The sequence below is a fragment of the Lissotriton vulgaris genome, chromosome 1_2 (genome assembly GCF_964263255.1).
Source record: "Lissotriton vulgaris chromosome 1_2, aLisVul1.2, whole genome shotgun sequence".
NCBI lineage: Eukaryota > Metazoa > Chordata > Amphibia > Caudata > Salamandridae > Lissotriton > Lissotriton vulgaris.
The window spans coordinates 365,039,251-365,111,339 of record NC_141686.1 but is presented as its reverse complement, the minus strand read 5'-3'; the positions used below and the strand labels follow the sequence as shown (position 1 = coordinate 365,111,339).

At 45.7% G+C, this 72,089-nt stretch overlaps 1 protein-coding gene across 1 annotated transcript; it reads right to left on the bottom strand.

The window, feature by feature from the left end:
• Window positions 1-12,617: 12,617 nt before the first annotated feature.
• LOC147736890 (uncharacterized) lies at window positions 12,618-55,047 on the bottom strand. The gene is made up of 5 exons (XM_086952718.1): window positions 54,322-55,047; window positions 53,037-54,153; window positions 14,183-14,616; window positions 12,969-13,474; window positions 12,618-12,891 (listed from the first exon to the last, which is right to left on the bottom strand). Exons 1-5 carry the CDS (start codon window positions 55,045-55,047, stop codon window positions 12,618-12,620), a joined length of 3,057 nt encoding a protein of 1,018 aa, XP_086808844.1.
• Window positions 55,048-72,089: the final 17,042 nt, after the last annotated feature.

The following is a 72,089-nucleotide window of genomic DNA, read 5'->3' as shown; positions in this document are numbered from 1 at the left end:
GGGAATACTTGGCGCAACATGTTCCTATGGCAACGAAAGAAATGGTGTGGGCTAACAAGTATATCAATATGTTTTCATTGTTAACCGACAATCGTGAGTTAGAATATGCCAAGACTCAGAAGGATTTATGGCACCCCAGCGTAGGGAGGGCAAAAATGGCAGCATTCAGGGTAGAAGAGTCTATGATGAACTGGATCAGGGCCTTCTCTATTTTTGTAGCAATTATGGGTGAGCGAACACCAGAACTGGTGGGAGACCTTGCTTGCTACCAGAGCAGGATCACGGGCTTCCATGAGAAGTATGGAGGAGATGAATGGAAAGGGTATGACGTGGCATTTAGAAAAGCGAAAGAGTTTAATCAAACATTAACTTGGGATTGTTTGGATACTGTGTTGTGGCATGCGCAGTTCTTGCCGGGCCCAGCGGGTGGATCAGGGTTGAGTCCAAGCGGCTCCAGGGCCTTTCAACAGAAGCATCCACAGCTCTTTCGACCACCCTACGGGGGAGATAATCAGTCTCGATTGGACGGGAATGGGAATAAGCAAGGGGTATGTTGGGGTTACAGCAAGGGAACGTGCAGCAGGCCGCAGGGGACATGCAAGTTCAGGCATGCCTGCGCAGGTTGCGGTAACTGCTCTCACCCCGAGTCTAGCTGCCGATCCAGAGGCAATGGTACAGGAGGACAAGGGGGCACCAAACAGGATTGACACGGTGCCTCGGAACTCCAAACAAACGCCCGTAGATATTCTGGCTTTGACTCCCTGGCTGAACAAATACCCTGATCATGTTTCCGCCGGGATCCTGCGAGATGGCTTCTCCTATGGGTTCAGGATCCCGGCGGGTAATTTTCGGGGGGCCCCCTCATGCAGAAACCAAATGTCCGTTCAGCATAACCCGGCGGTTGCCGCCACAAAAATCGCAAAAGAGGTTCGCTTGGGGCGGGTGGCAGGACCGTTCGGTGAACCACCAATGGCCAATTTTGTGTGTTCCCCATTAGGGGGAGTTCCCAAGAAGGAGCCGGGAGAATTCAGGCTCATTCATAATTTATCTGCACCTAGGGGAGCTTCCGTTAATGAGGCGATTGATGCGGACATGTGCAGTGTGAGGTATGCATCTTTCGATGACGCAGTGGTAATGTTGAATCGCCTGGGCCCCGGCGCATTGTTAGCAAAATCAGACATTGAATCCGCATTTAGGTTGCTTCCAGTGCATCCCCAGAATCAGCACCTGTTGGGCTTTGCATTTCAGGGGAAGTACTACATGGATATGTGCATGCCGATGGGTTGTTCAATTTCGTGTGCCTCTTTTGAAATGTTCAGTTCATTCCTGGAGTGGGATTTCTCGAAGGCCTCAGGGCACCTACATGTGATGCATTATCTCGATGATTTCCTGTTTCTCGGCCCAGCGGGCTCCCGGGACTGTGCATGGGCATTGCCGGACTTCTGCGTGCTCATGCGGGGTTTTGGGGTACCATTGGCGCCAGGTAAGACAGTGGGTCCAGCTACCTCCCTGGAGTTTCTGGGTATCGAAATAGACTCTATGGAGGGTTGCTTCCGTTTGCCGGCGGAAAAAATAGCCAAATTCAGGGCCTCCTTGTTGCAATGTCTCCGGAACGACAAGGTGACACTGCATCAACTACAGCAAACAGTGGGCCAGCTTAATTTTGCGTTACGGGTGATACCAATGGCTCGCCCCTTCTCCCGTATCGATTGCCCAGGCCATGGTTGGCTTAAAGGAAGGGCACCATCGTACGAGGCTGTCGGCAGAGGTTCACGAGGACATGCTCATTTGGCTGGTATGCCTGGCGGATTTCAACGGCCGAGTACTCTGGAGCAAAGCCCCGGCCTCGTCGGCAGAATTAGGATTATGGACCAACTCTGCGGGCAGTGTTGGTTTTGGCGCGATCCTGGGTAACCGGTGGTCGGCCCAGAAATGGCCAGCATGGTGGGAAACAAGTGGTTTGACAAACAACATTCGTTTTCTAGAACTATTCCCCATCTGGGTAGCGTTATCGACCTGGCCAGAAGAGTTCCGAAACCGCTCAGTGATATTTTGGTCTGATAACATGACTGTAGTCGAGTGCATCAACCAGCAGGCAGCACGCTGCAGGTGGATATTGCGATTGTTGAAAGAAATTGTTTTGAAATGCTTGAGACTAAATGTACAATTCAGGGCGAAACATTTGCCGGGAGTACTGAATAATGCGGCTGATGCGCTCTCTCGTTTTAAAATACAGGCTTTCAGGGATTGTTTACCCTCAGCGGAGCTAGCGGCAGCGCCATTTCCCGAAGCACTATGGCAAATCGGCACCCCGTCTACAAAACCTCGTGGCAGCCAGTTTAGTGCCCAGGACAAGGAAAGCTTATGAAGGGCCGCTCGTACTGCGCCTTTTTGGGCCCTGCATGGGAACGTAAATGGGGTCAGGAGGGGTACTTTACCCAGTTTCTAGTGGCACTTCATGAGGAGGGCCGGTCGGTGGCAACCGCAAGTCGGTATAAGGCCGCCATATTGTTTATGGCTCAGCTCCAGGGGATTAAGGACCCGACAGATTCCTTTATAGTCAGAAAGGCGCTACGCGGCTGGCGGCGCCTAGAGGGTCGCAGGAAAGATACAAGGCACCCGATAGGTTTTGTCAGACTGACCTCCTTGTTGGCGAAACTGGAGGAGACATGCTCCTCACCTAGTGAGGTCGTCCTATTCCGGGCAGCATTTGCGTTGGCATTCTATGGGGCCCTGCGGGTGAGCGAATTGGTGGCGGCCAACAAACAGGATACCGAGGGGGGTCTGAGCAGGGACCACATTCAAGTGAGGGGGGATTCCCTGCTGATCACTATAGCCAGGTCAAAGACAGACCAGGAGGCCCAGGGGAATAGCATTGTGTTGCAGCGAGCTCTGGGTAGTCCCTGTTGTCCAGTACGGCATGTGGAGGCCTACCTACAACAAAGGTTGACGACATGGGGGGGTGCCTTGCTGCGACATGCTGATGGTACCCCATTAACTAAGTTTCAGTTCCAGAGAGTGCTGGCAATCACGATTGCAGCGGCGGGCTTGAACCTGAGTGATTTCGGGACTCATTCATTCAGGATAGGAGCCGCTACAGAAGCAACGGCTGGGGGTCTGTGGGCAGACAATGTGAAACAATTGGGCCGCTGGTCATCGAGTTGTTTCAAACGATACTTGCGGTTGCAAATGTTGTAAAGTTAACGAAGGAAGTACACTCACGCTTGTTGTCTTTTGTTTGGATTACAGTTTCATGAGCCTGTGACGCAGGGCGGAAATTGGGACCGGCCCAGGATCAGCCAACCACCACTTCAGGAACATGGAATGGAAAACGAGTGGTCTGGGTCGTGGGCCACTCATATGTGAGGCGTGCCGCAGACATATTCAAGGCAGGTGATGCTACTCACACATCTGAAGAATATGGTTTCAGGGTATCCTTCCATGGGTAGGGCGGTCTGTGTATTGACCAACTGCAGAGTTTTGTGGAGGAACTTTTAGGGCGGCACAGGTCACCGCCATCAGTAGTCATAGTGACTTGGTAAGGTTGGGCAGACGAGCCTTAATCGAGCACATACTTTCAGCAGTTAGTTGGCTAGCAAAGACGCTCCCGGGGTGCACAATAGCGTGGTCACACATGATTCCGAGGAGGGTATGGAGGGGTGGACTATCCACGACAGCGTTGAACCATTCGGTAAAGAGGGTCAACAATATAATGGAGAAATGGTTTCGCTCTGCACATCTTCAAAGCATACCTCATGGGTGCATCTGGGGGGACCACTGTTATTCGAACGATGGGGTACACCTGTCCAGGGTGGGGAATGATTTATTGATAAGGGACCTGATAACTTGGCTAGTGGGATTAAGGAGACATGACCTATAGGAGGTGTGGGGGGGCCAGATAGTCGGTCAACTATCTGGCCTGTGGCGGTAAGGTCATGATCGGTGAGCAGTGATTTCAAGGTCCCTAGTGGGGGTGCCACCCATTATGGATGGGAGCACCCGGGGGGAGGCGGCCATTGGCCCCTCCCACGGGGGGGCGGCACCCATTACGGATGGGTCACCCAGGGGTAGACGGCCATAGGCCCATCCTAGGGGGAGACGGCTATATGCCCCTCCTACGAATTTCCCGGGGGCCGGATATCCGCTCCGGCGGAAGAGGGTGCGGGGAAAGGGGGGGAGTCCACGCTGTCCTTCTTACGGATACCCCGCACGGGAACTCGGACGACCTTAAGATGGCGCCGAGTGATAAGGGGCCCCCATGATAAGGGAAGTTACAGTTGGCTACGAGGGTAAAGTCCTCTGGCGCATGCGCCACTCACACGTGAGGGCGGGAATTTGGCGATAGGGATCTGACACCGGTTAAGACCTTGCCGTTGGCCCCTAACGATAGGATGTACAAAATTAGTATGTAATGCATTATGTCATGATGTTAGACTCGGTTAGGAAAATCTTTGTATTAGAGATTTGTTAAGGTTAGCCTTGATACCTGTCTTCATCAAGTGTAATGAAAGTTGAATTTTGTACATGATACATGAAACGTTTTAATTTAAAGTTTTAAATTTTGTTTCATATTTTAATAAATACGGCCGGGGGGGTCGTGAGGCCCCCCTGCCTTCCAAAAAGTTCAAACTGTGTCTGTCTCCTACCATTGGGATTGGTGGTGAAAGGGGTGGCGGGCATCCCTGACCATATCATCCCAGGCTCGCTTTGATTTGGATATTACACATTTATAGGCTGCCCTTGCAAGGCGTACAGCGATACTAGATCCAAACTTTATAGCCTGACCCAAATCATGACGTGCTTGCCTACATTCTTTGAAATACCAGTGTGGAGAGCGGTTAGTTTGTGCCTTATTCACCCTGCATGGTCTAACAAACAAACCCTTTAATTGGTTAAACAATGTTTCGTGTGTCCTAGTACCAGATTCTAAATCTAAGTCCGTACCACCACTACTGGCATGTACCCCCAACTCCCTTGTTGCTTGCTCTAGCTTGCTTGAAGTAAAGTCTATATGCTCCTGGCATTCTAGAAATGTTGCCCATTTTATGTGGTGCATATCATTTGCAAGAACTATATTTGGGGGAGACACTTCATTCGATCCCCTGGCAGCCGTAGGCGCCTTCCAATAAGACACGAACATACATAGAGGATTGTGATCGCTCTCCAACCGATCAACAACCATCATAACCTCTATGTATTTCCACGTTCCAAGACTCACTAAAATGTAGTCAATTCTACTTTCCCGTAGGTCGCTCTTGAAAGTAGTAGCACCCAGCTTATCCTGCGATGTCCTGCCATTGGTTGCCCTCAACCCCATATTCATGCAAATTGAATTAATCTGAATTGTCAGCTCAGGCCACCTCTTTACAGGCTCCAATTCTAATTTAGGACCTCCCCACTGCTTATCTTCATCTGTGAGGTTCCAGTCGCTACTTAACAGCAGCTCAAAAGTCGTATTAAAATCGCCTGCTACAATTATATATGATTGCGTGGAGTATCTTTCTATAAGTTCTTCTAGGGCGGCAATAGTCTCAGATTTTTTGCCCCCTGTACTCCTCGCATATACATTGTAGATATCTACAGGTTTAGCCTGTCTATACTTAAGGGTAACAATCTGTATATCCATGTGGTTTGAGGGGAGCATCTTTACACTAAGTTCTAAGTCCTGCCTAATCCAGATACCTAAACCCTCTGAAGGGCGCCCTCTTTCGCCCTTTTCCAAGGGTACGATAACATTTAAAAAACCCGGGAAATACTGTGCTTCAAGTAGCCGGGTTTCTTGGAATAGACAGACATTATACAGATTAATAAATGAGGCCCATTCCAGGGTTTGAATTTTCGTGTTTAATCCTGCGATGTCCAAGATAAGATTGAACCTAATTTCTAAAGGCCATCAGGGAGGTTAGGGTTCATATTTAAATTTGGGCCTTCTAGGACGCGACCTGACATGGGGTTATCGTGATCTTCCAACAAGCACAAGGTTACTGGTGTGCAAAGAATGCCTGGATTAAGATCTACATGCAGGCTCGGACTTTCCGCTACGATTGAGGCTGAGAGGCCTGATTGGTCACCTTTATCTGGTAGTCAATCATTAGGCTCTAAGCCCGAACAGCCTTGTTCACTTTCGAGTGCTCGCTTTCCTGTTTCAGCCAGACAATGTTGGGGGGGGGAGAAGATCTCATTTGTATGTCAGAATAATCTGGGGAGCAACTTCTAGATTCCAACAGTATTACATTCTCTGCCATATTTGTCTGTTTAAAAACTAGTTCAATACAGTCGGTTTTGCCCCCTTGGGTAGAAAGCCTTTGTACCCTAACAATATCATCGCTTATCACTGATCGACAACCCCTGGTGTGCCTATTCCAATGAATAGCCTTATTAGTTAGAGATTCACTTGATTTGGAACATTCACCAAATAAACTTTCGGTGTTTCGTTCATATCGGCATGGTGTTGTTGTTTACCTCTGTCCATTGTAGGAATTGTATTGTTAATTTGTTTGGACATGCTAGCTTGGTCACGATGTCTACGGCTCAGTTTGGAATCACCACTTCTTTCCCTTAGCTGTTTTTCCCCTAACGTTGCAATTGGTTGTTTGCCAACATTAGTGCAAGGAACTTGCGACAACCCTTTCCTTGCCCTAGCCGTTTCGCTATACAAAGCACCAGCCTGGGTCAAAACACTATCTCTGCTTGGGCGAGACACGATGCGTTGAGTTGCCACATTGCCCTGATCTATAGGCATACCATTTGTTTTCTTATTTGCTATGCAAGTAGAAGAGGGACCTCGGCCTAATATGGTTTTATTCACTGAAGCGGTAAGGCTTTCGATCTTAACCTGCATGCCCTCAACCAGTTTACATAATTGTTTGACCACAATGGTCAGGGCAGTGCTGTCTTCCTTAGTGGGAACGAGAAAGTCAAGAAGTCCCCCCAGTGTTGATTCACTAGCTCCTTGGGGAACAACAATCTCACATGTACTGGGTTGGGCTCCTTCACCATCAATCGTAGAACTACAGCTATCAGTATTTGCTAGGGCTGAAAACCTATTTTTACAAATAATAATTGGATCAACCACAAGGGGGCATATTGCTCTATGTTCTATTACAGAATTACTGATCTCATTTCCCCCCTCAGCATTCCCTTGATCTAGAACTCCGTCACCTTGTTTTCTCCCTAGGAACATGTCAGGGACCACTATTGGGCCTTGTTTAATCCCCCCCCTTAGTACTTCCACGGGCTCTTACATCCACTTTCTGGCTTATGATTAGGGAGGTGGTTGGTTGTAAGTATTGCTCCACATTCCTCGATTCGCTCGTCAATACGGTCCATAACACAGTTCCCCCCTGCATGCGTTGCTACTTTCTTAGACTTGTTTTACTTCTTCTCTTTGTCAGTACACTTGGGCCCTCACCCCCTCCCTCCATACATTTTTTCTTCCCCATTACTTAGGTTCTCGTGCTATTAAGGCACTCATACAATGTCAACAGTACCTTCTTGAGGCAATAACAAGGGGGTTGGCCAAGCCCAGCCTCCACTGGCCCCCGACGAGCACAGACGGCCCGCCCTTTGCCCGGCTTAGCCCTGCGCCCACCAGCACGTCCCGCGCAGTGGGAGGGTCCAGACGCCTATGTCCTTCCGATGGCTAGAGGGAGGGGCAAGCTGTCCTCCGGAGTGCCCACTGCCTTCTGGGCCTCACAGTTCCCAGTTGGAGCCTTCTGCAGTCACGAGCATCTCCCGCGGCGCGGGAGACGTGAGAGGTCTATGTAGCCCCCGGTGGCTAGGGGGAGGGGCAAGCTGTCCTCCGGTGCGCCCACTGCCTTCTGGGCCTCACAGTTCCCAGCTGGAGCCATCTGCAGTCGCAAGCGTCTCTCGCGGAGCAGAAGATCCGAGAGGTCTATGGAGCCCCCGGTGGCTAGGGGGAGGGGCAAGCTGTTCTCCGGTGTGCCCACTGCCTTCTGGGCCTCGCAGTTCCCAGCTGGAGCCTTCTGCAGTCACGAGCGTGTGACTAAAGAAAGATCGGACTCGCAGAGAGACTTGGGTAGGCCCATCGAAGATAAGGTATGGCAGTCCTGCTGCGCTAGAACTAAGGAGGGATCTGTAAATGGGGACACCAGTTGATACACTTTAAGTACATAAACCGTGTGTATTATACGCTGGGAAGATTGAACCGATATGGCCTACGGGAATCTGCAAACTGCCTGCAATGCAGTGAGCAGGAAGAAGGGTTTATACATGCTGCTTGGTACTGTCCAGCAATACTTCAATTCTGGGAGGGGGTTTTCCAGGCATTGACGGCTAGAACAGCCTCACTATACAGATGGAACCAATGCGAGCTTTATTGTGATACGATAAGGACCTAGGAAAATCGGTCAGGAAGCTAGTAGTTATTGGTCTGCTATTAGCTAAGCGCAGAGTAGTGATGCGCTGGGCAAGGGGCCCTGCCCCAAAATTGGGGGATTGGCACTCGGACATGGCATACTGTAATGAGTGGTTGGACACTTCTAATGAGCTTCAGTCTGTGTAGAACCACCCTAGGGACTACTGGGCCCTTTATAAGGCATACTTAGTGGACAATTGCAAAAATGCCGAGGAGTAAGGGCAGGCAGAGGGGCGATGCTGGACACAGGATACTAAAAGAAGATTGCAGGCTGCAGCATGGTGGGCTATGGAATGGGGCTGCGGTAACACCAGACCCCTGCAAAGGACGAACAAATGTATGCAGTTGAAGAATGTACGGACAACAGGTCCTGTGGGGCAGATGTGTGGGGAGAGGTATATCGAATGACTGTCAGCAGCAGAAAGGTCTAATAAAGAGCGCCACTTACCACTGAATGCTTTGTACTACTTTCTGTATCATACAAGAACTATGTTGTGCAGTGGGACTACGAGGTGGTCAAATGTACATGTGTGATCTTTAAAATGTTAATAAAAAAGAATTTTTAAAAAAACCAGCAGAGAGGAGTTGGACGCGAAAAGAAAGGAATCCCCTGAGAGTGTGAAATATTTTTCTGGACTATACAGCCATTTCTGATATTTCAGGAATTGCCTTAAATAAATGGAAGCTCCAAACTGCCTGCTTGTGGAACAGTGGAGGATGAGTGGAGCCTGCAACCTGCAACCAATTCTCAATTGCATTTTGTTTTCGTTGGACTGGTAATGGTGAACCGCAGCATAGTGAACATGAAATGCAAAGTGCCACAGAAAAAAAGTGCTTGTAGCTACTAAACAAAAAGGTTTAGGCGATCCTCTAAACCAAAACGTTTGTTGATCCTCAGTTACAATTGACATACATACACAGTTGTTCCTGTGTCTTAGTAAGCATGTAAGGTAGCGCAGATGGTTAAAGCATCCACTGCGGACATCTGCAGCACGCAGAGCACAGGCTTGAAGCCTTTTAAGATGCAACACGTCCTCGACCCTTCTTTTGTGAAGGCGTCCCCTCCCTATGATGGGGAATGCTGTAAAACATGTGGAATGGAGTATAATGGACATAAGGTGTGGATATTATTAAAAGGGTTGATGCGAGTGTGTGTCTGTTTTGTATTTCCAAAACGCTTGCAGGTATAATCCTATGTGCTGTTCATCCCACTAAAATCTAACCTTGCCGTTGCATTTCGAAAGCAAACTGTGTTGTTAAATTAAACATACGGGAACCTTATTTTAGGCAGAATGAAGTCCCGCATGAACCAAGAAGAGGTAGACGTAGGATTCCTGCTGCTCAGGCGTCGGCAGTGCAGTGACTCGTAATAATGATCATTTTATCTGAGCATGGTCCAGAGAGATCGACTCTCCTTCCAAAGCGTACAGCCCCCCTCTCCATCAGTGCTAGCAGGAACGTCCTGCTCGGGTTTATGCATATTTTTGGAAAGACCAAGATGCCATGAGCTCAGGTGCAAGCAAAGAAAATCACCTATTTGACGGTTGTTGGGCTGCTAATATACAGTAATTTACAAGGGTCAACTGGCCCCTCACAGCCCTGGGCCCCGTGCCACTGCACCTGCTGCACCAATGGAAAAGTGCATAGAAGCATGAAGAGTCAGCAAGCACCAGCAGGAGTGTGTGATGAATGGACCAAGAACAGCAGGAGCATCTGTCGTCCGCTGGGAAAACACAAACATGGACTTCAAACAAAATATTATCTCCAAGCCTAAGACTGAAAGAGACATCTTCAATCATGAGGAGCACAAATAAATGAATGCTTGCAGTGATTAATTTGTTTTAAAAAAACAAAACTGTGCCGGTGCTCATGCCACCGCTGTTGCTGCACACGTGCAAAGCTGGCGCTGCACCATTAGCTTAGTGCCCTATTGGCTAGTTCTCCAGCTGGGGGAGTAAATCATTAGGGGCCACTTGTACAAAGCATTTTTGCAGTTGGAAAAGTCCAACCACAAAAATGCTTTTACAAATGCACCAAATACAAATTGTGATTCAGTAACTAAATACCTACTGGCAATTAGTGTTTGCGATTTGGTATTTAAAAGGGGGGTGTTTACGGCATTTCTTCCAATTACTGAATCTCAATGGGCTGTATGAATGTTTTGCGACCGAATTAAGGTCAAATTTTACTGACTCCCTGAAGGAGGTGGTAACCCATTTGCAAATAGGTACGGGTCCTTTGAGAATGGAAAACAAATATTTTTAAGAGCAGGCAGCTGTCCCAAGGACCCCACTGTCTACTCTTAAAAAATTAAATGAAAAAACGTATTTTCTTTCTTTTTAAATGCATCTAATTATCCGTTAAGAAAAATGGTCTGCGTTAAAAAAGAAAAACAGACTGCTTTATTAAAAACCAATCATAGACATGGTGGTCTGCTGACCTCAGCAGGCTGCCATCTCTGTGATGGTTGTGATTCCTAATGGGTCTCAAATTGCGACCTATCTCACTAATATGCATGAAGTAGGTCTATTTGAATCTCGCTAGCAATCGCTAATGAAACTCAAAAGAGTTGCTTTCATACATTAGGAATTCCGATTTCCAAATTGCGACTCATAGAGAATCGCAAATAGGAAATCGGTATTCCTGATGCTAGTACATCCTGCCCTAAGACTTGTTGTATTTTGTATTCTTCGAAGGAGGAATGCAAAAAGAACTGGGATGAAAAAAGAAATTTAAAAAATCAGTCTGGACACAATACTTACTCCTGACAAGAGGTAAATCAAGTTATACCTAGCGGCACTCATAGCTACGGGCTGCTAAGTGGGTTAGCTGCTTTCCAGTTGGTTGCGGCAGTGCTCTTCACTACCGAAACCTGAGCGCTGTAGAGCTTAAAGAGCGACAAAAAAAGTAAATGTGCGCTTTATAGGAGGGGATCTTAAATGCACAGAATGCGGACTCGAACCCATTGAAATGCAAGATACAGCAGGATTTTTTGAGGAAAAGAGGTCTACATACATCTGCAATAACCACAGTTCAACTACTAACTCTTAAACATCTGTGGTAAAAGGTCTGATGGGAAGGGAAAAGAGCCCACGTTTCTTTCTGCAGCTCCAACGGTAATCAAGCACCACAAAGATCGACCAGCACCTGGGCTGAAGATGAAAGCAAGTCCGTTCCACGAGGCGAGTACCTCTGTGCGCTAGAGGAGCATCGGGCTTCGATTTGTCGGGACTTTGGAATCTGTGAATAGGGGGCTGTGCTGATAGCCTTAGCGATGAGCTAAAAGTTGTTGTGCCGTGTAAGTAGTAGTTTAGTGTGTGTTTTGTAAGACGGTGTGATAGCGTTGCGGCTGTGCCCTCATGTAATGCATGAGAGAGGTGGTAAATGAATCCTATATTCGGTTGGTACAATAGAATCAACTCGCAGTGAGAAAGACTCAGCACATTTATAAAGAAATAACGCAAGGATGTGATTGGTTACCGATCATAGTCTCCTTACATTGTTGTATGGCTGCTCGCAATCACGCTTCACAGGTGACCAGAGCTGCAATTACAGAGCCCAGGTGTAGGCCGGGAAAATGACACATCTTAATGATTCTGTGTCACTGGGGGCATGCTTGCGGCAGGGTCAGAAATGACTTCTCTAAATAAGTTTAGCACAGGCATCGAGTGCTTGCCTTTGAACACTGTTAACTGGAACTTAAACATCAGTATGCCGCACATCGTACCCTTAAATACCGAACAATGCGAATTAGTGCATGGCCTTTTAAAATAAATTAATCTGCAATGCACGGATCATGCCCGGAGAGCCACAGCTGCCTGTAAAGCCCGGCAGCCTCTCTCAGAAACTAGTGCAGCAAACAGCATGCAAAGAAGAAAGATGCTGCACCACTTGTGACCCTCGGCAACCCGATACCCGCCGTTTAAGAGGCACGCTGCAACGTTCTCCCCTCTTCCTCAGTGGTATGTTGCTAGGCCCAAGATCTGCTCTCTGTGCTCCTTCACGCAAGAGATCTTTCTTTCCACGCTGCTCGCTTTTTAAAAGCAAGAGCTGCAAATGGTGCCTCAGTGATGTGTGAAGTGTTTGCGCTTCGCAACGGAGTTTGCGCACTCAGGGTTATTACACTAAATGCAGGTACCCTACAGGGAACACTGGCCATTGGGCATTTTTTACTATAAGCCCTCGCTAAGTTACAGCATTCCAGTAAAACTTACTTTGGGGTAAGCAGGACATAAGATTGTTACAGTGAAAATGGATCTATCTTGTTTGTATTAATTGGTGTTGTAGAAACTTTCGTTTTGAGTGAAGTTCCTGGCATAAACTGTGCAGTGATAGGGTTCAGTTTAGTGTGTATTATTTGGAGCTGTTGAAGATGTGCCTTTTGAGTTAAGCTCTTCTCACACACAGTGCAGTGGTAAAGCCTCTCTCCAGTGTGTGTTCTTGGATGCAGCACAAGGATTGCCTTCTGAGAAAAGAACTTGGAAGACACTTTGCAGTGATAAGGTTTCTTTCCGGTGTGTTTGGTGTTACGAGACTTGACTTTTGATTTAAGCTCTTCTCGCACACAGTGCAGTGAAAAGGTTTCTCTCATGTGTGTACACTTCGATGCTGTACAAGGGTTGCCTTACGAGAAAAGTGCTTTGAACACACAGTGCAATGATGAAGTCTCTCTCCTGTGTGTACGCTTTGATGCCGTACAAGGCCTCCGTTCTGGGAAAAGCCCTTTGAACACACAGTGCAGTGATAAGGTCTCTCTCCAGTGTGTACGCTTTGATGCTGTACAAGGCCTTTTTTATAAGTAAAGCGCTTGGAGCACACAGTACAGTGATATGGCCTCTCTCCTGTGTGTGGTCTTTGATGCTGTACAAGGTTCGTCTTACGAGAAAAGCGCTTTGAACACACAGTGCAGTGATAAGGTTTCTCCTCTGTGTGTTTTCTTTGGTGCCGAAGTAGATTTGACTTTTTATTGAAGCTCTTCTCACACATGGTGCAGCGATAAGGCTTTTCTCCTGTGTGTATGCGTTGATGCTGAAGAAGGATTTTCTTTCGAGTGAAGCTCTTGGAACAAACAGTACAGTGATGAGGCCTCTCTCCTGTGTGTACGCTTTGTTGAGGCCTCTCTCCTGTGTGTACGCTTTGATGGGGCCTCTCTCCTGTGTGTACGCTTTGATGAGGCCTCTCTCCTGTGTGTACGCTTTGATGAGGCCTCTCTCCTGTGTGTACGCTTTGATGAGGCCTCTCTCTTGTGTGCACGCTTTGATGAGGCCTCTCTCCTGTGTGTACGCTTTGATGAGGCCTCTCTCCTGTGTGTACGCTTTGATGGGGCCTCTCTCCTGTGTGTACGCTTTGATGAGGCCTCTCTCCAGTGTGTACGCTTTGATGAGGCCTCTCTCCTGTGTGTACGCTTTGATGGGGCCTCTCTCCTGTGTGTACGCTTTGATGGGGCCTCTCTCCTGTGTGTACGCGTTGATGAGGCCTCTCTCCTGTGTGTACGCTTTGATGAGGCCTCTCTCCTGTGTGTACGCTATGATGGGGCCTCTCTCCTGTGTGTACGCTTTGATGAGGCCTCTCTCCTGTGTGTACACTTTGATGAGGCCTCTCTCCTGTGTGTACGCTTTGATGAAGCCTCTCTCCTGTGTGTACGCTTTGATGAGGCCTCTCTCCTGTGTGTACGCTTTGATGAGGCCTCTCTCCTGTGTGTACACTTTGATGGGGCCTCTCTCCTGTGTGTACGCTTTGATGGGGCCTCTCTCCTGTGTGTACGCTTTGTTGAGGCCTCTCTCCTGTGTGTACGCTTTGATGAGGCCTCTCTCCTGTGTGTACGCTTCGATGAGGCCTCTCTCCTGTGTGTACACTTTGATGAGGCCTCTCTCCTGTGTGTACGCTTTGATGCCGTACAAGGCCTTTCTTATGAGCAAAGCGCTTGGAACACACTGTGCAGTGATAAGGCCTCTCTCCAGTGTGTGTTTTTTGATGCTGTAAAAAAGTTCCCTTTTGAGTGAAACACTTTTTACACGTTTTGCAGGAATATGACCTGAGGCTGGTCTGTCCTTTTTTGTGCCTCACAAGAAGTGTCTCATTGATAGATCCTTTGTCACACACATTACAAGCAAAGCATCTCTCGCTCATGTGCATTCTGCGCCGTTTCTTTAAGTAGATATTTTGAGTAAAATTCATCTCGCCTCCGGAACCTTTATGGATTTTTTTCCCATTCATACTTTCTAGATGTGATTGTTGTTCTGCAAAATAGAAAAAACATTGAAAATTACATGAAAGAAAATATTTCTTTAAAAAGCTGCATTGTTATAATATGGAGAGGTGAACAGTTACAATTTAGGGAAAAAACTTATGTTCTAGGAAAAAGAGTCATACTTCCCTTTGAGACACAAATGGTGGCAAGTCCTCCTACACAAAGTGCGGTGACCTGGTCCTGCAGCAGGAGCATGCTGGGAAATCAAGTGATTCACAAGAACTACTGCTGGACATGGGGTTTCTGGTTGGCTAGGGTAGGCACCTAAGCCAGGCAGAATCCACCACTCTAGTCAGGGTAAGCCAGACACACACCTGAGATAACCTGCGCTCACCCTCTGGTAGCTTGGCTCAGAGCAGTCAGGCCTGTTTAAAGAGGCAATGTGCAGAGCATATGTGCAACACACTAGTGCAGCAACACAGTGAGTAAACCACAAAAGGGAATCCTTGCAGGATTATGTAAAAATAAATTCTATATTGTAAATCAAACAAGACCAAAATGACTTAAATCACACCGTTAGTGCAAATAATGTAGGTTTGTCATAGAAAAACACAAATTACGATGAAAACAGGTCACAGCGCACCTGCGCTCCTATTACACTTCATACGGTAACTGTAGTGAACGTGGTTGACGCGATTGCAATTAGAAACCAAACGTACGGCGCAGGAGCACCTACTAAACACTAAACAGTAATTAAGCTTGAGTCTTCCAGCAGTTCTCCTCTATGGACGGCCTGCACCATTCTTGAGGTCATCTCCAGAGCAGAGACAATGCTGAACAAGAAATGCCCCTCACGCTCTTGCGAGTCCAGAGCCCTCCAGGTCGCTTGAATCACGTCTCTTTGCCCAAGGTAAACCAAGCCACCCGTGAAGGAGAGCAGGGCGGCTTTACCACTCTTCTGGACCCAACCCGCCTCACAGTACCTTTGTGGGTGCAGGGTCATTGTCCTCAGGGCATCTGTAACTTGCTAACAATGTTGTCATGTATCGGGAGAGGGACCCGACGTTGAGAGTTTCGTGCAGTATACGCGTTAAAACTAGAGGGCGAGGCTGGCTGGAATGAGCCTCAGAGTGCTGGCCCGCCGCATGTTACAGAACAACGTGTCGTCGAAAGGCCTGCCTTGAAGGCTTTGTGCAGCTCCTGTAGCTCTGCAGCCTTAGACGCTGCACTGTATCACCTCAGAGCAAGTCTTCAGGGGGCTGTTCCTCGAGTCTCACCGCCAGAGGGGCCGCACTAGTTTGTTCTTGGTGGCATCTGACGGTGGCGATATCTTGCCAGACTCCGGGGGCGAGGTTCACAATACAATTCAGCTGCAGTGAGCACGCTGGCTCAAGGATGTGTTTGTTTCTCTGGTAATGCCTCCAGGCGAAACAACGCTGTTCACGCTAGAGAAAAAACGCTCACCACATGCTGGTTTGTAAAACATGGAGCACTTCCCTTGAATGCACAAAGGCACTCCCTTGGTCAGGGCGCTGCACTGTAGGCCCATGGTGCGCTGTTCTGTAATGCACAAAGTTTTACCTTGGTGCAGAAGGGAGCACTGGCGACATGCTAGCCCTTGTAAAATGGGCTCACCCAGCAGAAGTCTTGGAGAAAAGAGGTAACAAGGTCTTTGATGGCCCTGAGATCTCGAGAGAACAGGGGGCAAGCAAACAAACCCTTGGAGAGCACTTCAGGGCACAAAAGGAGGTGGCAGGCAGCAGACAGCACATTTATTTATTTATTTTGAAAGTTTTATAGAGCGCGAACAAGAGCCTTGCGGGTATCAGAGCGCTTTACAGTAAATGTGTATAGGCATAACAAACAATAAAATGAAGCAGGATCATAAGAATAACATCAGAAAGCTTAATAAACAAAAGGACAAATCAAACATTATGGATAAAAAGGACCATAATGAATAGCAGCAAAGACAATCACAGATAGAAGGACACATCAGATAAGGTGCAGAACCGGACCTCGGTCTGAAGGGTGATGGTAATACATTGATGATGAAGACGTCAGATAAATGGAACAGACTATACATATAAAAAGCAAAGCAGTGCGGTGCACAGCAAGGGCGAAACATGTGGATCATGGGAGTGGCAAAAATTGATTAGGTTGATAGGTAGGATGAATGGAGTAGGGGGTCTCACAGTCATGTGCGGCTATGTTTACGTAAATTTTGCCATAAGGATGCCTTTTACATCCAGTTTGAAGGAAGAGGTGGAGGGGTTCAGTCTTATTTCTGGTGGAAGGGCATTCCATATCCTGGGTGCCATTCCTGAAAAGGAATGATTAGAAGTTTTTTTCTTATTTAATTTTTGTGGCTTCAGAAGGAGGTTTTCTGCACTTCTTTTTGATCTTGACCCTCCAGATATTGTGAGTTTTTGTGTGAGATAGCTGGGTGCATTATGATGTAAGGCCTTAAGCTATTTTCAGGTGGGTTCTGGCTTCAAATGGCAGCCAGTTTAAAGTTTTTAGATCCGGGGGGATGTGGGCCCTTCTTTTCGAGCCAGTGATGAGTCTCTGGTGCCGCGTTGGTAGATACTCTTAGAGGAGCTGTAGTGGCTTTGGGGAGACCGCATAACGAGACACTTCCATAGTCCAGCCTCGGTAGAACTAAGGCCTGCACCGCTAACTTGAAGTCATTGGGAGGTAGGAAGGGATTCAGCTTCCTTAGTGTATTGATATGAAAGTTTGCTCCCTTCGTTGCATTACTAATACGCTTCTGCATATTGAGGTTACAGTCCAGAGTTATACCCAGAGATTTCGCCGAATCCTAAATTGTGAGGTGTTTGATCAAATTGTGCATTGTGGGGACTTTGGCGGGTGGGGCAATAAGGAGGGATTCCGTTTTTAACGCATTCAGTTTGAGGTGATTCACTGCCAGCCATGTTTGGGTGGTCTTAAGAGTATTGTTAAGCAAAGTAATGTCGTCCAAGGTGTTGACCTTGAGGTAAAGTTGGGTATCGTCGGCATACATGTGAAATTGCATGTTGGATGTTTGTAGCAGATCGGTGAGTGGTTCCATGAACAGGTTGAAGAGTGTAGGAGTTAATGAGGAACCTTGTGGGACTCCTAGCGTAACAGGAACTGGTTTGGAAGGGTGTTGTTGACCTTGAATTTTTGAGTCTGGTTATGCAGAAAAGAGGTAAACCATTTGAGCACTGTTCCTGAGAGACCCATTCTGTGTTTCAACAGATCTATCAAGTGTTCCTGTTTGACCGTGTCGAACGCTGAGGAGAGGTTTAGTAGGATGAGGAGGCCTGCTTCTTTTTGATCAAGTAATGAAGTGCATCATCAATGATGTGTGTCATGGCTGATTCCGTGCTGTGATTTGCACGGAAGCCGGATTGGTGTTTGCTTAGGAGGTTGAAGTGATCGATATGTTTTGTCAGTTCGTGTTGAACACATTTTTCCCGAAGTTGGTCCAGGGTGGGAATATTGGAGATAGGGCGGTTGTTGTTAAGGTCCGTGGGGTCAGCTGAGGGTTTCTTAAGGATGGGAGCCACCTGCCCCACCCTTAGGGAGTCAGGGATGCATCCTTGTTGAAGTGAGCTGTTGATGATCTTGGTCCAGAGGGGTAGTAGCATAGGTGTAAGACCTTTAATCGCATTAGTGGGAAGGAGGTCAGTGAGGTGATTGGAAGGCTTCAGGGCACTGAGAAATTTGCCTATAGCTTCTTCAGAATAGGTGTAAAAGTATGACCATGTTGCATCGTTTTCTAAGGTACACTTTGATATGATTTGTTGAGAATCGTTTGGGGGTGAGGGGGAGGTTTTGATGAGTGAGAGATTAGGTCCTTGAGGAGATCTTTCTTGATGTTCTCAGTCTTTAGGTTAAAGTCGTTAGAAAAGTCCTCACATGTTGGTTGTGGGTGAGTTAGTTCTTGTGGCCGTTGAGGATGGTCCTTAGATTGCGTTTTGATTAATTCAAAAAGTTTTTGGGGTCGATTTCTTGCCTGGTCAAGTTGTTGGCTGAAGAAGTCTGCTTTGGTGCGTTTGACATTTCAAAAATAACCATTTCTCTTTCTTTTTAGAGTCAAGAGGAGCTTGGCGGATGGTACTGATCTCCATTTGTGTTCGGCAGTTCTGAGAGAACGTCTGTCCTCATTAAGGAGACCGTTGAACCAGGGTTTAGAGTCTTTTGTGGAGACTCTCTTTAGTTGCGGGGGAGCAAATTCATTAATTATCGAGGTCATGGAGTTTAGGTAGTGGTTGGTGAGGTCAATTACATTGGAAGTTCCAGCAGGGTGTAGAAGTAGATTCTGGCTAGAGGTGGGTAACGTGTTTGTATTGAGCTTTTTTCCAATCTCTTTTCCATATCTTAGGTTTTGTGGCTTGGGCCGAGTTCAGTTTGATTGTTTCCTTGATGAAGAAGGTGATGATGTGATGGTCAGACCAATCGCAAGGGAAGATCGATTCCAGATGTGTGGCATCAGTCTTAGAGATTATTAAGTCTAAGATTGCGGCTTTATTGTGTGTTGGGCTGCTGCACAGTTGGTTGAGGTCTAAGGCGTTGAGGAAGTTTTTGAGGCTGTTGACCACTGTGTCGTTAGGGTCATTCCAGTAGAGGTTAAAGTCACCCAGGAAAATGTGTGTGTTTCGTCGACCGGTGAGTGATGTGATCAGGTCCATGAGGTGTTCTCTGAATAAGAGGTTGTCACCAGGTGGGTGATAGATGATGTGGAGCGAGCAGAGTCAAGTCAAGTCAAGTCAAGTCATAAAATTTGTATAGCGCACTACATACCCGAAGGGTTTCAAGGCGCTTAGGAAGGGGAGGAGGATTATTTGTCAAATATCCACGTTTTAAGCTGCTTTCTGAACGCTAGGTGATTCTGGGTGAGGCGAAGGTAAGCGGGGAGTGAGTTCCATGTTTTGGCAGCCAGGTAAGAGAAGGATCTGCCTCCCATGGTGGTCTTGTTGATGCGAGGTACAGTGGCGAAGGCTTGGCTGGAAGAGCGGAGTTGGCGGGAGGGGGTGTAGAAGGACAGTCGGGAGTTGAGGCAATCTGGTCCGATGTCGTAGAGTGATTTGTGTGCGTGGGTAAGCAGTCGGAAAGTAATCCTCTTATTGACGGGTAGCCAGTGGAGGTCTTTAAGGTGACCAGAGATGTGTTCGTTGCGTGGGATGTCTAATATGAGCCTGGCTGAGGCGTTTTGGATTCGTTGTAGTTTCTTCTGGAGTTTAGCGGTGGTACCTGCGTAGAGGGTGTTTCCGTAGTCCAGTCGGCTCGTGACTAGAGCGTGGGTGACCGTTTTCCTTGTTTCGGAGGGGATCCAGCGAAATGTTTTTCTGAGCATGCGAAGAATGTTAAAGCAGGAAGAGGATACGGCGCTGACTTGTCTGTTCATTGAGAGTGAAGAATCCAGGATGACGCCAAGGTTCCGTGCGTGGTCTGTCGGGATGGGTGCATTTCCGAGGGCTTCCGGCCACCAGGAGTCGTCCCATGCGGAGGGGGATTTACCTAAGATGAGGACTTCTGTTTTGTCTGAGTTCAGTTTCAGACGGCTTTGTTTCATCCATTCGGCGACTTCTTTCATTCCTTCGTGTAGGTTAGTTTTGGCGGTGCTGGGGTCCTTGGTGAGAGATAGGATCAGTTGAGTGTCATCCGCGTAAGAGATGATGTTGAGGTTGTGTTGGCGGGCGATGGCCGCGAGGGGGCTCATGTATACGTTGAAGAGGGTGGGACTGAGTGAGGATCCTTGTGGTACGCCGCAGATGATTTCAGAGGCCTCGGACTTGAATGGTGGGAGGCGGACTCTCTGGGTTCTTCCGGTGAGGAACGAGGTGATCCAATCCAGTGCCTTTCCTTGGATTCCGATGTTTCTGAGGCGTTGTAAAAGGGTGCTGTGGCAGACTGTGTCGAAGGCTGCAGAGAGGTCGAGGAGGATGAGGGCGACTGTGTCTCCATTGTCCAATAGAGTTCGAATGTCGTCTGTTGCTGCGATAAGCGCGGTCTCAGTACTGTGTTTGGCTCTGAAGCCAGATTGTGAGGGGTCGAGTGATTTGTTGGCTTCGAGGAAGGAGGCGAGCTGGTTGTTGACAGCTTTCTCGATGACTTTGGCCGGGAATGGAAGAAGCGAGATGGGGCGGTAGTTTTTGAGTTCGGTGGGGTCTGCTGTTGGTTTTTTCAGAAGGGCGGTGAGTTCAGCGTGTTTCCAGTCTTCAGGGAAGGTAGCGGAGTTGAAGGAGCAGTTGATGACGTCTCGGAGGTGCGGAGCTATGACGGAGTCTGCTTTGTTGAAGATGTGGTGAGGGCATGGGTCTGTGGGGGATCCAGAGTGGATGGAATTCATCAGGCGGATGGTGTCCTCAGTGGAGATTGGGTTCCAAGCGTTAAGGGTGTTAACGGGGGGAAGAAGTTCAGTTGATGGTAGGGTGGGTTGGCTTCCGGGTTGGTTGTCGAAGCTGTTGTGGATGTCTGCAATCTTGTTGTGGAAAAAAGAGGCTAGGGAGTCGCAGAGGGTTTGAGAGGGGGTGATGTCGTTGGAGTTGGCCGAGGGGTTGGAAAATTCCTTGACGATGTTGAAAAGTTCCTTGCTGTTGTGGGCGTTGTTGTCAAGTCGATCCTTGAAAGCTGTTTTCTTGGCTTTTCGGATCAGTTGGTGGTGAGTACGGATGGCGCTTTTGAAGGCGTCCTTGTTGCTGGTGGATGGGTCTTTTTTCCAGGCCTTTTCAAGGGAGCGGCACAGTTTCTTGGACTTCTTGAGGTCATCGTTGAACCATGAGGCCTTCTTGATGCCAAGTTTGTGTTGACGTTTTTTCAGTGGTGCTAAGGTGTCGGCGGTGTTGGATAACCAAAGGGTGAGGTTGGAGGCGGCTTCGTTGGCGTTAGAAGAGAGGGCTGGGGAGGTTTGAAGGAGCGATGTGGAGATCTGCTCTGTGGTGATTTTGTTCCAGTTTCTTAGTAGAGTTGGTTGGAGGTGGCTGATGGGTTTCGGCCTGTTGTAGGTGAAGTGAACGCAGCTGTGGTCAGTCCAGAGGAGATCCGAAGTGTGGCTGAAGGAGACATTGTTGCTGGAGGTGAAGATGGGGTCGAGAGTGTGACCTGCGATGTGGGTGGGGGAAGTGACCAATTGTTTAAGTCCGAGGTTGGCGAGGTTGTCCAAGAGGGTGGCGGTGTTGCGGTCGTTGATCTTTTCAATGTGGAAGTTGAGGTCTCCCAGAAGGATGTAGTCTTTGGAAGGGAGCGAGTGTGGGGTGATGAAGTCCGTGATGTCTTCACTGAATTTTGCGCGTGGACCTGGTGGTCTGTAGAGGAGGGTGCCTCTGAGTGTGGTCTTGGGGTCGATGTGGATCTGGAAGTGAAGGTGTTCGGAGTTAGCGAGGTTGGCGTCAGAGCTGGTTGAGATACGGATTGATTTCTTATGGACGATAGCGATTCCACCTCCTGTATGGTCGGTGCGGTCCTTGCGTGTGATCTTATAGTCATCCGGGATAGCGATGGCGATGTCAGGGGCGGAGGAAGCGTTCATCCATGTTTCCGTTAGGAAGGCGACGTCAGGAGAGATGGTGTCTAGTAGATTCCAAAGGTCAATGGCGTGCCTGTGGACCGAGCGGGTGTTGAGAAGGATGCATTCTAGGTGGTTGGGTTCGGGAATCTGTGTTGTGGTCGTAGCGGAGATGTTGTCGGTGCCGCTAAATTTGCAGGAGAAGCAGGAGAACGGTCCATGGGTGCGTCCAGGAGCGGCTTGGACGCAGTTGGGAGCGCGGCCGGGGTTAAGGGCTAGGAGGGTGGCGGCATCGTAGGTAATGCAGGGGGGCTGGGCGGCGCGAGGGGCAGGGGGACTGGCGCTGGGCGCGGTCCAGGCGCGGACGGGCGTAGACGGGCTTACCTTTGGCACACCTTCGGCGCGGGTTGGGCGCGGACGCTGCGCGTGAACGCTGCACGCGGGAACTACTGTCATATATGGATAGTGGAGAGGGAGGGGCGAGGGCGGCTCAGCTGGGAGGCGTGGCGGGCTCAAGGGACGGGGCACAACAACAACAAGCTCAAAATGGAGGGGAGGGCAGAGCAGGGCGCCGGGGATCTTACAAACAATGCGCAGGTCGGGTTGAAATGAGCGAGAGTGAAAAGCGGAATGCACGCGCTTTTAAAATGCTTTTACAATGGCAAACTAGTCACAGTGCAGCTCTGAGGTAATTACGATATGAAAAACAAAATGCACGCGCTCTGAAATCGCCAGAGTTGTACACAGTGCGGCCTGAGAAATAATCAACAAATGATAACTTAATGCACACGCTCTAAGGACGCAAAGCTTATTAGCAGAGCAGTATGGAGATAACGATACCAAGTTCTGCAGGGAGTGCAGGCAGGGGAGCGATCACTCGAGCCAGAGGTGAATCACAGCGCTGCGTGGTCAGAGGACGCGCTTTAACGCTAGTGGGAGGGCGGCTCAGCTGGGAGGCGTGGCGGGCTCAAGGGACGGGGCACAACAACAACAAGCTCAAAATGGAGGGGAGGGCAGAGCAGGGCGCCGGGGATCTTACAAACAATGCGCAGGTCGGGTTGAAATGAGCGAGAGTGAAAAGCGGAATGCACGCGCTTTTAAAATGCTTTTACAATGGCAAACCAGTCACAGTGCAGCTCTGAGGTAATTACGATATGAAAAACAAAATGCACGCGCTCTGAAATCGCCAGAGTTGTACACAGTGCGGCCTGAGAAATAATCAACAAATGATAACTTAATGCACACGCTCTAAGGACGCAAAGCTTATTAGCAGAGCAGTATGGAGATAACGATACCAAGTTCTGCAGGGAGTGCAGGCAGGGGAGCGATCACTCGAGCCAGAGGCCAGGTTTACCATTACTGTTGATGTCGAGGCTGATGTATTCACAGGAAGGGAGTAACGTGGGTATTGCTCTGTTTACGGTGATGTTGCTCCGGTGTATGCATGCAATACCACCTCCAATCTTGCCTCCAGACCTGTCTAGTCTGATGATGTCATAGTTAGGGGGAACCAAAATGCAGCCCAGCAGTAGCAGGTCAACACAACAAGGCAGTTAGTCAAAATGGTGGTTGCTCCTGGTAGCACAGCAGGACTCATGGCAATGAGAAGTTTGTAAAGCCAACAGTGTCTGGCTACAAGTCCCAAGCAGCGTCTAAAAACATGGGATCAGAGCTCCAGTACATATACTCAAAAATGTCTTTGATGAACGGGTGACTTCAAATGAACCCTCAGAAGTGTGCAACAGTCCCTTGCAGCCCATTCCTGGCTCCAGTCGATCAGTAGGGGGTAAATCAGCCCTTTGAGTGAGGGCAGGACACAACCTATTCAAATGAAAGTGTGAACCACCTCTCTCCCAGCCCAAGGAGACTATCAGTATGCAGATGAATGCAGATGTATCCCCTGTCACACCCAGCCCCTCCCATCGGGAAAGCTTGGTTGTCATGGCTCTTCCTAACATGATAGTTGCAGGGGTTTCCTCTGTGGTCAAGTGAGGGGGTCACACGCTAACCTCAAAGAATAGTGTTCAAAACACCTTCGAGGTCGAGCTTCCCCAATGCAGAATGCTGAACAGCTTTATTTAGAGTACTCATGAGGAGTCTACCAGACCTTTGGCCTGGGGCAAAGGGGAGTGCTTTTGATGCTTTATACTTGACTATTAAAAGGTGGGTCGTTGTCAGATTTTAAGATTGCAGGTACAAGTCATGTCGCAAAGATGCCATCTAGTTTTTGAATAACCCTGCTCATGTGTAGTGCATGAAAGGTCTTCTACCAATGGAAAATGGGAGTATTGATCAACAATAACTAGAATATGATGTCCATTCTCTGGAGGGCCATAAAAAAATCAATACCAATTCTCTCCCAAGCATGATGGGGCAATTCTGACATAATCAAAGGTTGCAGACTAACTTGAGATGAAAGATAGTTGCATATGTGACAAGCCTTCAATTCTTTTTTGACCCTTTTGTCAAGATACAGAAACTAGACTCGATCACGGAGAGCTCGCTCAGAGGCAACTATTCCTCGATCTCCTTCTTGGGCAAATTCGACTACTTGTTGTCAGAGACTTTGGTGAATAACAATCCGTGTACCTTGCAGAATGAGGCCTTCCTGCGTTACTGAAAGTTCATCTCTTACATTTCTGAACTTCATATTCTCGCTGTCATTAGTGAGAGGTCTAGAATACTGGTTCCACAACTTTTAATCTTGATATGCCACTACCTTGGCTCGTGGCAGTACCAATTTGCTCTAAAGACATAGCAGTTGGTGTACTCGATTTCACAATAAATTTGATGTAATCCTCCACTGTCTTAGATGGGATACCAGGGCCTAATCAGCCAGTTGCTGATCTTTCCCTGAATGATGAAGAATCGTTTAGTTGTAATTCTTGTGACCTCAAACCTCAATGCTCAATTTGAGAAGGCATTTTTGCTGTAGGATTGCCAAATACCATCAACAATGCTTGGTGATCAGTCACTAATGTGAAGGGCTTTCCATACACAAACACATGGAAATTATTCACAAGCCCGAACCACTGCCAAACTTTCTTTCTCAGGGTGCAAGCAAGCACGTTCTGTTTGTGACAGGCTCTTATTGGCATGTACCACGATATGTCTCCGGGCATTTGGCGGTCCCTTGTGCTGTGCAAGGATTGTGCCAAACCCTACAGGGCTAGCATCAACTACAACCTCTGTATGGAGTTTGGGATCAAAGTCGGGCATTTCAATGGTGTTCTCAATGGCTTGCTTGATTTTTTGGATGCTCTTCTCACACTCACGTGACCAATGAAAAGACGCATACTTTTTGGTTAGTTCTGGTGCAATTACCATAGCAAAGTCTTGTATGTATCTAGAACAGTAATTGACCGTTCCAAGAATTGATCGTAAGATAGAAATGCCTTGTGGGGGATTTGCAGTAGACAATGCTTGTACTCTAGCTGGATCAGGTTTCATACCCCCATCACCAAAGACATGGCTGAAGAATCTCCAGTTTTTCTTGTGGAATTCACATTTGTCAGCATTCAGAGTTAAGGCTGCATCATTCAGCAAACAACATACTTGCATGAGAATTTTGAAACGCTCTTTCTGTGCAGACCCACAATACCAATACATCACTACAGTTAAATTCATTTACTACAGGCTATATGATAAGTCAAATGTTGTCTTGGAAAAGTTCTGCAGCAGAGGATATACCAAAACTCAATCGCTTGTAGCAAAACAAAACAATATGCGTAGAAAAGCTTGCAACGTATCTGGATTTTTCTTCGAGTTCCAATTGGTAAGATCCTTTATTTAGGTTGAGTCGAGAGAAGAACTTTGCACCATTTAATTGAGTCATTATATCAGCAATGTGTGGACTGTGAGGTTTCTCTCGCTCAGTTGTCTAGTTGGCCTGACGCATGTCAACACTTATGCGTACAGCTCCTTCCCTGTCTCTTTTAGGCACTGTTACAATGGGAGACAGCCATGATGTCGGACCAATGGAGCGTTCAATGATGCCATGTATAAGTAAAAAATGAAGTTCCTTCTCAACAGCTTCTTGCAAGTGAAACGCAACTCGTCTGTGTCTTTGATGAAAATTCTCATTTATGTGTAACCTTACTTTCATTGTTTGACTTTTTCCGACCCATGAAATAATGAAGGAAATTGACTTACAATTTCATGATGAGCATTCATAGTGTTGTTCACTGATATAAGTCCCATATCAGCAGCACTATGGAAACTCAGCAAACACTTGAAGCTGTTCCTTGAAGAATATGAATAGGCGCATTCACCACAGTTTTCTTAAGTTTCATCGTGGCTACAAATTTTTTATTTGACTTTTGAAGAGCATTCAGGCAGCCCAGGAGTATACATTAGTCTTTGAATTCGTAAGCTGTGGTACTGGATATAATTTGTGATACATCTCCAGGGGTATAATATTTATCGAAGCACAGCGGTCTTCATGTTGAATTGTTTTCAAATTTTTTCTCATATTCAACTAGCCCCATATGTGCATGCCTTTTTGAAGTAAACATCATTATTGCACAATTGTCAATGTCTCTTTCATTGTAAACAGACACAGAGGAATTCTTTCTCTATGATTTAGACGATGATCAACTTCATTTTGGGTCGATCTGCCTCAATTGGTGGGACCGGGTGTACGTCGAATGTCACTGATGTAGCGTTTGGTCTGCAATTTTGTCTTCACGCTGTAATGCACTTACAATTATCTTCACGCTGGAAGTCGTCACGAAATGATTCGCTTTACCACAGTCTATGCATATCTGTCCAATGGCGGGTCATTTACCTTCGTGTGGAAATGACATTCCATATCTGTAAAAAGTTTTTTTTTTTCTGTGGAGACAGGACATTGTGCCCTCGGCCTTGTACCTTGGCTTACTTTTCATCCTCATGACCGATGCACTTTGGACGCCTACGGCCTCCATGTCTGTCACTTGGCGATAGGCACGCTTGTCAGCGCAAACAGCCTTGAGGACTTCATACAAGTTCAGTTTCCATCAGCATTTGTCGTTGAAATGCATACAACAGACATCCATTGATTACTCCGAGGAGGGGTAGCCTCCTCATCATAAATTAATTGAATTTACAGTGCTTTACCAAACATCCAGTCTTCCAACAAACTCATCAATGGTCTTACCTGGTCTCTGGTATTCTTCGCTGAATATGTATCTTTTATAATTCACATTTGGCACTGGCTTAAACTTGACATTAAAGGCCTTTTCGATTTGATCATATGTCTTTTCACCTTCTTGTAAATTCTTTTTCATGGCTTCTTTCACTCCTTACCCGGCCATGTTTCTCAATATACTTTATACCCTTTTTCATCTATTGCATCTATGAACTCTTCAAAACTCTCTATCCATCCATCTATCGCCAATATTATGTGGTATCGTATGTAAAAGCTCTCAGGACCAACTAGGCTACCCCACTGGTACTCCCTAGCCGTTCGCGGCCAGGACCAGGCCCTAGGCCACCCAGATGCCACTGGTCCTTGCCCATCCACAGAGTGGGGGTAGTTACCCCTGGCACATAGTAGCCATTCTCCACTCTTCCCCTCATCAGGGCAGTTCTAGACTGCCACTGATCCTCCAGCCCAGGGTCCGCACCCTCAGGCTGACCAGAAGTCATGGGCGAGGCTTTCCTCCACCTACCTTTCCTCCTAGGGTTCAGCACTCTCCTCCTTTGAGAGGCCCCCCCAGAACACAACTTTCCCACCAGTTCAGGACCTCTCTCCAGCAACTGGTCTCCAAACCTAGGGTCTAAACCCTCAGGTTGCACCAGGGTCTCCCTCCCTCAGCACCCCCTTCCAGAGTTCTGCACCCTCCCAACTGGAGCGGTACCCCTGAAAGCCAAACTGGTCAGGACACTGGTTACAGATGTCCCTCCCTCCAGGTCAGCAGATCCTGAACCTGTCCTCCCATCCCAGGGACTAACCCCTGCGGTTGAACACTTGCCTGGTACGCCAGGACTTCTGGTGCACACACAGCCTCAACCCCATGAGGGTAACACATGGCTCATGTGTCGTGTGAAAGTCTGTATGGCGCAGATCTCCTGACCCCTGTTCATCTGACAGCACGCGAATATCCCCCAGGACAGAAGTGGTGTCACCATTGCCATTCAATGGTGACTCAGTCCTTCTGGCTGGCCCCTGACCCACTAGTTCTTCCACTGGGGAAAACATCCCCCTCTCACCCCTCAATCCGGACTTCTGCACCCTCCCAACTGGAGCGCTACTGGCAGACACCAGAACCACTGGAGCTCCGTTTACAGATGCCCCAGGGTCTCCTAACACTAGGAGATCCCCCTCAAATGGCTTCCTAGTATAGCCTAGGCCCTCAACCTGGTATTCCCTTAGGGAACACTTCACGCCCTGAGACTGGGTTTCGGGCACCTGGGGACACACAGTGCCCCACTTACTCCTACTCCACTGAGACAGGACGTGAGTCCCTACTCCCCTCCCACTACACTGGGACCTAGCTGGGCTACACTGAACTGCTTCACCCACACAGGACGGGAAGATACCCAAGCCACTACTTTTGGATTCCCTCTCCATTGCTTTGGCAGAACTTCGGGCACTTACCCAGAAGTCTGCCTCCTGAGCAAGTTACCAAGGATTAAAGGATTCACACTCCAACAGGTGTTGGCACAACCCTGGAAAATAACAACTGAGCATGTGCTCTTTGATAACCATATTGATCAGTCCCTCAAAATCATGTTCCGGGTTAACCGCCACCCAATCAACCAGTGCAACATAACATTCATCCGCAAACTCCCCCCAAGACTGGTGAGACAGTTTCTTACTGCCCCTGAACTTCAACCTGTACTCTTCTTCTTGGGAACAAGGTACCATACTTTGGGAACTGGGAATGGGACTTCCTGCACTGGACTCCATATTGCTGCCACCACTGGACCCCACCCTCACTGGTGAATCCAGAAAACCACAACTGCACTCAGGGGATAATCTACCCTCCAGAGCTAATTTCTCCCTGGCGAAGGCCCTCTCAGCCTCCGCCATCTTCTCCTGCGCTAAGACCCTTTCGGTCTCTAGCATTTTCTCCTCCACCCTCTGCTTTGCTATCTCCTTGGCATGCTCTAACCTGAGCTTCTCCAAAGCCAGCTGATGCTCCCTTTCTTCCCTCCTATCTACCCACTCATCTGGGGATAGTGAAAGAGATGGGGCACTGCCCTGAGACTGGACCATGCTAGAGACTCCCTATCTATGTGGTCCTCACTATCTACTAGCGTCCCTGTCCTGTCATTTCCGTCTTCCCCTTCAGATTCCACAGGGCCCCCTCAGACCCACCATCCTCTTGGCGGGCGGCCAGAGCCCTCATCTCCTCATTGTGCTCACGTTCCCATTCATCCTTTTGCCATTGGATGAGGTTTTCCCGAAGTTTGACGAGGTGTCTGACCCACTCACTGCTATGTCTCTCTCCTCACAGAACCCCACCAACCCCCACATACTGTATCTAAACAGGCCATAGAAATTAAAGGCAGACTCCATTTTGGCAGGACGCTCAGAGACACGTGCAACACAGGAGACCTAGGTGCAAGAGCTGCAACAGGGGTACGTAATTCAAAAGTGACACTTTTAGGAGAAAAAATCAAATAAAACTCAGAAACAATAATCCCCAAACATGTGATTATCTAAATGCAGGGGTTGTAGTGCAACCAGTTGTTGCTGTGGTACTGCGCAAACGCAAGTCCTATCCTCACCGCTAACCACCAATGTTAAAAACAGGATCTCTGGTTGGCTAAGGCTTGTGCCAAAGCCAGGCAGAGACCACCACTCTAGTCAGGGCAAGGGAGTTACACGCCATAGATAAGCCCTGCTCACCCCCTTGGTAGCTTGGCACGAGTAGTCAGGCTTATCCCAGAGGCAATGTGTAAAGCGTTTGCACAATACACACACATAAAGCAGCAACACCCTAGGCACACCATAAAAGAAACTCCAAACAAGGTTATATAAAAAAAAGCCTTTGTATTGTCATAAACACATTAGAAACATTATCACATAATATACACTGTGCCAACTGGCACTAGGCAATATTCACAGGGGATTATATACAGGACCAGGCCAGTCGGGCCCTGGTCATAACCATCAGAACAGGTAAGTAAAACACAAGTAATGAAACAACCAGTAACTACTGGTACCATAATGACCTCAGCATTATCACCTGTAATAAACACATTATGTCTGCATCACTTTGGGCAAACACGCATTACACTATCTCATTAGGCATAAACACATTAGGATAGACTTCATACTCATAAATCACCTTAGGGCCTGGCGCCCTACAAACCTATTAGTCCCCCTGGCCAACTGGCCTTCTCAGGGGCTCAAATGCCCTATGTCCCAAATATCAGGGCTCTGCCAATGCAGCGGAATTCGCAGGGCGCAATTGCGCTGGGCAGAGGAGTGCATCTCACTCCTACCTCATTCAGAGATGCCCTCAAAGGAATGCTGGCCTAAACGTGGCAGCTGCCCACTACTTGCTGGGCAGCTGTGAAATCCAAAAATATGGGCACTGTCCCCCTCTGTCCCCCACTGGGACTCTAACAAAATAAATGGGCCCAAACGTTCCAGCTGCCTGCGCTTTGCAGGGCAGCTAAGGGAATGCACTGGCAGTCCTGGCACTCACTGTGCCTCTGGTGCCCAAAACAATGCCCCACGAGCAATGAGGACGGGCACTGTGCACACGGTAGTCCCACCCTCGGACTCTGAAAATAAACTCTGCCCCAAATGTTGCAGTTGCCCACTGTCACGCGGGGCAACTGTAAAGAAATCTTGCCAACACGGGGAAGAGCATGGGCCTCTCATTGGAGATTAGACTCGAGAACGGCCCAAAACGTTGCAGTTGCCCGCCTAAGCGCGCAGCTGAGAAAATGCCACAAGCACCTACAATGTGCTTCGAGCGGCACCAACACGGCGGTGCATTCAGACCCCCTTCACTCACTGGTGGTGCACTGGCAGATTTCTCTGGGTCCCGGTGGGTGGGGGCAGGCACCGACAACTTGCCTCGTCTCTCTCCCACCCCTGGGCCCCTCCTCACCTGGTCGGGCGGTCTCTCTCTTCTTTTGGTCCAAGGAGCGCGTGGTAGGCTCCCGTCCGCTTCCTTTCTCCTTTTTCCACAGGAGCACGGGGTAGGCTCCCGTCTGCTGATGGCTTCTTGCGGAGTACCCCGCCCACAACCAGGCCGCTCTGCCTGGCTTCCGGGTTGCCGCAGTGGCCCCTCTTGTAGATCCTCTGTGTTCTCTGTGGCAGCCTCACACGGGGGCCAGAACCGGCGGGGTGGGCTCCTGCTTTGTTTTTTTTTAAAAGTACTAATACGTGGAAACAGCGGCAATGCGGGGTGGGCACCCGCTCTTTCAACAAAGATGATTGCGGGGTGGGCACCTGCCGGCAGCATACATAAATGCGGGTTGGGCTCCAGCTTCAATAAGGAGCCTAGGGGGGAATCCCACACACCGGGATTCCCTCGCTCTGCAACAGGGCCTGCTCCTTTCCCCTTAGGCTACCAAGATACAGCGCTCACGAGGCGCTAGGCCACAAAAATCCTCAAAAAAGCAGAAATAAGAGAGCCCTTGGTTCTGGGGAGACCCCAGCAAAGTGCAGCCTGGCAGGCCAGCACGCAGGGACCCCCAGGAAAGAGCAACTGGGTCCCACGGCGGTTCCTCCTGGCAGAGTGTCCTCCAAAAAGTAAGAACAAGCACAACACTTTCATGGGGTCACAGCCCCTACATTTATAGGAAAATGTGCTTTGTGTTACAGCATTGGGCTTGGGAAACCAGATGCAATTGGTTTTGGAGCACTCTGTTTACCAGGCTCCTCTTCCCTATTGTTAGGTGGGAGCTCAGTGATCCGACGCACCACAGGAGGCGGCGCCAGCATTGTGGAGGGAAGGCACAGCCCTATTCAGGTCCCAGGTGCAACTCCTCCCTCCCATCTGCATGCAGATCTCTCTATTCATTACTGGGCTGACTCACCCTGTCTCCTGGAGCCACCTACAACATCCAGCCCCTGTCACTCAGAAGCCAGACATGCAATTCACATCAGGCAGGCAGACACAAAGCAATGGCAACTTCTAAAAGTGGTATTTCTCCACCAGTCACCATAGATCTGTGCACACCATTGCGCAGCATTTATTCTCATGAGTTCATACATACTAAACTCGACCCTGCCTGCACTCCTCTCATACCAGGAATTACCATGGACACACATATCCCCCATGCATTCCTATGGGAGGGCAGGCCAATCTCACCACATGTACTCAGAGAGTGCACACACTCTACACTGGGCCACAGTGCTAAAGTGCCCAGAGGTCTAAAATCACTACCACCATGTCAGAGCTCAAGGCAAAAAGTTCAGGGGTGAACCTGCCAAAAGGGCCAAGTCCAACACAGATGAAAAGTGGGTGGAGTCTAGGGAAGAGCGAGCGCCGCACTCAGCTTAAAAGTTACAAAATAAACCTTAAACGCCACGGCTGAAGCGGTGAAAGGAGAGAGGGTTGTTTGTAGTGTTGCTTCTGGTGTATGCGGCAGAAGGGGGGTAGGGTTGATGAAGCAATAGGAAAAAAATGTGAGTAGACTGATAGCAACATACTGGTTACCTTGGACTTCTGCACATTATACACTAGTATCCCCAAATCTGGGGGGATTGCCGCCATACAGCATTTTTTGGAAACACCACTCTACTTGAGCATTCTGAAATGCTATTAGATTTGAATACTGTTGTTTTGGCTAACAATGACTTTATCCGGAGAGTAGTGTGATTTTACAGCAAGTTGCAATAACTTAGCAAGGCCAGATTATCAGGCACAATCTGTTTTAGGATTTCACCCGATGCACTTGGCTCTTCACAAGGTATCCTTCAGGATCACAACGGTGTTCTTCTTGTTCTATCTGGTGGTGATGACTTAACAGCAGCATTTCTTATCCCTATGTCATTGTTAAAATTAAGAAAGATACTTTGTATATCCTCTTGCAGCCTTAAAAAAGTCTCTATGACAAAACACGTGACGGCTGCGTGTCAGTAATGGATTTTACGTCTCCAACGCAAGAAAGGTGAATAATTGTGGAAACAATTAATCGCACAAACATCTCTGATCTTGCAGTACTTCTTTACTGGCCATTGGACTTCGCGGAGTGCTTCGGTATTCCTCTGCTCATTTGGAAGCGAGGTGTTGGCAGGATAGGCCTCTTTGCCTTAACGAGGGGGAGCAGCTGTCACTTATCACAGTTGCACATCACAAAGGCTCTGCATGAGCACTCTCACGAAGGAGTTATCACTGGTCTTTTGTGACTCCAGACAAGCTGGACCCAGAGCGAGGAGGAAGCGGATGCCTGACACGTCATGGCGGTGGAAGCCTCTAGAAACTCCTACTAGTGGGTGCCAGGTATAAATATTGAACTCCAGACCGCAAAAGAATAAATGAGGTCCCAGTGCCACCTCCTGTCCCTTCTAATACTTCATGCCAGTAAAAACAACTCTCAACAAAGTCCCACAAATTATAGTGTCAGAGACAAATTACATCACTGACACCTCTCCTAACATATTTCACCATTAAAATGAACTCTCAACGAAGTTCCACAATGCTGAAGTGTAAGATGTTCTCTTGCGAGTATACTGTGTCTTTATATCTACACTGTTATTCTAAGCCTACATGGGGATTGTTTTGCCCATTTTATTCCAATATTATCTCGTGCATATACTGTCATCTCAAGTTGATGCTGCTTCCGATCCTGCCATGTGCCTATAGCAGTGACCCATCCTTTGTGATGTCTACTAGTCTATGCTGATATTGATATACTACCTATGATGTGGGTGTATAACTTGAATATATACCCTCAAATATGAAGGACGTTTCTGCAGACTGACCAATAAACTAGAACCCAGTGACATCAACAGGCCCACTGCGCTTTTCGGCATTCAAGGCCCCCTAGGGAACACACACTGAATCTCCCAGGCAGAGTTAGAAGCATTAGTCAGTTCCCAAATTCCAAAAAACACAAAAATGGGAGAACTCCTTGACATAAACGCCCCTTTGAAACTCAAGAAATCAATAAGTATCCCTTTCAGATCTTGGTTTGGAGAGGTGTGGTGCAGCGACCAGGGCAGCTGACTTCGGAGCACAGGGTTCATGGTTCGATCCCCGGCTCTGGCGGCAGCTCAGCTAGCACCATGTGACTTAATTTCCACAACAGCCCCCAGCTCCTTGAGACCCACAAGGGTGACTAGTTCTGCACTTTACAAATATGGATTTAGATTTTATTTGGTTTACCAATGACCTTAACAAAGAGGCAACAACTCTGATTGGCTGAAAGAAACTGAAGACAACAATCCTTGGTAACACATCATGCGATCCAGGGAGCTAAATGCATAAAATACAAAAAACACCTCTTCAGAGAAGAATCCCCCTTCTTTTGAGCCCACCTTGACAGTTCTAGGAACAGACCTAAAGACCTTCTCAACGTCATCAAACAGCAAACCTCCTCTTTCCCTCAACACTCAATAAATGACTCTACCATGCGCTGAATTTAAGGAGGCTAAAATTCTCAGCGCTAAACTCAAGAACAGAGGGTACCTGAAAAATTGGTACGCCGCTCTCTAAAAAGAGCTTGGTACTGCCCCTGTGAGTTCTTGCCAGAACCCAAGCACAAAAAGAACCAAGACAGACTTATATGCGTGACTACTTTCTCACCAGCCTCAAACTCTATAAGGAAAAGCATACTGAAACATTGGCCAGTACTGAATGCAGGGGAACTACAATTAGAACGCCCCATGTTTGCTTTCAAACGGGCCAAAAATATCAAAGACCACCTGGTACGTGCGTCCCTCCCACAACCCACATCCAAAGTCACATTAAATGATGTATGGGGACTACCCGCACTAACTGGCCACACGAAATGTGGCAACTGTGTAGCCTGTGACTCAACTATTGAAGGCAAAACCTTTTCATTTGACTCAATCAAGTTTGAAGGAAAACAATTTACTAATTGTAATTCATCAAATGTGGTGTCTGCAATATTTTGCCCATGCATGAAAATATATATAGGTCAAACCACCCAGAAAATAAAGCTTCGCATTGGGCAGCACAGGAGCAGGATAAGATGCAACACGGAAAACGCCCCCTTGGTGGAACACTTTATGGAAAAGGCACACAATGAAAGAGACTTGACTTGGACAATTATCACACAGATCAAACCACCACCACGTGGTGCGGATGTGTCACAGCTTCGAAACAAGGAGGAGCTCCATTGGATACTAAGGACTAACAGTATCCGCATGGGACTCAACCGCCTTGAGGATTGGACAACCCTCCTCTACCTGAATGTGCAAACATCCCCACGATATGTCTGGTTAGAAATCACTGTGTCAAAGAAATGTTCTGTCTCCGTCTATGGATAGAAAATATTCTCTCAATGTGATCATCTGTCTCCATTTCCTAATAGTTGAATTGCCAATTTGAATGTACATTATTAAGACATTTTTGAATTTTTCACTGTAACTCACATCACCACCACTACCACTTTACAACCTCTCATTTCTCCACTCCAAGATGGCCCCCGTGTCTTAGTTACCTGACTCCCAATCCAAAATGGCCACCACAAAGCTAGCGTTAGTCCTTCCTTTATTTTTTCAGACCACATGCCCAGTGCAAGCTTTATAGCCGGCTCTCACAGTACAGTCTAACAGCGAACCCCGCCAGAGATGCCATGCCCTGCGATCCTGCAACCGGTACAACTGGAAGTACACCAACCCTACCCCGCATAGCCTTGCTCCGGCCCCATTGTCACATAAATCTGAATTGTGCCCGTGCTTCCTTTTCCTAGCGAGCCGTGATTTGGACGGTCTCCCTGACAAACACGCGGGATATCCTGACAATGACGCGCTACCATTGGTAACTATACTCTGCCCACTTTTCTCACGCCCAATCTTCCCTAACTGCACTATATTTATATACTTATGAATGCTACCTTCCCCATAGGTCTTAATCAAACCACTCCTCTCGACCTGAGCTATCTTCCCCGCCCTAAGGATCAGCCTCTGTAATACCTTTTCCCTCAAATGTCACCGCACCGTTTTCACTAATATTGCTCATTGAATAGACACAAATGTCACTGCGCCGTTTTTACAAAATTGCTCACTGTATAGACAAGTGTGTACCCAGCACTGTTAAGGATCAGCCTCGTGAATACCTTTCTCCTCATATGTCACCACGCCGTTTACACTAAATTGCTCACTGTAGAGACAACTGTGTACTTAGCAAATGTTAAGTCTCCGCTAATGCACGGACCAATTTTGACCCTTTCACTTCTATTCCAAATTTTGCCTCGCACTGCGCCATTTATATCGACCCGTTTTTTAACTCGCCTTTTTTCTGAAATGGTTCCCTTTTTGTTCCAAATCTGAACTCTGGTTTTTAACTCAAACACCATTTCACACTGCGCTGTCATGTATTCCTGGTGTTAGCTCTCCTTCTATTTTGCGCCGAGCACCGATCACAGTTCCTAGACAAACTTCACTGTACCGTTGTTTAGTGCACAGCATGACATCATTGTTCTAGCACTAAGCATGCCAGAAAAGAACAGTCCTTGAGGTGCGAACAGTAAACTGTACCACTACCTGTATTCATGTCGCTTCTGTTCTAATTTAACATGCCTGGCCACGTATCCACAGTGTCTTTCCCTTCTCTTCCTCATTTTTCCCACAAATGTCGTTTGTATGTAGCATGAAAGGCAACTGTTTATAATTCCAAGACAAACATGATTTATATATTTGTCCTGAAGATGATGCCATTTATCTTGTTTTTCGGCATCGAAACGTCATCGACACAATAGGATCATATGTACTGAATATGCTTGTGAATACTATGTACAATGGTCACTCAAACTATAATCAAGTCTGTTCCCTGATTATAAGTATACAGACCGAATTGCTCGCTCTTGCCTATATTTTTTGTTTTGTCTTGTTCACTGTAGGTCACGGGCTGTGCCCCCTTGACATCACTTTCTGATTTTGTGCATCACCAAATAAATTCCTGTCCGGCTGGACAAAGGACATAAATAATATTCAGTTTGTGTCTATCCTTATCTTGATTCCCCAAACTACTAGGGTCCACTGTTTTTTGTAATACGAATCTCAGTCACATCATATCTCGCCTGCATGGATCAAAATCATCAACTTCTCCTCTTCGATCACCTCCATGCCGACATCCCTCAAACTTGGCCAAGTCACCCCCCTCATCAAACAACACAGACGCCGTCTAGAACAACCTTAACAATTACAGACCTATATTTATTCACATCTACCTTCAGAAGCAAGTCTCATCAAAGCACAAGAGTGCTGATGAACTTAGTAGTCCATACGCTGGTACTTTTCAGACTGGATTATTGGAACTCTTTCCTGTCTGGCCTTCCCTAAGAAAATTAGCATCACCGAGAGAAACGCTTCATACAGTTATCCACGTTGTGACAGGTTTTTTTATCACATTTCTTCTGTACTTCACATCCTACAACAGACCAATGTAACACTGAATGCATCATCCACAAAGCCCTCCACAACTCCACACCCTTCTACTTGGTAGAAAAACTCAAAATCTCTGGATCTGAACAAGGATCGAGAATTCGTAAAGTCCTTCTGTTGGAACAAGCGACTTTCAGGCAAGAATGCTATATAAAACTCGCCTTCTCTGCCAGTGCTACAAGGATCTGGAACTCCCTCCCACAACCTCCTTGAACAACCACAAGTCTTGCCACAATTAACAAGCATTGGCATAGCCAATAGGTTTAGCCTTTGGGGCCTTGTAAGTGTTTGACCATGCAACAGTTAATGTTGTTGCACCAAGGATATTGTGCTGCATAACTAAATACTTATAAGGTCCCAAAAGCAAGACCTATTGGCTATGCCAATGCTTGTTATCTGAAGACTTTAGGGAATGCTCGGTAGGTTAAATTGTGGGGATCCACACAGATTCCAGAGCTTTCCACCACAGAAATTAAAGGTTTCTTTCTTATTTACAAAGTTTGAGGTTTGCAAGGGATTCTGGGTAACAGAACCTGGTGAGAGCCAGACATGTCACCCCCTCCTGGATTTCCTCGGGTGTCTAGTTTTCAAAAATGTATAGTTTTGCTAGGTTTCCATAGGTGTCTGTCAATTTTACAAAATACAGAGATCTTCACTTTTTAGCCAGTATAATTTTAGACTATCTCGTATTGCCATGTTTTTTTTTTTTAACAGAGTTTTATATAGCGCAAACTTGACCCAAATAGGGTATCAGAGCGCTTTACATAGCACCAGTGGCATTACATGAGGACACATTCAGTTTTTGTTAGGCACGGAGAGATTAAGTGATTTGCAAAAATCACAGGATGTTCAGCGTCATTGCCGAGATTAGAACGAAGTTCCCCAGATTCGAGGTCGACCGCCCTAGTCGTTGGGCCGATTTACAAAAAGGGGGTGGTGATGAACAGAGTGTCTGAGTTAAACAGACCACTCTTACCCAGTCCAAAGATCAGGGCTTGATCCATCACCGTTATTTATCTCACTGCCCCATCCCAGTTCAGAACCTGGCTATATGCAAATCAGTCTGTCCCTGGGCCAGTGCATCATGGGAACAGGGCAGACTAAACTACCAAGCCAATTCTTCACCAGAAAGGAGATAAGCTACCGGGGGCCGGTTTCTGGCATTTCAGCCTTCTTCGGCCCGGCTTGCTTGAATCCTGATGGAGCAGTGAGAAAGGGACTCATGTCTGAGTATACCCTGCCACACCTATAGTGGCCAAAAACGATTTACAAAAAGGGGGTGGTGATGAACAGAGTGTCTGAGTTAAACAGACCACTCTTACCCAGTCCAAAGATCAGGGCTTGATCCATCACCGTTATTTATCTCACTGCCCCATCCCAGTTCAGAACCTGGCTATATGCAAATCAGTCTGTCCCTAGCCCAGTGCATCATGGGAACAGGGCAGACTAAACTACCAAGCCAATTCTTCACCAGAAAGGAGACAAGCTACCGGGGACCGGTTTCTGGCATTTCAGCCTTCTTCGGCCCGGCTTGCTTGAATCCTGATGGAGCAGTGAGAAAGGGACTCATGTCTGAGTATACCCTGCCACACCTATAGTGGCCAAAAACGATTTACAAAAAGGGGGTGGTGATGAACAGAGTGTCTGAGTTAAACAGACCACTCTTACCCAGTCCAAAGATCAGGGCTTGATCCATCACCGTTATTTATCTCACTGCCCCATCCCAGTTCAGAACCTGGCTATATGCAAATCAGTCTGTCCCTGGCCCAGTGCATCATGGGAACAGGGCAGACTAAACTACCAAGCCAATTCTTCACCAGAAAGGAGACAAGCTACCGGGGACCGGTTTCTGGCATTTCAGCCTTCTTCGGCCCGGCTTGCTTGAATCCTGATGGAGCAGTGAGAAAGGGACTCATGTCTGAGTATACCCTGCCACACCTATAGTGGCCAAAAACGATTTACAAAAAGGGGGTGGTGATGAACAGAGTGTCTGAGTTAAACAGACCACTCTTACCCAGTCCAAAGATCAGGGCTTGATCCATCACCGTTATTTATCTCACTGCCCCATCCCAGTTCAGAACCTGGCTATATGCAAATCAGTCTGTCCCTGGCCCAGTGCATCATGGGAACAGGGCAGACTAAACTACCAAGCCAATTCTTCACCAGAAAGGAGACAAGCTACCGGGGACCGGTTTCTGGCATTTGAGCCTTCTTCGGCCCGGCTTGCTTGAATCCTGATGGAGCAGTGAGAAAGGGACTCATGTCTGAGTATACCCTGCCACACCTATAGTGGCCAAAAACGATTTACAAAAAGGGGGTGGTGATGAACAGAGTGTCTGAGTTAAACAGACCACTCTTACCCAGTCCAAAGATCAGGGCTTGATCCATCACCGTTATTTATCTCACTGCCCCATCCCAGTTCAGAACCTGGCTATATGCAAATCAGTCTGTCCCTGGCCCAGTGCATCATGGGAACAGGGCAGACTAAACTACCAAGCCAATTCTTCACCAGAAAGGAGACAAGCTACCGGGGACCGGTTTCTGGCATTTGAGCCTTCTTCGGCCCGGCTTGCTTGAATCCTGATGGAGCAGTGAGAAAGGGACTCATGTCTGAGTATACCCTGCCACACCTATAGTGGCCAAAAACGATTTACAAAAAGGGGGTGGTGATGAACAGAGTGTCTGAGTTAAACAGACCACTCTTACCCAGTCCAAAGATCAGGGCTTGATCCATCACCGTTATTTATCTCACTGCCCCATCCCAGTTCAGAACCTGGCTATATGCAAATCAGTCTGTCCCTGGCCCAGTGCATCATGGGAACAGGGCAGACTAAACTACCAAGCCAATTCTTCACCAGAAAGGAGACAAGCTACCGGGGACCGGTTTCTGGCATTTCAGCCTTCTTCGGCCCGGCTTGCTTGAACCCTGATGGAGCAGTGAGAAAGGGACTCATGTCTGAGTATACCCTGCCACACCTATAGTGGCCAAAAACGATTTACAAAAAGGGGGTGGTGATGAATAGAGTGTCTGAGTTAAACAGACCACTCTTACCCAGTCCAAAGATCAGGGCTTGATCCATCACCGTTATTTATCTCACTGCCCCATCCCAGTTCAGAACCTGGCTATATGCAAATCAGTCTGTCCCTGGCCCAGTGCATCATGGGAACAGGGCAGACTAAACTACCAAGCCAATTCTTCACCAGAAAGGAGACAAGCTACCGGGGACCGGTTTCTGGCATTTCAGCCTTCTTCGGCCCGGCTTGCTTGAATCCTGATAGAGCAGTGAGAAAGGGACTCATGTCTGAGTATACCCTGCCACACCTATAGTGGCCAAAAACAATTTACAAAAAGGGGGTGGTGATGAACAGAGTGTCTGAGTTAAACAGACCACTCTTACCCAGTCCAAAGATCAGGGCTTGATCCATCACCATTATTTATCTCACTGCCCCATCCCAGTTCAGAACCTGGCTATATGCAAATCAGTCTGTCCCTGGCCCAGTGCATCATGGGAACAGGGCAGACTAAACTACCAAGCCAATTCTTCACCAGAAAGGAGACAAGCTACCGGGGACCGGTTTCTGGCAATTCAGCCTTCTTCGGCCCGGCTTGCTTGAATCCTGATGGAGCAGTGAGAAAGGGACTCATGTCTGAGTCCCTTTCTGAGTCCCGGGCCGAAGAGGCTGAAATGCCAGAAACCGGTCCCCGGTAGCTTGTTTCCTTCCCAGTGTAAGAATTGGCTTTTGTAGTTTGGTTTGCCCTGTTCCCATCATGCACTGGGACAGGAACAGACTAATTTGCATACAGCCAGGTTCTGAAACTGGGATGGTGCAGTGAGCTAAAAAACGGTGTTGGATCTAGCCCTGATCTCTTGACTGGGTGAGAGTATTCTGTTTAATTCAGAGACTCTGTCCCTCACCACCCCTTGTTGTAAATATTTTTGTCCACCCTAAGCGTGGAAGGGTATACTCAGATGTGAGTCCCTTGCTCATTGCACCATCAGGATTCAAGCAAGCCGGGCCGAAGAGGCTGAAATGCCAGAAACCGGTCCCCGGTAGCTTGTTTCCTTCCCAGTGTAAGAATTGGCGTTTTTAGTTTGGTTTGCCCTGTTCCCATCATGCACTGGGACAGGAACAGACTAATTTGCATACAGCCAGGTTCTGAAACTGGGATGGAGCAGTGAGCTAAAAAACGGTGTTGGATCTAGCCCTGATCTCTTGACTGGGTGAGAGTATTCTGTTTAATTCAGAGACTCTGTCCCTCACCACCCCTTGTTGTAAATATTCTAGTCGTTGGGCCAACTGCTCTCCCCATGTTGTTCTTGAAGAAGCTCCAAGACCCCTATCTTTCTTTATGTGCAGCCTCCTTTTTGTGGGCCTGCCTGCGCAGGAGGCGGCTATTATAAGGGAGAAACATGTGGAATTTAGCCTCTTGTTTATTGGTGCTTGAAAAGGTATTGGTGGAAATTCATGTAATTAAGTTTTATCATGCCAAATGTATTTCCTCTGTCATCTTGTTTTATAACGTAGACATGTTGGGCCCGATTCACAGAATGAACTTAAGACTCAATCCTAAACTTACTACTATTTTGGTATTCACAGAATGCACTTACTACTTTTGGCATTCATAGAATGAACTTACTACTTTTGGTATTCACAGAAGTTAGGATTTAGACTTAAGTCTGTCTTAAGTCTGTCCTAAGTTTGTCTTAAGTCTGTTTTAAGACTAACTTAAGACAAAATCCTAACTTCTGTGAATATCAAAAGTAGTAAGTTCATTCTGTGAATGCCGAAAGTAGTAAGTGCATTCTGTGAATACCAAAATAGTAGTAAGTTCAGGATTGAGTCTTAAGTTCATTCTGTGAATCCGGCCCGTTATTTTTATCTATGGGTGGTAGGTTATTGCTGCTTGATGAACTATTGCTTTTCCAGTATTAAGATCAATTTCCGAATTGTTGGCTATAGTACAAATAGTAGGGTATTTTGCAAGGGCAATGATCTATGTTTATTAATTACTTCAAATAAAGTTCATTGGATTGTATAGGTTTATAGGTTTCCCTAGGTGCCAGCAGATGTAGGGTTCAAAATCTACAGCTTGGCACTTTCCACAAAAAGGGTCAGTTTTTAATGTAAAAATGTGATGTGTACACGTTGCGTTTTGGGCCGTTTCCTGCCGCTGGCACTATGCCTACCCAGATAAGTGTTAAGATAATAAAGAATGTTTGCTCTTTTACCTAAATTAAGAACAGATTGCTCAAAACCCATGGACTGGTATACGGTCTTCAATCTTCTGCTTGATACTTAAAATTTCTGGTAAACATCCTTCACAACGCGGTCAAAACACTGCGGTACCATTACGACGTGTCTTTTACAACGCAAGTCGTTACCGCGACTTACGCTGGAGGGCGCTCTAGACTAAGGAATAGTAGATTTACTGTTCCAACACCTTCCCTACTGTACGTAGGCTGGAGTTGGAATAGTAAATCTTACTATTCCTAAATCCAGCACCCTACATCGCAAGTCGTGTTAACGACTTGCGTTGTAAAAGATGCGTTGTGATGTACCGCGATCATTTTGATCGCGTTGTAACATCATACATCCAAATTTCTAGAGCAGAAACCAAAACTACAGTCAATACCCTACATCATAGTCGTGGCCAGGGGTGTGCGCGTGCCTGGGGGGCAGAGGTGGGGAGATCCGGGGGGGGAGGGGGGAGGCTAGAAGGGGGGGTAGGATGAGGGTTGAAGTATGAATGTGGTTTTGCCGCTGCAGTTCAGGTTTTTCCCCATTTTGTTCTCCAATACATCATCTGTTTGTAAGTCCAAACTGGAGGGCCCACTCTGAACTGTCTGGATGGGAGTTAGTCCAGTGTGCTGGTTCTTATAAACAACCCCGGACTTTGTACCCGGGCATCAGGGTTCCGACAATTTGGGGCAAACATCGCATGTAGTATTAGTTGCACAGTTTGAATGTCATAAATATTGCATACCATGTTGATGGGCTCATACTACTTGGGTAGTCTAACTGATATTGATCGTCCTAAGCTGCATGATGAGCTAATATTTACAGGGTCGCACAAAGGCAGGGACATGTGCACAGATTTCAACCCGTCCCTCCTGTCAGCCTCGCTAATCAGGAAAGATGTAGTTGCATCACAATTCTGTTTAGAAACACACCTTCAATCAATCAATCAATCAATCAATCACGGCATTTGTAAAGCACACTACTTACCCGGGAGGGTCTCAAGGCGTTGGGAGAGAGGGTATGTCACTGCTCGAACAGCCAGGTCTTGAGCTGCTTCCTGAAGGAGAGATGGTCTTGGGTTCGCCGAAGGTGGGTGGGGATGGAGTTCCAGGTCTTGGCTGCCAGGTAGGAGAAGGATCTTCCTCCGGCGGTGGCTCTGCGGATACGTGGTACGGTGGCGAGGGCGTGGCTGGTCGATCGTAGCTGGCGGGTGGGCGTGTAGAAGGTCATGCGGTCGTTGAGGTACTTGGGGCCCAGGTCGTGGAGGGCCTTGTGTGCGTGGGTGAGGAGTCTGACTGTGATTCTCTTGCTGACGGAGAGCCAGTGCAGGTCTCTCAAGTGTCTGGTGATGTGGCTGTGTCGGGGGATGTCCAGGATGAGATGTGCGGAGGCGTTCTGGATGCGTTGGAGTCTTTTTTGAAGTTTGGCTGTGGTTCCGGCGTAGAGGGTGTTCCCGTAGTCTAGTCGGCTGGTGACGAGTGCCTGGGTAACGGTCTTCCTGGTTTCAGTGGGAATCCATCTGAAGATCTTGCGGAGCCTGCGCAGGGTGTTGAAGCACAAAGATGAAACGGCGTTGACTTGTCTGGTCATCGACAGGGAGGTGTCCAGGATGAAGCCCAGGTTGCGTGCGTGGTCTGTTGGCTTGGGAGCGGTGCCCAGGGCCGGGGGCCACCAGGAGTCGTCCCAGGCGGAGGGTGATGATCCCAGGATGAGGACTTCCGTCTTGTCTGAGTTCAGTTTAAGGTGGCTGTTCTTCATCCAGTCGGTGACGTCTTTCATCCCTTCGTGTAGGCTGGCTCTGGCGGTGGTGGGGTCGTTGGTGAGGGAGAGGATCAGCTGGGTGTCGTCGGCGTAGGAGATGATGTTGAGGTTGTGTTGCCGTGCGATGGCTGCGAGTGGGCTCATGTAGACGTTGAAGAGGGTTGGGCTGAGTAAAGATCCTTGTGGTACGCCGCAGATGACTTTGGTGGCCTTGGATCTGAACGGGGGGAGGCGGACTCTCTGGGTTCTTCCGGCGAGGAACGAGATGATCCACTCCAGAGCCTTCTCTCGGATTCCGATGTTGCTGAGGCGCTTCACTAGGGTGCGGTAGCAGACAGTGTCGAACGCCGCAGAGAGGTCCAGGAGGATGAGGGCCGCTGTTTCCCCGTTGTCGATCAGGGTTCTGATGTCGTCGGTGGATGCGATTAGGGCGGTCTCGGTGCTGTGGTTGGACCGAAAACCGGACTGCGAGGGGTCGAGGGATCCGTTCGTCTCGAGGAAGGCGGCGAGCTGTCTGTTGATGGTCTTCTCGATGACTTTGGCCGGAAAAGGGAGGAGCGAGATGGGACTTTCACTGCAATTGGCGTTGGCTTCATTCAATTATATTATAAAATCACCCGTTCATCTTGCAAGTTTTTTGCTCAGATTATGCCCCAAGAACGCATGCGTGCAGAACCATCACTAAATGGACAGAAAGACAGAAAATTCAATTTCTGTTATCATTTAAACATCAAGTTTGGTACACTTTGCAACCTTTTTGGCAAAAATATTCGACGCACCCACCCACATTTTGGGTATTCCACTCCAACTACACCAACAGTATGCACGCAAACCAAAAGGTGTACAGTAAAAGGTTCACAGAAGAAAAGGGTGCTGCCAATAGCCCCAGAATCCCGTCAACTAAATTGTAACAAGCAACCCCCCACATTGCGGAGATTAAGCCAAAACCAAATGCCATAAAATCATGTGTATATACCAAAAAATGGCCTGCACTTCATCTCAGAGAGCTAGTACATATTGTCATGGGAGTCCGATAAACATTTCATGTCCGTTGGCCCATTTAGATCTGTGTTGTGACAGCACAACAATGGGAAGAGTTTTGGAAGAAAACCAAAGACTTCATGCAATTTGTATCGCAGCAGCCATAGCAAAAAACCCAAACATTAGTCTTACCCGAGCTCAGGCTGTCATCGCCTAACAAAACATACACAGTCCGATTGGCATGTAGTCTGATCGTTCGCAAAACCGCGTACTCGCGCCAGTATATTTCAAACAGCAAAGGCCTATCTTCACTCACCACGTCACACAAATGGGCGTCAGGCATTGCATCACACTGCTTGTGTATTGAAATACCTAAAAGGTTGCGTGATTTGTCATGGAAACACGTAATGGCCATAGCCAATCCAACGCAGCGTCACCCTGCGCATCAGGCAGAGTTTGCCTATTGTTTACAAAGACAAAATAACCTGTTGAAACAAACTTAACTTTATTGTTCCAACCAAAAGCAACATCTTCTCAAGCATGCTAAAAGTGATTCCAGCAACCTTAAAACAAACCAATACTTGTAACAAAACGTGATGCCTAGTGCACAATCACTTCCATTAGATCTTAAGCCGAGCGTTACCACATCTTCAGCCTTAATCGTAATCATCCAATATCGGAAGTGTTATAAATCTCAAAACCTCCCTTGCCAAAAAGTTGCAAAGCCGATTCAGAAAACGAAGATAGACCTTAATAGTGTGAAAGACAGAGGATCAACAGTGCAATGACAGTCAGACAGTAATTCATAAATTTCCATACATACAAAACAAGCCCGGGATTTGTGTGCACGTACGCGCGCTTAAAGAACATAAAAACAAGCACAAGCGCGTGTGCCTCGCGCGGCAGCAGGGGGAGGGGAGAGAGGAGGGGGGCCTGCGCTATTTCCTTGCGGGAGCGTGCGGCACGGCGCAATAATTGATAACATATGGCGTCAGCTGCTCACTCCCGCAAGTGAATCGCCGGATGTGCCCGCGTAGCCATTGGAAGCAATGCAACGCGTGCACGTTTTTGCAGGGAAAGCTGTGTCAATTACTGAAGGTCTCTTTCCTAAGCAACACATGCGCGCTGCGTGGGCGAGACCTAAAAAGGAACTCAAAATCCTCCTATTTGAGAGATGCTTTGGATAAATCTGTGATCGATTTTCTGCATCTACTTTTCCAATTTATCCACATATTAACTCTTTGAACTTTTTCCCCTGACGTGATCTATGGGGGTAGTCTATTTTATTTGATGCTTATCTGATATTTTATGGCACATCTAATCTGCATTTTGGTCTTCCTTCTTTAGAAAAGTGCTTCAATGCCCTTCAGCCAAGATTGTACTATATAAAACCAGAAAAATAAACACATTTGGTATAACAAAGAGAAACCAGAAAAAAGATCTTTTTGAAAAGATTGTGCAGATTTGTCAAAAGATTCCAAAGATGTTAGCAAATAAATAATTGCTTTTCAATGAAAACTCTTATAACCACAAACTACGTGGGAGGGAAGGAAGGAAGAGTGGGAGAGGGAGAGAGAGAGAGAGAGAGAGAGAGAGAGAGAGAGAGAGAGAGAAAGAGAGAGTGAGAGAGAAAGAGAAAGAGAAAGAAAATAGAGAAAGATAGAAAGAGAAAGAGAGAGTGCTAGAAAGGGAAAGAGAGAGAAAGATAGAAAGGAAGAGAGAGAGAAAGAGAAAGATAGAAATTAAGAGAAAGAGAGCGATAGAGAAGACAGAGAAAGAGAGAGAGAAAGAGAGAGAGAATGAGAGAGAGAGAATGAGAGAAAGAGAAAGAGAGAGAGAGAGAAAGAAAAGAAAGAAAGAGAGAAAGAGAGAAAGAGAAAGAGAGAGAGAGAGAGAGAGAGAGAGACACTATGGTTTAAGTGAGTTTCAAATAATTTTTTTCATTAGGATGTTAAAAGCAATCCCAATATTAACTTCACTGTAACCTTTGTGTTTTAGATCCACAACTGCCAGACAGCACTAAAGACATCTTAAAGATATTCAGGAAGCATCCCTGGGAATACATTCCACCCATTCCTTACCATTGGGTTTGTGGTTTGTAACTCACATCCGTCCCTCCTGCTGCCCAAACCTTGTTTACTGTATTCTTCCACGAACACGCTTTCTGTAAAAAAGGCCTTTAAATCTTGTTTTTATCTTGTCACATTTGCTGTGCATTCAAAGACAGAGGTCAAATGTCAAGCTCTCTTTGAGGGAGCTTGGTGTTTACTTTTCTTCCTATGTCTTCAAAATTAGAGAATGTATGTGACAATTCTGCTGAGTATCCATACAAGAGGAGAAGGTGTAAGATTTGTTTTCTAGCACACAACAAAAAACAAACACTGGCAAAGCCAACTGGTCTTGCATTACGGACCTACTGACTTTGGAAATTACTTTCAGCAGTGTCCCACACCATCAGTCAAAAAAGAAATATCCTACTGCATTTTGCCGGGTTACCAAGATTGACTCGTTACTGAGGCCTACCCTATGAATTTTAATCAAATGTGGTTGATATGATTCATGAAAATAGAATGCTTGGTACGGAGAGTTATTACTGTGCCATCGATAAGTTCTTTAGGTGCTGCACCTAAAAATGCTAAGATTACAAAAAAATTCTGAATGCCGGGAAAGGGGGCTATTAGTCTGAGAAGAAGCTAGATAATGTTGCTCTCTGTTGCAGGGAATCCCAGCTCACAATCAGAGCCTGAGAAGTCTTTCCCTAGTGTGAGTATGTTATTTTTTAAAAGTAGTTTGATCGCACAATACTTTACTTGACTATTTTCCTCAAGATACCATTAGCAAAGCGGCCAATGATTTCCAAATCAGCCTATGGGCTTGCGGTCTTTCACGGTATTGGGTGTAAATGCCTGTGATGTTCTGATAGTTTTCTGCTTGAATATGGCCACCACGCAGGCAGCATCGAATGCGCTGGCCTTGCAGGGCGTGAAGGTAATTTTACAGCCCTCCCACACCTCCTTCACAGCAGGCACAAGGTGTGGGGGGGTCTCCCCGCACTCAGGTGTGTTATTTATTTATTCATTCAGTGTTTTATATAGCATAAACATGACAAGTGGGTATCAGAGGGCTTCATAATTCTATAGCATTGTACTTCTGACATTTGGTTTGATTAGTCCTTTAAACAAACTACCAAGTATATATATTACATTTTAAGTGGAAAGCATTTCTACTTTACAAATAATACATGTCCTAAACATTACTAGAGATCAACTTACATTACAATAGTATGTGTCCTAAATATTACAACATGTGACATTTTAGAAATACATGTACTAAGAATACCTCATATCATTTAGTACAGTGGATTGTACGTAGCAAACAGACTGGTTACAGAATATACAGCTATTATCCTATATTGCTTTTGGCCCGGAAACGTTGTACAGATGTGGCAGGGTCGTGTCATGATGCTGCTGGTGAGAGCTGCCAGAAGATGCTTCAATGTCACGACCCTCTGTACATGCCAATGTCCCCTCCACCCCAAGCCGTCCTTCCATTACCTTAGGTGCCAACTTTACAGTCGACAGTGAAGTTTCTGTTCCGCAGCAGTATACATGAGCACTTTAGTTGAAACGGCTGCTACCGTTATGCGAAGGGGAGGTGGTGAAGGCAAGAAAATGAAGTAATTTGCTTTTATAAATAACAAGCAAGGAGAGGCAAGCAGCGATGAGTGAGACAGTGAGGAACTGGCTCTCTTACTTGGAAGTCATAGAAAGATCAGGCTTTTTAGGGGAAACATCGTCTGACATTTGATCTCGGTCTGTGAATGAACAGCAAATGTGATGAGATATGAACAAGAATTACAGCCGTTTACAAAAAAAAACTTGGAGCGAGTGAAAAAAGTGCTCATATGAAGTGCTCTTAGACAAAGAAAAAAGAAAAAGTGCCTAAAGCAGTTTATAATATGGGGCCATTGCAAGGATACAAGTAACGGGACGGTGCTCCATGGGAGGGAACAATCTACGAAAAGGAGGGACAAGTAGGAAAGATTATTCATTTGGAAGCAAGGCTGTTTAAAGGAGTTTCGAAGAAACAAATAAAAAGCAATGGGTGTGTAGTAAGCCCACAAAGTTAAGCGCTGCTGCAGCAAGACCTAAAAAAAGAACTGTGCGGATGTTTCAGAATATATCAGAATTAGTACAAATGAAGCACATTTGTTTTGGATTACTGAAGTGTGGAGAAAAATATTTGAATATGATTGAAACACATTAATACACTAGGGGATGACATTTGCAAACATTATCATTTATGTGCAGTAAAACCATATTTCGGTGTAAATGTAATGATCATTTCAATTGAAAATGTGTTGTTTGTAATGGCAGTGCGCTACCACACCAAGTATACTCCACACTACGCCACTCACCTCCACACCACACCACACCACACCACACCACTCCACTCCACTCCAATTTATGCCACTCACTCCACGAAACAAGCAACACCCGCTCCACGCTCCTCTACTCCATACCACTTAACCCACTCCAATCTACCCCACTCCACTCCAATCTATCCCACTTCACTCCAAAGTACCCCAATCCATCCCACTCTAATTCACCCTACTGTAACTCAATCTACCCCATCCCACTCCAAACTACCCCTCTCCAATCTACCCTACTACACTCAATCTAACCCAATCAACCCTACCACACTCCAATCTTCCCCACTCCACCCCAATCTACCGCACTCCACTCAGATTGACCTCACTCTGCTCCAATATACCCCAGTCTACCCAACTCCACTTCAATTTCCCCCAACTCTAATCTACTCTAATCTAACAAACTTCAACCCAATACACCTCACTCTACTTCAATCCAATTTACCCAACTCCATTTCAATTTCCCCCACTGCAATCTATCCAACTCATTTACACTCATACCACAATCTACCCACTCCAAACTACCACAATCTACCCCACTCCAATCTACCATAATCTACTGCACTCCACTGTAATCTACCCCACTCCATCCAATCTATCCCTCCCCACTTCATCCAATCTACCCCACGCCATCCAATTTACCTCACTCCATCCTATCCACCCCACTACAATCCACCCAATCTACCCCATTCCACTCCACCCTAATCTACCCCACAACACTCCACTCCAATCTATCCAATTCCACTCCACCCTACCCACAGCTAACTCATTCCAGTCGAATCTAATCGACTCCACCCTACCCCACTCCACCCCAAACTTACCTATCCCAATCTAACACATCCAATCTACCCCACTCAAATCTACTCCAATCAATTCTACCACACTCTACCCCACCCCAACCCAATCTACCCTACACCACTCTATATAACTCCACTCTATTCTACTCCAGTCCAATGTACCGCAATCCAAACTACCCCAAAATACTACACTCTAATCTACTCCACTCCAGTCTTCCCCACTCTACTCCAATCTACCTCATTCCACCCTACTCTTTCCCAATCTACCTCACTCCATTTCACCCCAATCCATCCTACTCCACCTCAATCTACTCCACTCCACCCAAATCTACCCCAATTCAATCTACCCCACTTGACTCCAATCTACCCCATTCCACTCTACCCCAGGATGGCACCACAGCTATTTATGGCTTCTTTAGTATTCTTACAGGATGCAGGGAACAAGTCTCTTCATTATGTAATGGTTCGAGGTGTAGCTAGCCAATGAGAGAGCTTCGGGTCCGCAGACCCAACTTTGGGTTTACGTTTCCGAAATGAATGGGCGAAAAAGCTCACTCATCCAATCCAATAAATGGCAGTCTCAAATTTCTTTATAATCAGGAATTTGTGACGCTCCAAGTCAGTGATTCTGAAAAAAATGATGTCAGAACTCAGCTTTTATATGTTATTACAGTTGAGTCCTGCGGGCACAATGCCTGCTGCCAGAGCCAGCAGCTGATGTGAAAAGAAGGTCAAGTCACGAAGCATAATTGAAGCAGCTGTTTAAAGCAAGAAACAGAACTTTGCTTTTATTACTTCTGCTGTATGTTACGAGCTTACTATGAGAAGCAGAGGGAATATGTTTAATAGTTTCCTTAGATAAAGGAAGGGTGGAATCTTCCTGCATGTTTCTACACGTTCCGAGCTGCTGCAGCTTTTTTAAATTGACTTTTATTGAACTGTTTCTAATATCTTTTTGCAACAAATATCAAACAGTTTTTTATGTTTACTTTTGCACAAGAGGTTTTATGTTCATTCTTCATGATTGAAAATATGTTAGCTGCTGCATATGTAGGAGCTAAGCACCAAGGTTTGTGGGAACGGTGATGGTGTGACCATGTATTATACGTGATAAAGTACCGCCTGGTGCATATAATAAGATTATTATAAGTCACCTCAGAGTTCCATAACCTTATAAAGGAACTCTGCCTTCCTCGTTCCTCTATATGGTTATGGAACACCTTGTTGACTTGCAACATCCTTAGAAGGAGCGGCAGGGGTTACTTTATCCATGATATATTTTCCCTAATTTTGGTTAAAGTGACGTTGTAGATGGCTTTGTTAAAACACCTTAATGGGTCTTTAAAAAAAATCCGAAATTCACTTAAAAACAAGGGTAAAATGTATATATGGTGAAGACTAAAACCCGAACAAACTCCTGAAATTTGTAAGTTATGGTTAGAACCACAATCCGTTACTCGCACTATGGGTGTGCAAACCCTAACTCAGCATGTTACGTGTGATGATGCAATGACATTTTCATAATTAAAGAGTTTGCTAAAGGTAGGATGCTGCTGTAGGGAGACCATGACTACTTTTGTCTGCCCATAAAACAATTAACTCTTTACTGAGCTAGAGGTTGGGAGGGTGAACTCACAAGTGACACATAACAAATCACTTTGTGTATCTGTCTACCATGAGGAGGTGTGCACTCCTGGAGAAGCCCGCAGTGGCAACAACATCCCTGGTCAGCCCTGCTGTTGAGGCTGAATACAGACTAGGATTTTTATATCAGGAACTGGAGACGACTGCGTCTTACCCAATGTAACTGTGCAACAGGAAACACAGTTCCCTCTCTAGACTGCGCATGTCAGCTATTCTCAATGAACACCACATCACTTGCCTTAGACTATTATGTGTGATTCTGGCCAGTAATTCCTCCCATGAATAGCGCTATTTCCAGTTCCTCAGCCTGGAATAGGGACGGACAAGGAAGAACGAGAGATGCTGGCCTACTTTTCTCATGCAGAGTCTCATAACCAGGCCTGTTTCTGCACAGGAAGGATGCAGTCCTGTGTGGAACCAGAGAAGGGTGCAGGGACACATCTGCACCCAGTGTACTCGGGGGGTCAGTATCGCTCAGGGGGTTCCACCCAAACCCAAATGATCACCTTGGAGACTTTGTAAAATCTGCCCATATGCATTCTCAAGAGGTTACATGTGTTAGTGCACTCCGCGTATCCATGTATAGCGAAACACATACCTGGGGTGGCTTGGGACGGCAATAAATGTGATTTTGCAATTCTTCTCTTCATGGAGTCTTCATCTGCAGAATTTGTGTCCAGTTCTAGGCATGATGGGGGCACAGGCTGACCCCACTCCTCAGGACAGAGCAGTTCTGTGTTGCAGTTCTGATGTTGATCCTGTGATTCAGGGTTCAGTAGCTTGTTGTTCTGATCTGAGCCCTGTGCATCAGTACAAGCTGGTTCTAGCATGTAGTTCTGATTTGAATCCTTCTCCTCAGGGTGCAGTGGTTCCACCGTGTAGTTCTGATCTGGTTCCTGTGCTTCAGGAAGCACTGACCCTAGCTCTTGGTCCTGTGCCACAGTGTGCAGTGGTTCTAGCTTGTACTTCTGATCTGAACGGTGTGCATCAGTACAGGCCGGTTCTAGATTGTCATTTTGATCTGGTTCCTGTGCTTCAGGGCGCATAGATTCTAGCTCGTAGTTCCCGTTTGGATCCGGCGCATAAGGAAGTTCCTGCTTCAAGCATAGGTGTTGCAGTAGGCATTGGGTTTGTTGTGACCCCAACTCATCAAAGGATAACAGCACAAACTTTATGTGTTCGTCTGATGACATCCCATCAGGTGACACAGGTTGTAGGCTGCGGTTCTCCTGGGGATCTAGGAAATCAAAACACATCAATTCTTTCTCCAAGGGATCATCCTGTCCATTCCCATTTGGTAGCACGGGTTGTACACAGTGGTTTTGCTGTGGTTTGTGTCCATAAGAAAATAGTGGGTGTGGGCAGAGGTTCTGTTGCTGATCCCAGCTATTAGTAGACAATAGGGATGGTTCCTGCTTCAGGTGCCCATCTGGTTCTCTCTTTTTTGGGAACGCTGATTGTATGCTGTGGTCTTGCTGTGGTGTCTGCCCATCAACAAATTCCGAGTGAAGACGCCGCTTTGCCTCCAGTGATCTGCCTGAAGGATCGGTCTGAGGGCACCTGGATACAGTACAATACTGCTGTACTCCATTTCCATCTGGAAACCCAGTTTGCATGCACAGGTCTCGCTTTGACTTGTGTACATCTGGAAACCTAGGTTGCATGCACCGGTCTCGCTTCGACTCATGTACATCTGGAAACTCAGGTTGCATACACTGGTCATGCTGCGACTCGTGTACATCTGGAAACTGAGGATGCATGTACTCGTCCTGCTGCGACTCGTGTACATCTGGAAACCCAGGTTGCATGCACTCATCCTGGTGCGACTCGTGTACATCTGGAAACCCAGGTTGCATGCACTGGTCATGCTGCGACTCGTGTACATCTGGAAATCCAGGATGCATATACTCGTCCTGCTGCGACTCGTGTACATCTGGAAACCCAGGTTGCATGCACTCATCCTGCTGCGACTTGTGTACATCTGGAAACCCAGGTTGCATGCACTGGTCTCGCTTCGACTCGTGTACATCTGGAAACCCAGGTTGCACGCACTGGTCCTGCTGTGGGTCACATTGATGTAGAAACATTGGCTGTAGACAAAGGTTTGGCTCCTCTGGACACCCTTGAATATTGGTTGGAGAAGAGAGCGTACATTCCTGCTTTGGTGCATGCCCATCAGAGAACACCGGCTGAAGACATAAGCTCGGTCCGCCTGGCCTATTAGGCTGAGGTGTCACAGGAGACCGGCTAACAGCACAATCTCTAATGTTCACCGGACAGATCACCTCCAAAGACACTCCACCATTATCTAGGTAACCTTGATCCTTTTCTATCCAGATTTTCTTAATCAGCCCAGCGACTCTAGAAGGTACGTCCTCCACAGTATTCATCAAGTTATCCAGTTTGGCTTCCAACTCCTCCAGCATGGATAGAAGGATAATGTGGGACAGGTTCTCTGAAAGCGACTCCAGGTCCTGGTCCCTCTGAGCATCATTTAGGGATCTTGAAGTTGAGACGTCATGGAGAGGTAAAGGCAGGGCTGTGGCTCTTACGGATTCACGTGAAGACAGCGCTGTCACTTTCTTTTCTGGAGCCCGTCTTCTACCCATTCTGGTACTCTGATTTTCAAGTCTCAAGTGTCTGCAGAGGAAAGGAAAAGAGAAAAGACAACACATGACAACTAGGTCAAAATACTCTTTCCTGTCTCACCAACCCCAGTGTGATCAGAGGAAATTGCGAATTTCTAACACCAGAAAAAAATGCAATCATTAAAATTTAACAATATCCATAATGTAGCACATATACTATGAAAGGCACTGAAATGAAATGCGGTTCCAACAGTATGTCTGTTCCTTGGTCTTCTTAAATTGCACACTTTTATGACAAAAACTGAATACTAGAACAGCCTTGCAGCAATGAAAGGTTTATAATACCCTGGAACACAAGACTGCGCTATCATTTTCACTTGCACTGTACACCTCTCTTTTGCAATATTCGGTTCAGTGACTGAAGCACGCGCCAACATATCAAACCTCTACCGGATCTACAAAATGCTTGTTATGTCATTGCATATGTAGGGCTCGATTCACAGAACTAACTTAAGACAAAATCCTAAACTTACTAGTTTTGGTATTCACAGAAGTTAGGAATGTGAATACCAAAAGTAGTAAGGTTAGGATTTTGTCTTAAGTTAGTACTGTGAATCGGGCCCATAGAGAGCATGTTCAACCTGGGGTTTCTTTGAACTAAATCAGAAATACATAAAAGAGGAGACAACCAATCAAACCAGGGAAGAATCGAGCATGAATAGGCTTGTGGGTTGTCAGATTTCTGGGACAACACTTGAAGTTAGATTCAAAATGGATTTCCCTGGGAGAGAGATCCGAATGGAAGGAGCTTGTACCAAAGCTGCGTCCAACTAATCTGATCTTCTGTAATTTTGGAATAGAAAGTAAATTCAAGTGAGGGGATCTCTCGTTTTGTTCCGGTGTATGCATTTTCACCTGGTTTACAATTAAGTGAGGGGCTAGACCTCTCGCCTCGTTAGAGGTGAGGCAGAGGGTCTTAGTGGGTTTGTTATTTCAATATAGGTGTGGCGCTTGCCCACCTCAGAAGATGATGTAGTAAACAAGATGCGTCGCTGTGAATTACTTGTAGGCTATGAATGGTAATAATGGGTATTCTTACATATACTTGGTTGGCATAATGCGATCTAGATAGGACTGCAGCCTCCACTATTGTTTTTCTTGTCTTGTCTCTTGGGAGGAGTGGGGTTAGTTTCCGAAGCAGTTTCAGCACAAATCTGTATTTAGATCCTCCTGCTCCAGCAGCTGGGTCTTGCTAAGATTGCTATTGATTATCACTCAGAGGCTCTTAGCTGTCGGTTAGGCTCCGGTAACAATCTCATTTTTGTTGGAGAGCAAAGTTGGTTCCAAAGATTGGTCTTATTCTTTAGAATTACAATCTCAGTTTTGTCTGATTGAACCGCATCAAGTAATCATTAAATTGAATCATATTTTGAGACTGGAGTGGTGAGACGGACATTCTGCCCACACAAATTAACAACTGAGAGTAGGTATAGTTATAAAGCCTGGAACCTCTTGAAGATAGTTCTCTAACCAATAGTTTTTGCAGGTTAAGGGAGCAGAGGTATTGGCCTATAATTCTTGGTTATATCCGGGACTTCTCCCTGGTTTTTCAGTGACTTGAGCTCTACAGCATTTTGAAACGCGCTTGGAGCAACAGCTTGAGCTGCTGAATTGATGAAAACGCTCTGCAGGGGATTGCTCGAGACCTGGCTTTTCAACGGAGACGCAACACCCTCAGCGCCCAGATATCCTTGGAGTGCACCTTATAAATGATGAATGATTGATTGATGAGGTCAGAGATTCTATTACTGCTGGAGGGCAAGGGTCAGTTTTAGCTTGATCATAAATTCATGAAGCTTGTTTATTTCTTCAAAAAAGGATAAGAAGTGTAGAGTTCTTTTCAGACTCAACTTTAGAATTACTGCTGCTGTATTTGTTTATACTATCTTTAAAGATTTTTTTTGATAATTATTTAAATTGTCAAAGAATGCCTCGATAGGAGTCAGGGAAGTTTTCATTTCATCTGGGGGCGACAAATCATTCAGGATATCAAAAAACTATTTTTATTATTTTCCTATTAAAAGGGCTTTGCATGTGCGGTTTTGCCTTTATATTCTGCAAGTTCCGCTTTACATTTGATTTTGCTCTCTTCATCATCCCTTTCCCACCAGTGTCGACGCAATGCATTTTTCAACTCCTTTAACCGTGGCTTGTACCAGGGCACTGGTCTGGTGCGTAGAGAATGTCTTCAATTGATGGTAAGAGGGGGAGGTGTTTTCACCATTTGCATATGGTTTTAATTTCCTGCTTGTGGATGAAGTTAGAAAAATCTACTGGAATACAAAAATTGATCAAATAATGATTGGACCATATGCAAGGAAGGACGATTATATTGGGCCGTTTCAAATTATACAGCCAGATCAGATCTAAGGGATTTTGTTTTATGTGACCTGAGCATGTAATGTGTTGGTGTAAATTCAACGTCATTAACTCAGCAAATTCATTATCTTTAGAGTCCGAGTTGAAGTCATCAATTCCAAAATTAAGGAAGGGAAGCAGATCTACACCTTCAGTTTGAGTAATTTGTAAAAGAGATGTGTGGAACCACTGGTGAATAATTGCTGATATCTCACCTACATTCTCTGAGCTTGTTCTCTTTTGGTCATCTTCGGGTATGGCTTCTGGAGATCTGGAGTAGATTCCTCTGACAACCAGGTTTCAGTTAAGAAAAGGGGGGCTTATTATCAAGCACAGCGTTAACATAATTGCCGCTTTAGCAGCATAAAACTGCCGCTAAAGCGGTGATAATGGTCTTGATAATATGCCGTATAGAATTCTTATAGAAGCCCATGTTCACACCAGAACATGGGCTTCTTTGAGAATTCACAAGAGCGATACTTCATATATTAGCGACACGTGGAAATATGGAAAATGTACAAGGCTTAAATATCGCATTGTGAGAGTACTGAGGGTATGTAATTTTATGTTAAAAAAGCCATTGAAGTAGTTGATAACACGGAGAATCGTTGTCACTTTTTCAAACACTCCACACATTGCATGTGCACTGCACTTCACAGTTCAAACACAACCCGTGCAGCACTTTACAGCACAAACACAACCTGCCCTACACTTCACAGCAAAAACAGAACCTGTGGAGTGTAGAAGGATTACTCAATGTATAGGATTTTGCACTTGTAAGAATCAAGGAAGCAGTGAAGTCTTGAAGTAGATTTATTGAGGAGAAAGAATCTCACCCACAGGAAGGATGTCTTCAGTTCACCAACCAGGAATAAACTGCCTCAACTTTAAACATAACATTCTTGACATCATTACATAACATTCCAAGACTCCTAGCAACAGGAACCAAGATGCCACACATCTTCCTTCTTTACAAAATAAAGTTGAACAAAAGGAGATAAAATACACAAAAAAACTATTTCACAAAGTCTTTTAAGTAAGCAGGTGCATGAGAGACTCTTGAAGATTTCCGAATATTTTGTGGAGCAACAGTACCTTTCCAAACATTTTGTGGAACAACAGTACAATTTTTTTAGTATTTTGAGGTGGAGTAGAAACAAAGCATTCCTAACCACCACCACCCTATTCAAATTCCAAATGCGATGGTCTGCAGTCTTGATAGCATTATTGAAAATCTTGATGACTTGAATAGGTTTGAGAAACGTTGTAGATAAATGTTGTTGTTTTTACATGGATTCTTTATGAGAACCCAATCACCTACTTTAACAGACGTTTTTTTTAACATTCTTTTTTAAGTCATAAACTCTTTTCCTGGACTAAATTTTATCTGATTCAGCTAGTTTACAATTGCAATTCTCATAGTCAGAAAACAAATTAGGTTGCATTTCATTGACCCAAGGTGGTGGCACAATGGTATTTGCACACCTTCCCCTGAGAAATTCAAATGGTGTACGATTGGTGATGGCATGTGGAGAGAGCCTGTATACCATAACTTTTTTAAAGATTTCAGTACGCCAATCCAAACCTGAAGACTTAGCCCTCCTTATTGTCTCTTTGAGAACCTGGTTGAACCTCTCAACCATGCTATTGGTTTCTGGGTGATACAATGACGACTTCTTATGTTTTACACCATGACTAGCCAAAAATGCTTCCATTTTTTTAAAAACTAATTGAACCCCCATTATCCGTGAGAAGAGTTTTAGGAATTCCTTCTCTGGCAAATCATTTTTCTAAGAACATTACCACATGCTTAGTTTCTATACCTCGAGTGATGGCAATCACCGGCCATCTTGAAAAAAAATCAACTAATACAAAAACATACCATTCAGTTCCAGACGAGAATATTGGCCCAAGAATGTCTAAACCTACTTCTTTCCAAGGTCCATCCAGACGATCTCCTATAATCATTGGCTGAACCTTGGGTTTTGCCACTCCTTCACTTAAAGCACAATCCATGCAATCTCTTCCCCTCCGCTCAACCTGCATATCCATGTTTGGCCACCAGTAATGCATCCTCAATGTCTCTTTAGTTTTTGAAATTCCTAGATGACCCATGTGTGCCAGAGAAATAAGTTCATCTCTAATTGAACATTGTGGAACTAATCTTGTGCCTCTAACAAGTAAACCGTCATGTTCTGAAAGTTGATCCTTAACATGCCAAAATTTCTCTCAATTTTAATTATTCTTGGGTTTTACTTTCCAACCTGTATTAATAAGACTCAAAATACCTATCAAGTAAGAATCGTCTTGTAGTGCCCTTATCCATTTATCTTTGTCAATCACATTCTCTTCTATGGCACATACCATCTCCTCATCATCTTCAACATCCTCCTCTTGAGAAAACTCATCTTTGGGTACGAGACATGACAAAGCATCTGCAACTTTGTTTTCAACACATGGCAAATACTTCACCTCAAAATTGTAATCTTGCAAACTTACAACCCACCTAGTGATTCTGCTTGAAACTGCTTCAATTCCTTTATTTTTCAAGATTTCACACAGCGGTTTGTGATCAGTCATTATTTCAAATGCGCTTCCCCACAACAGATTCTTTAGCTTTCTTATACAGCAAGGGCTTCTCTTTCTACAACTGAATACCTTATCTCAGCACCTCTTAAACTCCTGGATAAAAATAAAATGACCTCTTCTTTACCATGTATATTCTGTACAAGTACAGTCCCTAACCCTTTAAGGCTGGCATTGGTTATTATAATACATTTTCTTTCTGGATCAAAACTACTCAATTTCGGTGCACAATTCAACCTTTCTTTAAGAAGACAAAATTCATCTTCGCATTTGTTATCCCAGACAAACTCGTACCCTTTCCTCAGTAAGGCTCTCATATTAACACACAAAGACGCAAAACTGTCTATAAATTTACTATAATATCCAGCCATACCTAAAAAACTCATTAATTCTTCCTTGTTGGTGGGAGAAGTCATCTTTAGTATGGCAGTGACCAAACTTTCTTTTGGTAAAATTCCTCCTTCTGAAACGGTGTGATCCAAATAATCTATTGATCCTCTTTTAAACTTACATTTCTCAATTTTAACTGTCAAACCAAATTCACTCAATTCATTCAAAACATCAAAAAGTCGCGCATCATGCTCCATATCATCACATCCAAAGATTAAGATATCATCTTGATAAATCCTGACTTCGTTCAGCCCCTTCAACACCTTCTCTAAAGCCCTTTGAAAAACAGAAGGGGCTGAAACCAACCCAAATCGGAGTCTTACAAAACGGAGAGTCCTAAATGGAGTAACGAAGGCTGTCAAATTTTAAGACTCCTCATCTAATCTAATCTGGTGGTATGCAGATTTTAAATCAATTATGCTAAAAATTGTAGCCCCTTTCAATAACATCAACATGTCAGCAATTTTAGGCAAAGGGTAGCTATCAACCACCACATTCTTATTCAATTCTCTAAGATCCACACATAGGCCGAGGGACCCATCCAATTTATTGGCGGCTACAATCGGAGCAAGCCATTGAGTCGTCTCAACCTCTTCAATAATACCATCTTTGACAAGATGTTCAAATTCATCCTTGACCTGTTCTCTAACGGCCACAGGAACATTGCGAACCTTACAGCAAACAGGTTCAGCATCATTCTTCAAACAAATGTGATGTATATAATTTCTTAAACAACCCAATTTCTCAGAAAAAACCTTTGGGAATTTTTCCTTTACTAAGTCCCCAACATTTTTGTTCGAGTCTTGGTCAACAGCAGAGATGGTTTTGGACTTAGATATAAAAGGTTCCTTCAATATAATAGACGGAGATGAGTTTGGATCTAACATTACCCCTAGATCCCTTTGATCAAACCAACTTAGTATGCTATCGCCCTTCTGAGATATGTACATTTTTGTACTGGTTAATCTACCCTTATAGTCAATAAGGCCCCAGAAGTAACCAACAAGTTTAATTGGTTCCCCACCATATGCAAATGGTCGGATATCAGGGTGAAATACCTTAGTTTTATTTCTCAATTCTTTAAGATGAAAATCTTTTGCAACGATGGTGATTTTTGCACCAGAGTCGAAGAGTACCTTTGTGGGTTTCCCATCAACCAAAATTTCATCAGTGGGGCAGTTTCTACCTGCATGACTGTGTATGGCCTGTACCAAAATCTGTCCACAATGAACCTCATCGGAATTTCCACATGTCTCATCAAAATCATAAAATATCTCATTAACCTTCCTTTGTAGTTTTTCCTTTGCAAACGACTGAAAAATGCCCCTTTCTTTTACATTTATTACAAGTCGCCTTCCAACCCAGACACAACCTGTCGTTGGCAAAGTGACCCATTTTCCCACAACGAAAACACCTTACTTGTGAAAAGTCAAATTTGCCTTGTGGCTTCCCACTAGAATAACTTTTGTTAGAAGGAACCTCACTATTAACCTCTTTTGGACTAGTATTGTCTTTTTGCACATTTTTTATAGCATGTACAGAACTTTTTTCTTTGTTTTCACCATTCTTCTTAATGACTTCTACGCATTTTATAGATTGTTCTATTCTTTTTGCAATCGTAATAACATCATCTAGGGAGGGTTCATCTTTCTGACACAATTCCTCTCTAACATGTTCAATATAGCACCTCAGCATAAATTGATCTCCTATTCTTTCATCTATGGACATCCCAAACTTACATGTCAACGCTAGTTTTCTCAGGGAAGTTATGTAATTCTCAATACTCTCTTCTTCTAATTGCGTTCTCCGACCAAAATCAATGAAGATCCACAAACTCTTGCGTATCTTTCAAAAACCTTTCTCCATTTCTGCCATTTGATGAGGGATCTCCAGGAGAAGACAGAAAAAATGGAGGAGCCGTTACGTTTTGCATCTTGTTGGGAATGGTATTAAAACGCAAAATTAAAATGTACACACTCCTCTTTAGGTAAATGTAAATAAACCTAACCTAAGCAGAAACATACATGAGCAATCAATAATTGAGATTTCTGCAGATATGTTATAAATCTAAGTACAGAAAATAAAGACTTACAAGGGGCATATCTTCAATAACATCTCACTATAGCTAAATTAAGTTTCACTTGTAGAATAGAATATAGAAAAAACGTACGTGTTACTGTCATACACAAATAAAAATTTGCTGTCTCCAGTGTGCGTGTCATTGTTGTAATACGCGATGAAAAGGCTCCCAAAATTGTTCTTTCAAGTGTGCGTGACACTGTAATACGCAATAAAAACGTGGAAAATGTTTTTCAACAGTGTGCGTATCACTGTTGTGACATGCGATGATAATGTCACCAAATTGTTTCCAACGTACCTTTTATAATAAAAACGAGGCTGTCCAGTGTGAGTGTCACTGTAGCGACACGCAGGAGAAACGCTTCCTAAAAACAACAATCCTGACTTTGTATTACCTGATAAACTGTCAAATAGTTGACACGAAGAATCAGCGTAAACGAAAAATATTCCCACACCTAAGATGACCGCCAAGCTAGCGTCAAAATGTGATGGTGCTTAACGCGGCGTAATCCCAAAATCCAATGCTTCCTTGTGACGTTTGAAGATGTCGCTTGTCCTGTTGTAGGGGATGATGCTCCCTGTCATAGAATCTCAGTCGAAAGGTGGAGAGTGCCCTGCCTTATCCGCGAGGCAAACGCTCGAGTGCGGTAAATTTGAAAAATGCACTCTCCGTACTTCTACATTGAGATTAATAAGTTCATGATATTTGAAGACCGTTTCCTTTAAAAGTGCCAAGTTTCCCCTAATAGAGCTGCTGCTACAGTTCACTTTACATGCTCTATTTTCCGGCGAAATAATTGACTGACACAATGAAAAGTCACACATTAATTTCCTTAAAACACCTGTATACAAAGCGATGATTACAGGGCCATTAAGTTACCAGAGAGAGTAACTTTGCCAGGATCCCTTGTAGATAACGTTGCGTGCTCCAGTTAGTATTCATTTAAATAAATTAAAAAAAATTGTTGTCAGAAGTCCGGATCACATTTCAGTCTGTATAGTTTATCTCAAGGCTGTTAGAAAGAGATCTTCATCCAGAAATGTCAGGGAAAAATCCCAGCAAATTCAAAATTACAGTACCTCTAACACGCCTTTATTCAAAACGAGTTTCAAAGTTCTTTCTTCATTAGAAAGCGATTAATCCAGGTGTAGTGTTGAGATTCTTCCATCCAATCCCATCCTCAGTCGCCAAGTGTAAGAATCAAGGAAGCAGTGAAGGCTTGAAGCAGATTTATTGAGGAGAAAGAATCTCATCCACAGGAAGGATGTCTTCAGTTCAACAACCAGGAATAAACTCCTAGCAACAGTACTAATCCTATGCTAGACAGCACACACACCTCTGGCCTATGGTGTAAAGGTTTTGCGTGGCACTAGGTAGACTGTGTACTTGTGCCAGGGTAGTAAGTAGCAGCATGCTGTATTTCATAAATATGGCTCAGCGCTGCTTTCTCCCCCTCGCACATCACAGCGCTGCACCTAAATGCTGCACTGAGTTGCACTAAAAATAATATATCTCTGCTCCTTACTGTGCATGTGTGGTCTGCCCAGCCTCAACCCTCACATTCTCTTGTGCACGCTTGGGGTGCCCAGCCTCAACCCTCACATTCTCTTGTGCATGCATGGTATGCCCAGCCTCAACCCTCACATTCTCTTGTGCATGACTGGTATGCCCAGCCTCACCCCTCACATTCTCTTGTGCATGACTGGTGCACCCAGGCGAACCGAAAGAGAAGCACCCGGGAAACCGAAAGAGAAACACCCGGGAAACCGAAAGAGAAGCGCCCGGGGGAACCGAAAGAGAAGCACCTGGGGGAACCGAAATCCTCACATTCTCTTGTGCACACTTGGTCTGCCTATCCTCAACCCTCACATCCTCTTGTGCACACTTGGTGTGCCCAGCCTCAACCCTCACATTCTCTTGTACATGCTTGGTAGGCCCAGCCTCAACCCTCACATTCTCTTGTGCATGCGTGGTCTGCCCTGTCCCAACCCTCATATTCTAATGTGCATGCTTGATCTGCCCAGCCGCAACCCTCACAATATCTTGTGCATGCGTGGTCTGCCCAGACTTAACCTTCACATTCTCTTGTGCATGCATGGTCTGCCCAAACTTAACCCTTACATTCTCTTGTGCATGCCTGGTCTGCCCAGACTTTACCCTCACATTCTCTTGTGCATGCTTAGTCTGCCCAGACTTAACCCTCACATTCTCTTGTGCATGCTTGGTATGCCCAGCCTTAAACCTTATATTCTCTTGTGCATGCGTGGTCTGCCCAGCCTCAACCACCACATTTTATTGTGCATGCTTGGTCTGCCCAGACTTAACCCTCACATTCTCTTGTGCATGCGTAGTCTACCCAACCTCAACCCTCACATTCTCTTGTGCATGACTGGTATGCCTAGCCTCACCCCTCACATTGTGCATGACTGGTGCACCCAGGCGAACCGAAAGAGAGGCACCCGGGAAACCAAAAGAGAAACACCCGGCAAACCGAAAGAGAAGTACCCGTGGGAACCGAAAGAGAAGCACCTGGGGGAACCTAAATCCTCACATTCTCTTGTGCACGCCTGGTCTGCCTAGCCTCAACCCTCACATCCTCTTGTGCACACTTGGTGTGCCCAGCCTCAACCCTCACATTCACTTGTGCATGCTTGGTACGCCCAGCCTCAACCCTCACATTCTCTTGTGCATGTGTGGTCTGCCCTGTCTCAACCCTCATATTCTACTGTACATGCTTGATCTGCCCAGCCTCAACCCTCACAATCTCTTGTACATGCGTGGTCTGCCCATACTTAACCCTCACATTCTCTTGTGCATGCATGGTCTGCCCAGACTCAATCCTCACATTTTATTGTGCATGACTGGTCTGCCCAGACTTAACCCTCACATTCTCTTGTGCATGCTTGGTATGCCCAGCCTTAAACCTTATATTCTCTTTTGCATGCGTGGTTGACTCTGCCTCAACCCTCACATTCTCCTATGCATCCGTTGTCTGCCCAGCCTCAACCTCCACATTTTATTGTGCATGCTTGTCCTGCCCAGACTTAACCCTCACATTCTCTTGTGCATGCGTGGTCTGCCCAACCTCAACCCTCACATTCTCTTGTGCATGAGTGGTCTGCCTAGTCTTAACCCTCACATTCTCCGTCAGCTGGTGGCAATTACAGTGAAATGAGTGAGTTTCATCACTCTCTCCGTACTTCACAAAACCGTGCCGCTTAACCTATCTCTACTTCTCCATGTACCTCCACCCTGTCTATCTCTTATCTCTTTACCTCAGCCTCGTCTACCTCACCTCTCATCCAATATACCTCACTCTGCTCCATCTTTCTAGAACGCTCTCTCATGCCCTTACCTCACTTTAGTCTCTGTACCTACATCTATATCTATCACTCTTAATCCCCTCTCCCTTACACAAATCTCTCTACCTCATCTTTATCTCTGTACCACACTTATTTTGTTTCTCTATTACATCCCTGTATCTCTCCTCCTTCCATTTCACTTCTCAGACAAACTCATCTCTAGCTATACCTCACCTCAATCCTCTCTTCACGTCCTTTTACCTAACCTCTCTCCCCTTCTCTCTCATCCCTTTCTGTGCCTCACCATTCTCCTCTCCTTTGTAGCTCATTTCTCTCTGCCTCAACTCTCTCTGCCCCATCCATCCCCTCACTCACTGAATACATTTTAGATTTAACTCTCTTTCTCTCTCCCTCACTCACTCTTTCACTCAAACACACATCATTCTCTGGACCTCCTTTTCCATTTTACCTCAACACCTATATCTCAACTATCTCTCTCAAAGTTTATCTGTACAGATCACTCTGCCTGTCTCTTTCTCTTTAATTTTCCCACAACTCGATATCTCCGTATTAACATCACCTCTCTTTCTCTAGTTCATATGTTTTCAAATTCCTCGTTTCGCTCTACAGCAGATTCCTCTTTCTACACTTCACCCCTCTTCACTCTTGTTACCTGAAATGTTGTGCTCTACCTCTTCTCACTGTGCACACTCTATCGTGCATCATCCACTTCTTGCTGCTTTTACCTCTCACTAATTCACCTTTTATCTACATTACCTCTCTCTCTTCACCTCCCCCTTGGAATACTGTCCTCTTCTGCCTGAAATAGGAATAACACGCTGTCTGGATATCCACATAAAATGTTTCTGCAAGTAAAAGATCTAGACCCAAACTCAAAAAGAAATAACTTTATCAATGTTTGCTCAAGCTTCTTTTGATAGTACTTGGCTGGTGGACTGTAGCCTGCTTGGGCTTTTAGATGCTTTTGCCGGCCCCGGGTTCTGAAGGTTTAACATGATTCAATCTTTTTTTGGCATCACAGGGACTTCAATTGAGCCTAAAAGTGGTCATAAATTCAAATGTATTCCTAATAGGGAGCCCCAAATATGTGTTGCCCGGAGTTCTCGAAGCCCTAATTTTTTAATGAACTGTGGGTTATAGTTTCATAAGCTAGTTTGAACAAGCGTCGCCAAAGGAATGCAAAACAACTGCCTCAAGGTGAATACAGAAAAAACAGAAGAACTGATCTTCGGGAACACCGACTCTTGGTGGTTTGCTGAACTAGGACCCTCACACACTGCTACAGACCATGCCCGGAACCTCTACATCATCCTGGCCAAACTCACCGAAAGAAACCACATCAACGCAGTATCCTCTGCCTGCTACTTCACTCTTTGCATGCTCTGAAAGATCATCAAATGTCTCCCAATCAGCACCAGACGCACTATCAGTCAAGCACTCGTTACTAGCCGCCTGGACTACGGCAACACCCTGTCAGGTTCTCACCTTAGTTTCTGCGGAAGCGCCACGGAACCGAAGAGAGAGCCACAACTTCCCCCAATCACCTATTGGGAATAACTATTGCCAATCCACAATAGTAATCCAGGGGAAGAAGGGAAAAAAACAAGGAAAGGTAGGGAAGAGATCCCTCGACGCAAAACAAACTCCACAGGTCTTTTCGTCATAAACAAAGAAAGCTGAAAAATAGGTACAATAGGTAAGAAGGTAATGTAAGCACTCTATGGACTATACTCGTGATTTATTTTATGGATTACCTTACTGGTCCCATCTATAACGTAGGAATGAGGATAAGAGGTGTAGTGGTGAGCGAGTGTCTATCTGCATGGAAAGAAATAAGGTTGTGAGTATTCAAAATGTTACACTCCAGTACGTATCTAGTATTAATTAAATAGCCCACCTGTGCTAGCTCAATTCCAAAAACAATAATCTCCTGTGGATGTCTCACTGTGTGTCTGATAACCTCCGGAACATTTAAGGAATGAGAAACCTTTTCATTATGTTCAGGAATATCAATAAGTTTCTTAAAGAAGCTTAAAAATATATGTACATCCCCCTATAGCCCCCCTACAGGTTTGGGTTTATTGGGATGTCTTCTGTGAAATGAGCGCACTAATCTACGGGCATGCACTTGACTAGCTGGCTCCCAGGTACGTACTTCAACTCCATATCCTTTCCAGTGTATCAGGTACTGCCCATATCAATAACACACTTTTACAAGTTGTAAAGTTTATTTTCTTCTTTTTATTGTTCCAATTTCATGATGTCTTCATGTTAAATCAATTCGCAGTTCTTTCCAGCCACAGGGTAACCAATTTAAAGATTCTTGCCACAATCCATAGAAAAATTCTTCAGCAAATGAAAAGCCAAAAGATCTTGGCAACACGCGTTTTGTCCGGCTTATATGCCAACAGACTTCGTCAGGGCAAAGATATGTGTATTATTTGAAAGATGACAGAGCAATACAATGAATGGTCCAAAGGCCATACGCCCAAGCTAATTCAAATTCTCGGTAAATGGAAGCTGTCATCTATTATCAAAGGAGTCTAGCTAGACGCCGCTCTAAGACACGTGCTGTGGATTACTATTCGACCTTCTTTTTGGTTTGAACTCGGGTTACTTACCGGGCTCCTGGATATACTTACTTGCTCTCCTTGCTCTGGGTGTGGTCTGGGTGTGGTCTGGGGTGGTGACTGGAGGAAAACCGTACATCTATCTGTAGCAAAGCATATAAACCCTTCCAGAATTTGGAAATGAATTGAGCCCCCCTATCTGAAACCAGAACTGATGGAAGCCCTTGTAACCGAACCACTTGTTGCAAAAATGCTGAGGCCAAAATCTGTGACGTAGGGAGACCTGTCAAAGGGACAAAATGAGCTATCTTTGTGAATATATCCACTACCAACAAAAGAGTAGTATGGCCTTTCGAGCTTCGTGGCAATTTAACAATCAAATCTAAAGATACCGTGTGCCAGGGACATGGGGGTATGGGTAAAGGTTGCAAGAGCCCTAAAGGGTTTTGATGTGAAGCTTTTCCCTACGTGCAGACATAGCATGTTTGTATATAGTGTTTGGTGTCTTTTCCCATAGTAGGCCACCAGAAATATCTCCGTATAGTTTCAAGTGTCTGCTTGTAGCCTGGGTGCCCTGCGAGTGTGTGACACCACTCCATGGCCTGTACTTGTAACTCCTGAGTTGGGAGAACTACCCCTCCTGGCACATAAATGTACTCATGTACCGTGGTACTCTCCTGGGTGCCTGCTATTTCTCCCATGTCGATGGATTGCTGTACTTCCTTTATTTTAGTTAAAAAGTCTTCCTCAGAACACACGGCTCCTATTATCTTTTCCCTGGCTATGATGGGGGTGATTCTTCCAAGACTTCCACTGGACCATATCCTAAACGAGAAAAGGCGTCGGCCTTTCCGTTCTTTGAAACTGAATTTTGAAATCATATTCACAAAAAAACTGAATCCATCTTAATTGTCTCATGGACAGTGCTCTTGCAGATTTTAAGAGCTGCAGGTTCTGATGGTCCGTTAACACTGTGATCGTAGGATTGGCACCTAATAGATACTGCCTCCACTCCGCAAAAATCCTTTTTATTGCCAAATATTCTTTGTCCCCTATGGTGTAATTATTCTCGGCTGGGAATAGCTTTTGTGGAAAAAATGCCACTGGATGTAAAACACCTGTGCTAGGGTCAGTCTGAGAAAGGATCCCCCCCCCCATGCCCCCCACTGCCACTTGAGAAGCGTCAGCCTCTACCACAAAAGGATAAGCGGGGTTTGGATGTCTTAATATGGGGGCTTGTGCGAATGCTTCTTTGAGTTTTCAAAAGGCTTCTTCTGCCTCAGGTGTCCAGAGAAAAGTTTTTCCCTTTCGCAACAATTTAGTGATGAGAGATGCTAACTCAGAGAAATTGTAGATAAAACTCCTGTAGAAATTGGTAAAGCCAAGAAAGCTCTGTGTTTCCTTTACATTCTGTGGAGCCTGCCAACAATTGATGGCTGCTACCTTTTGAGGATCCATACTGAGACCCTGGGGGAAATGATGAATCCTAGAACGGCGACTTGTTGTGTGTGAAACGGACATTTCTCTAGTTTGCAGTAAAGTTTATTGTCTTTTAGGCGTGTAAGCACGTTTCTTACATGTACCACATGTTCTTGCATGGACGAGGAGTAGATCAATAAATCATCGATGTAAACTATGACATATTCATCCAACATGTCCTTCAGAACCTCGTTTATAAAAAACTGAAAGGCTTAAGGGGCATTACATTGCCCAAAGGGCATTACTAGATATTCGTATAACCCATATTTGGTGCAAAAGGCTGTTTTCAATTCATCTCCCTTCTTGATGCGCACACAGTGATATGCCCCACGAAGATCTTATTTGGTGAACACCTGTGTATTCTTTACTCGATCAAGGAGGGAAAAATCAATAGCAAAGGGTACCTATTCTTAATGGTGATGGAATTAAGCACCCTATAATCAATACAACATCGAAGGCCTCCCGCTCTCTTCGGTATAAACAAAGAGAAGAGGAAGCAAGGGAACTTGAAGGGCTAATAAACCCATTCTTTAATATGTTACCCAAATATTCTCGTAGGTAGACGTTCTCTTTCTCGGTCAGAGAATACACCCTGCTGCAAGGAATATGTGCCCCTTCCTGTAAGTCTATTCTACAGTCGTAGATTCTATGTGGGGGAAGGCTAGTGGCTTCTTCCGCATCAAATATGGACCGAAGATTTGATAAACAAGGGGCAAAGATCCTTCATCAGAGGTAGCAAGAATAACTTGATCCATAATCCCATCTGATGAACAAAAAACATGCTTACTACAACAATTAGGCTTCAATTCAAGTGTAATTTTTTCCAATCAATAAGCGGGTTGTGTAACCATAACCAGGGTAATGCTAGTATGACCAGGAATTGAGCTGATTGTATAAGATCAAATTCCAAGGTTTCTAGATGCTTCTGCTCTATAGTTAATTGCAGAGGACTGGTAGCATCAGTGATGGGACCTGACTTTAAGGCGCTACCATCTATTGTAGTGACTTCTTCCCAAACTGTTTGGGGCACTCGGTTGATATTATATTTTTGGGCCCATTGATCATCCATAAAATTGCCTTAGGCACCCGAATCTATCATGACTCTAACTTCAAGTGCCTGCTGTTCCCAGGACAATTGAGAGGAAACAAAGAAGTGACATGTCTGTCTCGCAGGTAGATCTAAAGATGAGACAGTCAACCCAGAGTTACCCGAAGCCCTCGTCTCATAGGACTTTCTAGTTTTCCGACTTCCTGGTTTGTCAGGGTGTAACAGGACATTCTCTAAGGAAATGGCCTTGTTTTCCACAATACGGCACAACTTGTTGTCTCTTCTTCTCTGTCTTTCTTCATTACTCAAAGGTCCCCTTAGGATTCCTGTTGTGAATCTATCTAGGACTCTATTTAAAGATTCCCGATTCATGCCCTTATGTGGTTATAACAAAACATATCCTTATAAAGGCATAAGAATCATGTCCATATTTAGTCATATCAAACAATGTGCAACAATGGGTCAACGCAGGAGTGCAGCAAACTATGTGACTGTGTGTGAAAAAAGGAACACAATTCCTGAATCCCAAGTATCCTTGGTGAAAAAGTGTTCCCATCAGATACCCGTCCTGTACCGCCCTACATCACTTGGGATCCTTCACCCGAAGGAAGTGGAAAGGACCACTTAGGATTAGGTAGAGTGTAACCTAATCGAAGTTTGAAGGAATGTAAAGTGTGTGGGTTTGAACTGAGTGCAGGTATCAGGGGGTACAAAGAATTAACAAAAAAGCAGTGCATAAAGTGCTCAATGTGGCAACTAGAAGTGAAAAAGTTAATATTGGGTTGTAGGAGTGGAAATTAGAATTTAATGGAGTCCTACCCACACCCAAGGTTAAAAAACAGTGCAAGTAGTGGTAACAAATAACTACTCAGATGGTAACTGAGTCGACATGTTTCTGCAGTGAATTGGTTCAAGAGATACCAGTCTGCTTCATCAGGACCTTCGTAATGTTTAAGTGCAACTGCTGTTAACAATGATTATAAATGTATGAACAAAAAGTCATATCACCTGCAAGCGCCAATGGATATGGTCCAAACAAATAGGCAATAGACAAACATACATAAAGAAAAACACACACAGTTATTAAAAGGTTGCTGCACAACACAGAGATATGCTCGTGAAGTATTAATATGCCACGCAGTTCATGGTCAGTATTTGTCATATCAATC

Coding starts and splice junctions, on each gene's coding strand:
- LOC147736890 (XM_086952718.1), bottom strand. CDS start 55,047: ATGGGTAGAAGACGGGCTCCAGAAAAGAAAGTGACAGCGCTGTCTTCA. Junction 54,154..54,321: donor TGCATCCTGGATTTCCAGAT/GTACACGAGTCG, acceptor CAGCATGACCAG/TGTATGCAACCTGAGTTTCC. Junction 14,617..53,036: donor GCCGTCCCAAGCCACCCCAG/GTATGTGTTTCG, acceptor TCTATTTTGCAG/AACAACAATCACATCTAGAA.